Below are 72,089 nucleotides of genomic sequence, written 5' to 3'. Positions count from 1 at the left end.
TTTATATATATGTATATGTGTGTGTGTGTGTGTGTGTGTGTGTGTGTGTGTGTGTATATATATATATATATTTATATATATATATATATATATATATATATATATATATATATATATATAATTGTAATTGTTTTCAATCCCCCCCCCCCCAAAAAAAAACCCCCCTAAATAAATAAATATAATTAAATGGAAAAAGTAATTGAAAAAACACGGCCCTCCCATATAAGTGCAGTATGAGTCAACAGAAATAGGTGTTTTTGAAGTTTTAAGTTACAATGGGTTTGTATCTATGGTTTGTATAGGTTGCGTGTCTGATAAAAATGAATATCAAATATCTAAATACTGAATCAAGCAACTTAAAAACTGTCCGGGGTGTTCACAAAAGCCTAAGCTGCAGCTGACTATATAAAATGACTATAACATAAAGAAAAAGGAAAAAAAGTGAAATATCCCTTTTAAAATAGATATAAACATTATCCTAACAGTAAAAGCAACCCTATACTGCATATTTCCTACACCAATAAATAGAAACAGGATGGTGGTGATGGTATGTTCGACAGATCACGATGAGGATATTTCACAGGGTCATATATGGATAAATGTGTGTTTTACTCCGTTATATATTCTCATATTACACTTGAAGGTCAATATTTGTCTTTATCTAATGAAGATTCCTACAGCATGCGGGAAATATGGACGATGTTAGCGGCAAAAGGGCAACTCGTTAATCTAGTGGCGGCCGTGTTAGAGCCGACCATATGTGAGAACTTAAGTGTCTTTGTCTCATTTTAAGGTCAGCTTGCGATTCAGGTTTATGTGAAGGTTTCCATTCAACTGTTTCAATTCGTCTTTAACCCATTTTCGGCGTATAAACCCCTTTTTGGTGTTTTAAAGCATTATGTTATACTTTAGCTTTTGAAAAATAGCAGAAGTGAACTTGTTGTAGGTCTGCTATTTTTGAAAAATCTTGAAAATGTGCTCAAATCTTTGAGTATATATATTTTTTACAGAATGAACATTTTAACTCAAATCTTTGCTTCTTTCGACGTCAGGCCTAAATGGGTTAAAAGAAAAAGGAAACTCTTAAAAAAAAATTGAATTGTTTTATTTATTTATTTTTGTTCAAATGTACACTGAGCTGTGTGTAATGTATTAGGTAAGAATAATAGAATAATGGTGGCATACTTCCAAAGCTCTTAAAAATAATGACTTTACTCCATCAGAAACATTTATTATATGCTTATGATCCATGACATCACGTAGAATGTAAAGCTTAACCCATTCTGACCTGAGATCAGATTCATACGAGGTTTCCACTGGACACACACTGGTCTGATTAACCCATTCTGACCTGAGATCAGATTTTTTCAAAAATAGCAGACCTACAAGCTCGTATCGCGCCACTCGGTGGCGCGCTATGAGCTTGTAGATCTGCTATTTTTCAATAGCTAAAGCATAACATGATGCTGACACCAAAATGGGTTCCCGGTCAGAATGGGTTAAAGCATTGTATTCTATAGACAAGGTCACCTTGACCCTGAAAAAGGTGTCATATTTATGGTTTACTAATGACGCATGAATATTCTAAAGATGATAGTATAGTACTTCCCTCTCATTACCATAATTACACTGACAATTATTCTGTGCGATAATATTCCGCATTATGTAAGAATGTAAGGATGTAATTGTGTATAATCATGGTTGTGGGCTAAAGGCCAGAGACGTACGTGTGTGTGTGTGTGTGTGTGTGTGTGTGTGTGTGTGTGTGCGTGCGTGTGCGTGTGCGCGTGTGTGTGTGTGTGTTGCAGTTGGAATCCTTGAACTGGGCAGAAACTTTTAGTGAAAGACTTTCCTCCGTCACCGTCGGCTGTATTGCTCCCGAGGAGGACACTCTACACTGGGCTGTTCTCAAACATTTCCATATAAATTGATATTATATTTGGCCGCAGAACCCCATCTGAAATTATGTTGTGTTGTGCCAGGGAACCCATATTTATATAAGATGTGCGTTGGTGGGGACGCCGTCGCCTATAGTTGAAACACAACTGTATAAAGGCTACAAATGGATGCAAGCAGATGGTGGTATTTTTGCTTATATGATATTTCTCTATAGAGAGAGAGAGAGAGAGAGAGAGAGAGAGAGAGAGAGAGAGAGAGACAGAGGCAGGCAGGCGGACGGACGGACGGATGTTGTGTGTGTGTCATGTCAGAACAGCTCATTCAGTGCAAGAGAGAAATGGGGGGAGGGAGAGAGAGAGGTGGGAAAGGGAGAGTGTGAGAAGTGGGGGAGAGAGAGAAAGGTGGGAGAGAGAGAGGTGGGGGGAGAGGGAGAGAGAGGAGTGAGGGGAAAGGGAGAGAAATGAACAGAGAGGGAGCGAGGGAAAGGGAGAGTGAGGGGGGAATGGAAGGGAGGGAGGGAGGGAGGGAGGGAGGGGAAGAGCCATCAGCCGAGATGACTATAGTTCACAAATATCGACCGCAAAGATGCCATATCCTCAGATAACTATCTGGATGGCTTTCTGAATTTGGGGTTGAGGGCAGGATGACCTACAGGTCTTCAGCAGCTCTGTGGCCTTGTGTGGATGTTCACAAGGTGCACATCATCAAGATGGATTCCTGGCTGCGTGCGAGTCCTGGTACTATACTGTACGTTGCAGCGACAGCATCTCAAAGTTGGGTTTCCATTAGCTGAGAGAGACTTTGGCCAAAATCATATGGGGGCGAGCCCATGAACTTGTTTGCGATGTTTAAAAAAAAAAATCTTATGCCCATACCTATAACACCATGCCAAAAATCTAAAACACCGAAAATGAATTCTATTTGATCAACTCACTTCCTTGTTTTCTGACTGTGCTGCAGCACCGGCCAGTGCGACACTTCCAAGCAAAGAAATTTGAGTCGTTTTGTTTGTTTGTTGTGTTTTGGGTCAATTTATGTATTAAGTAGCCGTGTAATAAGCGGGATAATGTACGGCTGAGTGGTCATTGTTTAATCACCTTCAGGCTGATTAACCACCTCCACTGTCGCGTCGGTTAATCAGCCTGCCCTGTGATTTATCTATAAACAATGACCACTCAGCCATACATTATCCCTTATTTAATACTTGGCTCACTGAGCATGTGAAGTCCTTTACTGCAGCTGGTTCAAATCTGACTCATTGCTGCACACAACAAGTCATACAAGCAAACAGACCGGCTGTTTGTTTTGGGTTTTAAACCAGTGTACTTCGGATTAGGCTCAAAATGGAGGTTGTCGTGCTGGGTCGTGCAATTGACCCGTGCATGCAGGCCTCTAAGGATATGTGCCACATGGGTACACTACATATCCCCCCCCCACCCCCCAAGCAAAGTTTGATTCAGTTTAGTTGTCATTTATTTTTTTCCTGACAAAAATGTATTTTGTCAGACCTTGATGGTGTCACAATGCTTGATTTTCAGCATGGTTGCAAAATAGCCATTATTCAAGATTCAATATTTCCTATTTTCAGACTGCAACACCTGAGTGCAAACATAAAATTACGTTTTAGTTCTACTGACTGGATTTATTCTCCACTAGTCCCTCCATAACCTTTAAGTTGTTTTTTTATTCATGAATGATGTCTTAATTTTAGCCATCATAGCTTAGTTTTTATTTTGTTTCCGTTAGTCGACGAACATCTTTTCATCATACCGTAGTTTTAGTCAACAAAATGAACACTGCCTTCTTCACCAAGTAGCCTAGTACCTACACCACTCTGCTGTTAGGTGACCCTGTAAGCGTAAGGTATAGTTAGGGGATTCTGGGACGACTCTTCTTCCTCACGAGGTGTCTGAGACGGAATATGCAGAGAGAGAGAGAGAGTCTGGTTTAGTGACGCTGTAACCTTTGTACTCTGCACGAAGAAGCTCTATCTTTCCACCTCTAAGTAACTCAGAATCCGTGTTGATGAAGTAAAAGCTGCAGTCATCACGTGTGTGCCAGTGCTACTACGGTGTCGTAAATGAGTATCCACCGCGCCTGCCAATGTGGGGTCATTCCCCATACATATGGAATATGTCATATGTGGCTGTGGAGAGATAGGGACAGAGTTACGTTGTATTAACATACTCTACCATACAGATTGGTTAACATAATGTTTTATTCATTAAAATACGTTGCGGATTGCAGCTTTACGAAATAAAGAGGGGGGATAGCTTGAGTGGTTCTGGATCTGACACGAGAATGTGTGTGCTTTTTAAGGACTGACTTAATGATGTGTGAGTTCGGGAGAATACAGTAGCCTATACGTAGTCATGCGTGTGATAGAAGAATTTATTCTTGTTTTTTATTTTTTATTACTGGTGCTTATAAAAGTCCAGCGCAAGGTTTTTGGAGTGCTTATTCTGTAGGCTTGGTCAACCCGAGGCCTAGGATGTACCCATTGAACCAACAAGATATCGTTTCACTATAGCTTTTTCCATGAAATCTTCTGTAGAGTGACAAATCCATAAATTGGCTAGACTGGGGTTAACGTTCTCTTCAGAGGTGTGGGCCTGTGGGGTGGTAGCTGGGGTGTTTTTATCTGTCTCTGAGACCCCTCTCTTCAGAGGTGTGGGCCTGTGGGGTGGTAGCTGGGGTGTTTTTATCTGTCTCTGAGACCCCTCTCTTCAGAGGTGTGGTGGTGCTTTTTGGTTTTGAGTTCAGTGTGTGGCTGAGAGCCCATGGTAACTTTCCACTGGGGGTTTCCTTGATTAGTTATTGCACTCACCTGGCTGCTCAGAATCAGAAGGAAATGTTTGAGGCAAGCAGCAGCAGCAGTTTTATCTATTAGCACCCAGCTAGAACAGAACAAGGTAATGTGTTTGTTGTGTTTTATGTTTCTGCAGTGCAATTACTTTGGAGTAAGTAAGCGCAATTACTTTGGATATGTTTATATTAACACAGAGAAGGTGTTACTGTCATGTAAACAATATGATTATTCATGATTAAGTTTGTGTGTTTTCAAGGCCCATTCTGTATGTTATTGTTTTATGACCTGGTTCAGTGGTTTGTAATATGTTGTAAGAGCTAATTTTATCTCATTTTATTTTATTTTTAATGTTCAAAACAAGGTCTAAGGCTGAGCATAAATAAAACCTTCTGGGAAACATCAGTAGTACGCTTCACCATTCTCTGGCTTGGGTTCGCTACAAATGTAGTATATCATATAATTAAATATTCAATTATTTGTTTCACATAATCAAATGTTTTATGGTCGTGAGTCCTATAGTCGAGATCCTGGGTGGCTTCTATACAAGCTCACAATGTGTGGCATCGTGACGCATTGTGACCTTGGTGTACAAGGGGCTGGTTATTGTATGTTTTATGATAATGGAAATACTCAAGTAAAGTACAAATACCTCAAAATTGTGCTTAAGTATACGCTACAGTTACTTGAGTAAATGTACTTAGTTACTTTCCACCACTGTTAAAGGCTGTTTGTGCAGTATGTTGTGTGTTGCTCTATGTCTCGAGGTGGACCACAATGGAAACAAGCTATACAGCTTTTTTTTTGTGTAGTCCACGTTGGCGGTTTCCTTATTAATGGCATAGTTTTTATTAATGACATTAATCATATGTGATTTTATTTTAATCCATCCATCCATCCATCCATTTCTCACTTGTCTAAAAAAGTGTAACTTTTGTACTTTGTACCATAGTGAAGTTTAAGTTACAATCAAAACTGTTTCAAAGGGTACATAATTAATATTAATATTGCCCTGGAGCACCGAGCACGCCTAGCACCAAAATGTAATTCCCAGTATCTTTTATCCAAGTGGATATACTCTCGTCTGGATTGGAAACAAAAGCCTTCTGAAAGAGACCCTGCACAGTGCATAGGGCATGCATCATTGTGTATGCATAATTGTGCCACATGTCTGAAGATGGAAGTCATTATCAAAACAAAAGCATTTCATAAAAAAAAGCCTGCCAATTAAAGGATTAATTAATTAGGAGGATTAACTGTGTGTTGTGTTTGTAAATAGAAGTTATAGGGTTCAAGACAACCTTCATGTATAGTATGTTGGTGTACACTTGTACAGGCTAGCCACATCTAAAGGAAATAAAATAGCACCATCTGGAATAGCATTAAGATTAGAAATGTTATTCGTAAGATATGTAAGATGACGAAGTCTGTGAAAAAAATGAAACATTCTCACAAGGGAGACAGCAAAGAGTAGGTCTGAGCCACTACTATAGGATGACCTGGGGGATTCATTAATGATTTATGTACGGTATCTTGAAAAATATAGGTCGAGTAGGATGTTGGCTGGTATAAAAAGTCAAATTTGAATTAACTTCTTATATAATTTCTCATTTTATATCTGGGAGAGGACTTCAGACAGCATCTAAGATAACAGCAGGTTTGATTACCACTTTCCAATGCATGGCTTTTGAAAATCCATTTGTTTATAGAGCACTTGTGATGTAAATGGAATGGCAGCCAAGTCTATGGACTTTAGGGCAGCAGTTAACCCATTCTGGACGGGAACCCCTTTTGGTGTTAGCATTACGTTATGCTTCAGCTATTTAAAAATAGCAGATCTACAAGCTCATTGCGCGCCACCGAGTGGCGCGCTATGAGCTTGTAGGTCTGCTATTTTTGAAAAATCAAAGAGCGACTGACAAAGAAGACATTTTTAGAATCTGATCTCGGGTCAGAATGAACACTGTCAGGATGTAGAGGACATTTCTTTAGAATCTGATCTCAGGTCAGAATGAGTTAAACAAACATTGACGACGTGAGATGTCATGTGGCCAATATAAATACAGTGGGGGGTGGGCGCCCCTCGCTTCACCCAATGCGATGCATGGCTTTCCGAAATTACGTCATATATATATAATATAGGCCAGCTTCCGCATGAGGAGGTTGAATGGTGGTTTTCATTATGCCGTGCTCTACTACCTGACAGAACGTAATAATGGAAAACCTTAAAGCTTAGGCCTAAAGGGAGAAGTAGTTGGCCGCGTTAAAGAGTTAGAATTGCCGCTTCAGTCTTATGGGAAAATGACCATTTCAGCCCAATCTGTCAGCAACACTTAAATAAATCTACTTTTAAACCCAAAGGCATTGACGCTTCTTCTCAGGACAAATGACAGCTAGGCCCTTAGACAAAAGGTTCATTTGGTCGTTAGTCAGTTGTGTAGACAAAATATTGATCCCTGTACTTGTATAAGTCTCCTCAGCCGAGGACGCTATTCCTGTGTGACCCTCCAAGCTCTCCCGCCTGCATTTCTTTTTGAGCCTATACCTTTCTACGTTGTCCCAAAGAAGGGTGTTCACAGAAATACTGTCAGATGGAAGGTCTTCTCTATATCAGACCAACCCCGGCGATGGTGAGGAGTTGCTGGAGGCTGCAGGAGGTGCACTAAGGCTGGAGACGTGTGCCTAATGCTCAAGTAAAACATTTAAAATGTGATGCAAGCTGTTACTGGAATGTTCAGCAAAATAACCTCTGGGTGTATACAATAACAGTATAAAGACTATCATAGAGCTTTTCTCTGTGTGTGTGTGTGTGTGTGTGTGTGTGTGTGTGTGTGTGTGTGTGTGTGTGTGTGTGTGTGTGTGTGTGTGTGTGTGTGTGTGTGTGTGTGTGTGTGTGTGTGTGTGTGTGTGTGTGTGTGTGTGTGTGTGTGTGTGTGTGTGTGTGTGTGTGTGTGTGTGTGTGTGTGTGTGTGTGTGTGTGTGTGTGTGTGTGTGTGTGTGTGTGTGTGTGTGTGTGTGTGCATTGTAGATGCGTGCCTGAGAGAGAGGGAGAGAGATAAAGAAGAAAGAGAGAGAACATGAAGGAAGAAGAGAGAAAATGTGCATAGCATTAGGACGCCTCCCACGCACACACACATACACGGCAGACAAACCTCACTGGCTGACAAGCTCGTTAAGTTTTACTGTAGATTTGATAGGCTGAAGGCTACTCCCCCTCAACACACACGTGCACATGGTGCACGCACGCACGCACACAAACACACGCGCACGGTCCTGCGACCAGGCAGCCTCCCCAGCCAACCACCACGACTGCCCTGCATCTCCCTCACTGACAAGACAACCAACAAGGCACATGTCAACAGGCTATCCTCCAGAGCACCAATCAGGACAGCCCGTGGCCTCATGTCTGTCACTCCGTGCTCCCTGAAGCGCTGCAATGCCACGCCAACTAGCAGTGCTACTCGACACGCACGCACACACACGCACGCACACACACACACGCACGCACACGCACATGCACACACACACACACACACACACATGCACACACACACACACACACACACACACACACACACACACACACACACACACAGGATCAATGCACTGTTCATGTCCACCTATAAAACCATAGCTCCACCACCACACAGTTCCTGTCCCCAGGAAGCACCAGGATCAGGCATATATATAAAGGAGTGCAGGCGTGTCCCGCCCTGACCTCATTAGGCCCGTGTTGGCCCACCTCAGAGACCCCCCCCCCCCCCCCCTCAGCTCCCTGGAGTCCCCAGGCAGCTCAACAGGCCTGTGGGCGGCGCGGTCAACCAGGGCCCGGCTGACCTGCTCCAGTATACGTTGTTGATGGCATGCCCCCAGGGTCCATGCAGGGACCTCTCTCTATCTGCCAGGGTGGATGGTTGATGCACTTCAGCTTGCACGTTCAGCGCCATTATCTATATCTCATTCTGAACTCGGAGCTCTGCCACCATAAGCCTCGAGCTGAATCAAAACAGTTCCACTGTGTTTAGATGAGTCGATTTGCTCGTCCACATATGACGTAAATTCTCCATTCATTTGTCAATTAAATGTAATGTTTGTGTTATGACAAAATAGACAATTTGCTTGTCTACATATGACGTAAATTCTCCTTTCATATTCAATGGCATTTAATGTTTGTGTTGCCACAAAAAAGCCAAGACACATATGACGTAAATTCTCCTTTTATTGGAAACACGAGTTCAGGACAAAAAGATGTATATAGGAGGGGCTAGTGCCCCTCAAAAAACAGGAATAGACGGCTGGTCTAGGCGTTTTCTTACTGCCTTGTGACGCGTATATATATGTGCCCCCAGCCCTGTGTCACATTCCGTGCTCAGCCAATCAAATCATCGCTATGGGGTACACACATTGCTCAGCCAATCAAATCATAGCGATGATTTGATTGGCTGAGCAATGTGCGTACCCCATAGCGATGATTTAATTGGCTGAGCACGGAATGTGATATGTATGATGACAACAACGCCCCTCGCTTCACACAAGTGTGATTTCTTTGTATAGATGTGTATATTTGTATGTCTACAGTATAATGTTTTGATGAATTGAAAATCGAGGACCCTGATGTAAACAAGTCTTATAGTCCTTTTTTGGGGGTTTTATCCTCTAAGCAGTTTTTGTATTGACCTGTACTGTACCTTACCTTGAACTGTATAGGTACCCATTCTGCAATCTTACCATTTTCAATCAATTCAATTTCACTTGTCTGTACAAAGTGCAAGTAACATTTTGAACAGTGGCTTGCTTGAGAGTCTTACACTATGAATGCACTTTTTGTTCTTTTTGTTATTGCTTTTTGACCTGCAGCTAGGGATGGGGCTCTCTCTGACCTTGAGCCCCCTGAGTTGTACACGAGTCACCTCCAGCACTTAGAATTCTGCATCATCACAAACAAACAGTCTGTCGACTCTTTCCACAGGATTGCAGCTTGAGGACCTGTGCCAGAGGTATACTGTTTTTCACCAGCGGACTGTCTCTATACCTCTCAATGTGAGATCATGTGATCCTGTGCCTGCAACCTAGCTATAACTCCCACATGTAGTTGTGAGATCTAGACATGACTGAGAAAGATGTACACTGTGCGTGTACTGCACACTGTGTGTGTGCCTGTGCGTGCGTGCACAGTGAGATTGGGGCCCAGGCAGCTTTTCTCAGATGTTGGGAGCCAAGAAAAAATGGCGAGGGACCACCGCTCAAGGCTGGGAAAGCACACTGACCCTCAGCAGTGGATGAATTCATCACATATACTGAACTCATTTGTTTGTGCCGATTGGTCAGCTGCTGTATAACCCCTCGGGCGGATATGGCAGCTTACTACTCAACTCAAGCTAAAGAAGCTGTATCTGCCCTTAGGGCGTACGACCTCTCTGCTTTAGGAACTCACTATGTAATTCCTGAAAGAAACCTGTCCGGCAAAGACAGTTGTTTTGGATAGTGTGGTAGAATTCTCCAACCCCGTCTCCAGTGTGAAACGTTCTCAGCTGCGGAGACACTGACGTTTATGGAGGATGGATTAAGGAACCAAAAACACAGACTGGAAAACGGCTAGCAGCCAGTAATCCGAGTTCCCAGAAGTTAGAACTCGCCAAATCCCAGCCAGCAACACCAACTGTGCCTTCAACTAACTCCCTTTCCACACTAAAACATGCCATGGCATGTTATAATCTACTTAATAAATACAAATTCTGCATGATCAAGTGCTATTTTCTGATTGTTTATGTTAATAAATATGGGGTATGGAGGACATTCATCATTGTCCTCATTGTCCAACCATGGTTACTGCATTAGGCCTTGAATACGACTTGCCCCGATATAGCACCACAACGATCTATAAGGGTCCATTTAAGTTTAACGGGAGCACCTGGAACCCCCTCCAAGACCACTGGTTGCCCCCGGAACACTGGTTTACGTCCCACAGCATCATTTGATTGGCTCACCAGCAGATTTGAACTGGAAACACACACTGGCACCAGCATGTTTCCAGTTATGCACAGAGCCTACAACAGGGTTCTTAAACAGGGGGTCTGCGACCCTGCAGGGGTAGGCAACCTTTATTATCAGAAGAGCCATTTTTGGCCCAAAAACGTATTACAATTCTATCTGGAGCCGCAAAAGTTTGCCTTTATAAAGCAAACTTTAAATATTTGTGATTCTGGTCTTTTAATATTACATTTTATTGTTTGCTAATTTCTCAAAGCATGTCAAGTATACTGTATACCAGTAAGCCAGCAGCATTGGTGGTGAAAACAAACATAGATGTATCATGAACACATTATTCTATTCTTTTCATTTTCCTTCATTAAATGTGATTCTTATTTTTATCTGGTGTATAGGCAACATTGTTTTGCAATATCAAAATGAATGAATACATTTATGCCTACTACAAATTCAATAATAAATTATGATTAAATGTAAAAAAAAAAGGAAAAAAAAAAAAAGAAAAAGAAAACCTCTTATTCCTTTTCATACTTCTTTGTCGTAGCAACTGGGAGCCACGGAAGAGGGACACATGAGCCACATGTGGCTCTAGAGCCGCAGGTTGCCTACCCCTAGTGGGTCCTCAGAGTTAGGCTACTACAGGGGGGCTGCCAAATATGTGTCTGATAGGGGCATTGTTTTCTTTACAGGATAAAGCTCACATGTTACCCAAATAGTTGAATACACAAAAGCTAAGGCACTGGTACTGGTACTTCTGGTTTACCGGAACGGGGTTCAACTCCCTGCAGTGCCCTGCTCAATGTGTTGTATTTTCCGCAATTTTTCTGCAATTTCCGCAATTTCGAATTTCCACAATTTCCGCTTTCCGCAATTTCCGCAATTTCCAAAATTTTCAATTTCCGCAATTTCCGCAATTTGGACCGCGTTGCGCAGTACTTGGTTTGAGGCCCTGACAAGGGCCCCATGAGCCCGGACTCTACCACCCCCCAGGCTGGAGGTCCCCTTAAAGTGGGCCCTTTGAGGACCAATTTCAAATGTGTGTGGGCCCCTCCTCTGCTCTGTATTCTCCCTCGGTCTGAGCCTGACACGCAGCGCAGGCTCCTGGGGGCTGGGGCCCTACAGGCCAGCGGCCCACTTTGGAGGTCCCATTGAGGAGGGGCCTCAGGCCGCCGGGGGCCTTGAAGGCTGTAAGTTAATGGGAGTCACTCCCACCCCGTCCCTGACCACCAGGAGTTATAGATATATATATATAATATTATTTCTATAGAGCCACCTAACCTAACAATAATAGCACAGTTCAAGCTAGCTCCTTCCTGAAGCTAAGGACTAGAAATATAATGGATTATTATGTTGATTACTTGTTTCAGGCAGATTTGCAAATATTAATATGTTGTTGCCTCAAAATGCTCAAATATATTATGAATAATTAAATATTGTGATTTTTTTTGTGCATCACTTATTAGGCCTACTTTAAATAAATGTCATAATTGTTGAGAAAATTACATATTTTGTATTTGTATTTTGTTGCCCTTATTGGCCTTGGGCCTTAGTGAAATGAAATGAAATTAATTTGTTATCATTAATGCTCAAAATCAAGCTGTTAAGCTTGACATACTAAGGTGATAATTTATATTATAAATAAATTGTGGACGGTTAACTTTAACCACATTTTATTTTGATATACCTGCCTGCTACCGATAGTACTACCGTCATGTGACCCCTGCATCCGGCTGTTTTGTCCAATCAGATTTGTGACTGCATTGAGGCGGGCGTTTTTCCAATTTGGTTTACGTTTGTTTTGTGAGATTTGAGACATAGACAAATTAAGACAATATGCCCGCGAGCGGTTCTTCCAAGAGGAAAGCAAAAAAGATTAAGGTTGCGAAGACGGTTAAATTACTGAAAAAGGTTCCATTGATTTCAAACTTCTTTCTTAAACCACCACATAAAGACGCAGACAGCGTCGAGTCCGTCGAGACAGGTGCAGCTGCTGCTGGGACTAGCACTGATGCTAATGCTAACATCAACTGGGGCGAGGCAAGTGGTGAAGTTGTTGTGGGAAATGTTAGCGGCCAAAAGCAAAACTCCTCAGATCCCTCAGAGTCTGAGCAGGAAGAAGACGAGACTGGCCCTGAAGAAGAAGAGGATATCGCCATTTTAACATCCGAAAATGAGGAAGAATTACAACTTTCAGTGGAGGGGCTCCAGGCGGCGGAGCCGGGCGGGGCTGCCCCCGAGCCAACAGCACCAGTGCTGGAGCTGTGGAGCTGTGGATGACATCACAGGTACAGTAGGTACAGCTCTTCTGACACTATAGGAATTCTGGAGCAATCTGAGTTTGAGGCAGGTGGAGTTGGAGACACTTGAGTAGGCTATGTTTTAAGTTGGAAGTTTATTCCATGAGCTCAAATGGGAGAAACGCATCAGATACACACACAGGGTTAGTGGTCCACGTCACCAATTCTGCCTCCTGCATTATGTGCAAATTGGAAACAGGTGTACGCAGGGCCGTTCAGCGACTTCAACTTTCCAAACTACTTTCTTGACAGAAAGTAGCCCATATCATTCATTAACATGTCTATGGTGGAATTTTATGAAACAAACGCTTTGCAGATGAAAGAGGATAATTCAAGCTTGCCTACAGCTGCAATGTTGGTGAGTTTAATAGCTTACAAGCAGATTGGAAACTTAAATTTGATCAATGGGCTGTCAATATTAATTGCAACTCCAGATTCAACCCATTATAAACAAAAATTGTACGTGGCTACTGCCTGCCTACATCTCAGAGGCAAATATTGTAGGCTGATTATTATTACAAAACATAACCACTTTAGCCTACTTCAGCTATTTAAAAATACTATTATTTATATAAAATGGTATATTGCATTTGTCTAATGGAACATTATAAATGAATTACTTTTACGTTTACTCAGAGGCTACACAGTGCACTTTAAACACTGGTATTTATTTCTAGACTATTGACACTTTTACTTGAGTAACTGAGCACCGCCCTGTGTTGTGGCAGAAGGCCTGCCCTGCCTGTCTGTCAGCACCCTGCCTGTCAGTCACATAAGCTACCCCGTAAATGCGCACGCCTGCTTGAGCTCTAAGCGTCTGATCAGATTTCCCTAGCAACAAGTGCATTCTGTGTGATGAAGTGCTGCTGCCCATATAGTTTCAGGGAGAAAACAAGCAGCCCGCCGCGCTATATTTAAACAAGGCACCGAACGAGAAGTCCTTTTATCTATATGATGCTAAAACGCGCCGACCCGTATACACCGAAAAGCCTTTCAACTTGTGCAGGTGAGCGTTGACTCTGATCACACGTGCTATTGTGTGATTGTCAGTTAATTGTCGTCATAGGCGCTGCAGTGTGCCTTTGTGTGCAGGCAACAGATGGTCCCTGCATCCTAGTCAGATTACGCTGCTAGGGCTAAAGCCTGGGGCGGAGGAGTACTGTGTTCACAATGGATGTGGAAACAAATGAGACTTTGACGACTTTGCATTGCGAGAAAGAATGATATAAATGGGGGAAAGTAGCCTAAGTGTGCTGGCTGCGCGGTGGTCTGGGCTGGCGCATTTTAAATTAAACGCTCCTATTATATTATTCCGCCTCAGTGTGATAACGTCCCCTTTCATGTTTGAGCTTTACTGTACCGTAAGGTTATCGCCTAGGCTTCTGACTGTCACTGAAAGGACTGGGGAATATTCACTTGCCATGCTTGTAATATGCTTTTCGAACCATAATAACAGATCATTTGATTTTGTGTGCACTGCAGAATATTATAGGCCTAGAATAGATCAAGGTTTTCATAGTCATGCTGTCATGCCACATGAGCGAGCCATTGAGCAACTCATTGTTTTTCAGGCCAAGGGAAGGACCCCCTTGCTGAGAGAGAAGCAGGGACCCCCTAAATGCCTATTATAGGCCTATATTGAATACAATTGTGTTGCAGATTACTTTTTTTCATAGATGGGTTCATAGACTTGTTTGACATACCTTGTCTTATGTTAGATTTATGTTCATGTTTCAGACAGTTAACTTTTTAAACCCTCAATACAATATTAATTGGTTTAATTGGTTGTCCCCCATGTGAAATTAATGTATGCCACAGGCACTCCCATAAGAGAGGATTTGTGTTGGTAAAGTGAAAATGATTCACCATTTTTCTAAATTCAACATGTTTTGAAAGTAGCCGATCTACAAGGTAAGCTCCCACCGCCACACTACGGTGTGCTGTGAGCTTGCAGATTGGCTATTTTGTTTGTGAATTGTTTGTGACTGGCCGAACTATAAAATACTGTATAGGATTAAAACTAATAAACTATGAAAATGTTTTTGATGCTATAGCCTATCAAGACATTTTGCTGGGGACCCCCTGGAGCCCCCTCAAGGACCCCTGGAGGTCCCCGCAGACCCTAATTCGAGAACCATTGCACTAGGGGGTTTAATTAATTCCCGTTTATGAACACAGTATAGAGAAACGCCATAGGCTGGTGGTGCACTGTGTTGCCTCACAGGAAAATGAGTGATTCAACGGCTCTGAATTGGAGCAGCGCTCCATTCTCGCTCTGGCCCAGTTTAACCCATGGTCATCTGCTTCGAAGTAATGTCCCCACAGCTGGAATTCTATGTGTGTACATTAATTTGGGGACATGATAAACCTGGGGGTAAACAAAGGACCCCTGGGCGTCCCTGCGGACCCTAATTTTAGAACCATTGCACTAGGAGGTTTAATTAAGGTTTAACACCTAACTAACCAGAACAGTGGCCTTGTGGTTTGATTGATTGAAATATGTACAGTATAACAGTTTGCAGAATTACAGTACATTTCAAGCACAACTCAATACAAAGACCGGTAACTGTGAGTGGACGACCCAATAAAGCATTACACTTGTTTACAAGAGGGTCCACCTTGTTCGATTCATCACAACATTTAGAGACGTACAAATAGACACTGCTCTGAAAACCACTGCTCTAAGAGATGAACGTGGGGGCTGAGGTTCAGTGGTCTTGTTAGAGACTGTTGTGTTGTTTCAGATATCAAGCCAGAGAACAGTCTGCGTTTGTGTGGTGACTGTGGTCCACCAACGTGTGTTGGCAGATACACAGTATGATGACTTGACCTTAAACCACTGGGTCTTCATCAGGGGGCCTGGGACCCCTATAGGGGTCCTCAGAGTTACTACAGGGGCTCTACCAAATCTTTGTGTGAAAGGATATATTATATATACAGTATATATATAATATATATTTTACATTAGTAAAATATTCAGAGGAGAATTTTAGCCAAAAATATCCGATCTACAAGCTCACAACGCCTTGCAGATCAGCTATTTTCGGCCAAGAGGTTTGGTGTAGATCAGAGGGGAAAAAAGAGCAGAAGAAGTACAGAGTGGAAGGTCAAGTTTGTGTATTGATTGGTTTAATGTATGAAAACATTTAACATTTGAAACATGAATTTACCGATGAACAGACAACACTGATGATGGGGATCAAATAAGTCTACATTATCCATACAATCTATGAATTGAAAACGTTTAATCTGCAACGCAAATTTCATAGAATATGTAGTGGGGGTCCTGCTTAATCTCTCTCTTAGCTAAAATATAATAATATGTTTTGTTTATTAGTCTGTTCAAACACCCACATCAAAAACAACACATAGCACACAACACCAAGACAATAGATAAAATGAGCTATGGGAAAAACATTGAAGACGGCTGCCTTAAATCTAAGCCTAGTTTTACATGTCCTTACAGACGTTTACAGCAAGTTTTGGGCAAATCACATGTAGTGTAGTGCACAGTTGGTTGTCACCCCCAGGGTTCCTTGAGCGGGTTCCAGGGGTCCCCAGCTAAATTCACTCAGCTATTGGAACATAGCCGATCTACAAGCTCACAACGCATTGCGTTGTGTCTCGTGCTGTGTTGTGAACTTAAGATAGCCGATCTACAAGCTCACAACATGTTTCATCGTGCCGTGTTGTGAACTTGTAGATCGGCTATTTTAAAATGAGACGCGTCTTGTCAAATCTTCTCTCATGGAGATCCCTGGCAAAAAAACAATGCTGGACCAAATACATATGTACATTTGTGGGTCCTTGACATGAACTGTAGTCACTGGATGGTCACCCTAGAAATGACGGAAGTCCCATATTAATATTGTACCTATTACATTTAGTCATGTGTTTAATTCATTAGCCTAACTTTAGTTTACGGCTGTTGTATTATGGTCAGGCTTAGGCATAGGTTTGGAGTGGTTTGGGTAAGGATCTGAAGAAGATGGTGTTCTTGAAGAACTTGTGTTCTGCTGTTGATTTTTCACAGCAAAGTTTTATTTAGTTTTGGTCTGTGGAATTAAACTCAGTTTTTGTCATATTGTAAATGTTTTACTTGTAGTCTAGTTTTAGTTGACTACATATCTTATGATTTATTTATTTTTTGGTGGGCCTTGATGCCATTTTCACTTGGCTGTATGCCGGAAATAGCTGAACTAAAAGCTCACAACGCACTGCAGCGTGACACCTTGTGAGCTTGTAGATCAGGTATTTTCATTCCGTGACACCCAATGCGTAGTCGCTCACCCATGCTGACATGTTTTAGTTCTACTGGATATCTTCTCCACTAGTCCCTCCCTAACATTTAGTCTACTTTTTATTTGTTGATGACTTTTTGTCATATAGTTTTAGTCATGTCTTTGGCTTCTAGTGGTTCTCAAAGTGCGGCCTAGTGGGAACCCTCAGGTGTCCAAGGGGTTAATTCCACCCAGAAAAATGAGGAATGGTTTAGGTTTAAGTTTAACCACCTTTAACCTCAGATCAAATGGCAGATCTACAAGAACACATCATGTTGTGATGCGACACGTTGTGAACGACTAGAAATCGTCTGTTTTTTGGAACGCGCCCAGGGGGCCGGGTCGGTTCCGCCCAGGGGGCCGGGTCGGTTCCGCCCAGGGGGCCGGGTCGGTTCCGCCCAGGGGGCCGGGTCGGTTCCGCCCAGGGGGGCGGGTCGGTTCCGCCCAGGGGGGCGGGTCGGTTCCGCCCAGGGGGGCGGGTCGGTTCCGCCCAGGGGGCCGGGTCGGTTCCGCCCAGGGGGGCGGGTCGGTTCCGCCCAGGGGGGCGGGTCGGTTCCGCCCAGGGGGGCGGGTCGGTTCCGCCCAGGGGGCCGGGTCGGTTCCGCCCAGGGGGCCGGGTCGGTTCCGCCCAGGGGGCCGGGTCGGTTCCGCCCAGGGGGGCGGGTCGGTTCCGCCCAGGGGGGCGGGTCGGTTCCGCCCAGGGGGCCGGGTCGGTTCCGCCCAGGGGGCCGGGTCGGTTCCGCCCAGGGGGGCGGGTCGGTTCCGCCCAGGGGGCCGGGTCGGTTCCGCCCAGGGGGCCGGGTCGGTTCCGCCCAGGGGGCCAAAATCATCATATATATATATATATATATATATATATATATATATATATATATACAGTTAATATGTGTGTGTGTGTGTGTGTGTTAGGCTGCACAACAGTGACACTTGAAAACCAACCTAACGCTATTTTCGTACCCAGGCAGCCAACCAGGGACCCAGAGACCCAAAGCTCTGTATAGGAGTGGTTGCACCACTCAAAAATAAGGAAAAAAAAGAACATTCAGCTGAAGTGGACGTTTTTTGAAGTGCTTTTTAATACTTTTCATTGCATAATTGGTTGTTAGTTCACTATTCTTCTTAACCAACACATACATAAAGGGTATTAAATAGCACTGATTTATGAAAAATAGTTGGGAGGTTTTCGCCGGCATAAAGGGTGTTCATTTGTTCAATAAAATTCATTGATTTATGAAAAAAAGAGTTAAGTGGTTTATTTGCAGCAACATAATTTGGGGGTCCTTGACATGAGAATGTTTGAGAAGTGGTGTAAATTTGATTTCACCTCCCAGTCCTCTCATGTCTGGCAGCCAATTTCTGAAATGAATCACACACAGAGATTCCTAGTCTGTGTGTAGAGATGCCCTATGACCCTAGTTAATTGATCTGTCCACAGCTTTAATATTTGCTAATACTCCAAAGACAGATTTCTGTATCTTTATTACGTGGCCTCTTGTGTAAAGCTGTCTCAAAACAAAACAAATTCGTGGCATAGCGCAGTGAAGAGATTATGTGGCGACGGAGAAAGAATTGGAATGTCACGATGACCGGAATTATAAAATGGATTGTTCTGAAAACACTCATTTCAGCCTGGCTGTTTCATGCATGACAGGCACGCGCTACAGCGAGACCCCAGACTCCCCAGATAAATGCTGTCATTATCGCCGTCTTATTGATTTCCCCTTTTCTAAAATAATCCCCAAGTAAGAACGAAGGCAAACATTGGCATATGTATGGTGCTTGATGAACTACAGAGATATTTGATTGTATGCTTGTGTTGCATTTAAGCTCAGACAGCTTTTGAAATGATGTCAAGTGTGTCTATGTTCGCAATATGAATCAAAGGGTTTTTTATGTTTGTTCACAGGCTCTTGATGTGTTCTTTCATTAGTTGTTTGAAATCATTAGTTGATTGCTAGATCAATCTGAGTGACTGAATGAAACATATTGGGTAAAAACGTGGATGTACTAGTTGGAGATTCTTTTTTTCATGTGGACAAAATCCAGTTTAAAAGTAAAAGATACAAGTAAAGTAAAACGCTACAAGTGGTTGGATATGGAGAATCTCTTTCTTTTCTAAAATGGAAAGAGATGTGAAACTCCAAACGTGTTTAATTATTTCTTTGGTATCATGGACAAAATCCACTAAGTAAAAATTTAAACATAGCTGCATGGAGATGTATAATAATTCTCCCTTTTTGATTTGCACCCAAAATGTTAACGTGCCACTGAAAATGTAGGGATGTAGCTTTTGACAAGCTGCCCAGCTACTAAATGCTAAATGATTCTGAAGGTAGTGAATTGTAGCTTACATTTAATGTAACTGTAAGATACTTTTACACTTAAGTTATTGTCTCCACCAGGCCGGGGAGTTTTGCACTCCGTCTGTGTGTGTGTGCGTCTGTCCGTCCGTCTGTGTACAGCTAATCTCCGGCACCGGTCGATGCCAAATTTTGCACACACACTCCCTGGATGCCAACGATGAACCTCCGCTCCAAATTTTCCAGAACGGCCTGTTATAGCAGCCTGGCTAATAAGCCAGACCGAATCAGCCGTTGGCAAAAAAAAGTGTTGTGTGATATTAGTCTGGCTTATTAGCCAGGCTACTGTTATAGAGCCACCAGGAGGCCAACTTTTGTAAAAAAAACAACATTTTTTGATATTACTCCTTATTATTCTGTCCAGAAATCTCGCAAATCGTTACAGTATCTCTATAGTCATGTGTTCAAGACGGATCTGTCCCATATTTCATATTCCATCCTAATTGGCTATAACATTGCCTTTCAAAGTTTGCAGGATTGGCCCCGTTTTGAACAAATAGCCTCAAATCATGAATGCAATTTACATTAAATCTTTCACAGACTTTGCTACTAGGCTGAGGAGGAATATATCCCACCCTTTTCACATTGGCCTGTTATCACGCCACCGACAGGTGGATTTTTGAAAAACACATTTCTGGAACAAAATGCCTCAATTCTTCCAATTGCCATCCAAGGCGTAAGAGGAAATGGCACCCTTTTATCATTGGCCTATTATAGCGCTACCAGGAGGGCCTGGTGGAGTATGGCTTTAACCCATTCTGACCGGGCACCCATTTTGGTGTTGGCATCATGTTATGCTTTAGCTATTGAAAAATAGCAGATCTACAAGCTCATATCGCGCCACCGAGTGGCGCGATACGAGCTTGTAGGTCTGCTATTTTTGAAAAATTCGAAGAACGACTGACATTTTTAGAATCTGATCTCAGGTCAGAATGGGTTAATCAGACCAGTGTGTGTCCCAGTGGAAACCTCGTATGAATCTGATCTCAGGTCAGAATGGGTTAATCCATTTAGGCCTGACCTCAAAATTAATATACAAATCTTCTAAATCCTCCAGTTTTCTTAAATTTGTAATTTTCGAGCACAGCTGTGGAATTACAGTTGATACAGTGCAGATTGAGAAGCCCATTTAATTCCAAGCCTTGTCTGGAAAGCTCACGAAACGCCTATCGTATATCATAACTCTGAAATGCATTCACTTCACTTACCGGAATATTGTGATATTGTAGAAGCCTCTAAAATGGTTATGATAAATGTAATGTGCCTTTCTCTTGCTCCTTTTTGTTTGTTTCTCCTTTTAATCAAGACGTCATGAAAAGACTTGTGAAGACTGTACACATCGATCACATACTGGGTTTTAAGGCCAGAAGCAGGCTTGTGAAATTCAATATGTAGGCTGATGGAATTCTTCTTTTCTCAACAACTTAGGTCTTCACTGAGAAATACTATAATTGCAAAATGTGCAGCATATTGGCATGTGCACTTATAAGGCACTTATTGGTGATAGTAGTTAGCCGGCCCTACTGTATTTCTGATTGACTACATAACCCATTCTGACCTGAGATCAGATTCATACGAGGTTTCCACTGGACACACACTGGTCTGATTAACCCATTCTGACCTGAGATCAGATTCTAAAAATGTCAAGTCGTTCTTCAATTTTTCAAAAATAGCAGACCTACAAGCTCGTAGCGCACCACTCGGTGGCGCGCTACGAGCTTGTGGATCTGCTATTTTTCAATAGCTAAAGCATAAAAAGATGCTAACACCAAAATGGGTTCCCGTTCAGAATGGGATAATGAACTGCCACTTTCACAAGCCAGATGCTAGGCCCAGCTTGGTCCCATAACAAGCTCACAACACGTCACATGTTATCTGCTGTTTTGGCTGTTATGGAAAGTTTACAAGTAAGTCATTGTAATGCACCTTATTGCTAAGTTTAACCCATTCTGGGTGGGAACGCCTTTTGGTGTTTTACCCCTTCAGGCCCGGGGAACCCATTTTGGGGTTCTGTACAGTTCAGTATGTACAGTATTAAAAGAAGAAGAAAAAATATATATATGCTGCTATATCAATTTTCGAAGTTTTTCAGGAAACTTAGGGCAGTGTTTACAGTAGAAGGCGTTTTTAGAATCGGCTTCAGGCCTAAATGGGTACCACTTAAGACAAAAATAGGATTGCCATGTTGAATGTGGTCAATTGAAAGTATATAGTTATCAATGTTTGTATTGAAAGTATAGATTTCCTAACGGCGTGTATAATACTATTTTGACATGTGAAATATGACCATTATAGTTGAGTTTGATGTGACAAATTGGTTTATCCTTCAGGTGTCTTCCAATCTTCCATTTGTGGAGTGGGGATAGGGGGGGGGGGTGTGCTTAGCTCAGATCTATTGATCCGTCACCCTCGACACACGCATGCATGATCGGCCATCCTATTATTGAGGTTGAACTCGACAGCAATTCAACCTGACAAAGAAAACAATTGTGAGAGACCATTAGCCGCCCCTCGGTGCTCAAGGTCTTGTGAGTGAACCCCCCATGGCCCTTGTTATTTGGTCTCTGCTCTGCCATGTGCCCATCACTTTGATCCCCGTATCTTTTTGAGTGAAGCACAGGCTGTACTTTAAAAGGTATCTTGGACTAACTAGAGGCAACCAGAGTTGAAGTCTAATTTGTAACTTGTTGTGTGACAGAACTGATTTGAAAACTTGCTGTAGAACAATGTATTTATTCAGCTTAAGGGTTTTCATATTGTGCGTGTGTGCGCGCGTGCGTGTGCGGGGGAGATAGCATTGCTTTTGCTTTCATTAAGGGACAACACTGGTAGTCTGGCATGTTTACCATATTGCCATTAACTCGCTGCACTTATAGCACTTACACTGGACTGCCAACCATTATTGCAAAGCATATTGTGGTTTGTTGGACCTCATAATGGGAGTGTTGTTGTGATCGGGCCAGGTATACAGACCCTGGGGGAAGTATATATATATAGGGGTTTAAGTGATTTCCATTGAATTCACTACAGTCTGAAATACGACATGCCTGAGATGGATGATCCAAGTTGAATTACCCTTCTCTGTGTTTCTTGACAATATTATGCTCTCAAGTAGCTACTAGTCCACTGGTTCTCAGAGTGGTGATGATGTGACACAAGTCCAGGAGTGTCGCAGAATATAATAATATTTGGAATTTATCAGTAGCACTTCAGTTTAACCACTTAATCCCTGTATATACTTAGTATGACGAACCAGCAAACCTCCTCGCCAAAAGTTGCCGATCTACAAGCTCAAAACATTATGCTTCTGACGATTGCGTCATGTTGATTTTTTTGTCATAGCAGATCTGCAAGTGTTGTGAGCTTGTTGATCTGCTATTTAAGAGTACAACCCAAACATAAAATGACTTGTCTGGATCTCTTCTCCGCTATAGTGCTTCACTGACATTTTATAGTCTAGTTTGTAGTCTTTCTTCTGCATGTTGATGTCAAAGGGGCAGGTTCCGAGGGTTGTCTGCTGTCATGTTATTATGTCTGGGAGGACGAGGGGGGATGTGATCCCATACAAGCCCCCTGATCCTTTCTGCACTGGGCACATTGAAGTGATGCAAGCTCATTTGCATGAAAATATGCATCCTGTGCAACAAAAGGAGCCCAGAGAAGAGATGGAATAAAATAAGACTTAATAAATGCTGCCTCCAGGGATCTGCACTACAAGCAGCCCTTTTCATTTTGTGTAATTGCAGTTTATGGGTCCACTTACCAAACTGTGAACTTTGTTGTCTACCAGAAAAGGTGGACTCAAGGCTGGGCTATAGAGTCATTTTTTTAGTTTTCTTTCAGTGGTTGAAATGCAGTTCAACTGTTTTAGTTGTTTTTTCAAACAGGTGACTGCATTTGGTTTCCTTCTGTGAAGTAGTTGGCCTATGATCTTGCTTTTAATGAAGTCCTCTGGGTCCCAACAAAGCCTTTTGTGACGATGAATACCATGTTGTTATTCACTTTATCCCTCCCTGCTGTATTGATAGTGGCATTCCCTGTTCCTGGCTTTATTGCTCATCTTCATGCAGTTATTCATATCAATCATTGTGAGATGACAGTTCTATTATAATTATACATACCTCACTGTAGCGCTATGCCCAATGTGTACTTATTTGCGTACCGGTATATCGTACACACTGAAACGAAAGGCAACCCGAGAGAAAATAAATAGACCAGCGTGCTATCCAAAGCAGCTGGTAAAAAAACGGCAGATCTACAAGTCCTACAACGGGCTTCAGCGTGAAGCATCGTGAGTTCGTAGATCTGCTACTTTCAGAGCGTTGCGGTGCCCATGATACCGCCACTAAGTATAACTCTAGCTTTAGTGTTTTATCTCGTGTGCGTGTGTGTGTTTGTGTGTGTGTGTGTGTGTGTGTGTGTGCGTGTGTGTGCGTGTGTGCGTGTCACGGAAAGTACCTAAGGGAAGGAGACAATGCTGTCGGCTCCAACTCGTGGCACTGCGACACAGAGCAAAGGCGTGCACGGAGAGTGCGTACTCCATCTGACATTGTCACTCTGTGTAGAAAGAAACCTCGGGGAAGACGGGGGGGCCTGCTGTGTGACACACTTGGCGTGGTCAGACAGACAGTCGGCAGCGCTGCATTATCCCGTTTTGGGCGGTAACCCGTTTTGGTGGTTTTAGCATTACGTTATGCTTTAGCTATTGGAAAATAGCAGACCTACAAGCTCATAGCGCGCCACTCGGTGGCGCGCTATGAGCTTGTAGGTCTGCTATTTTGGAAAAAATCGAAGAACGACTGAGATAGAAACATAGCTTTTTCAGGATGTAGAAGACATTTTTAGAATCTGATCTCAGGTCAGAATGGGTTATGGTTACAGCAGCATACAGTACAGTACAATGGAGGGCATGTTGCCTCATGCACGTCTTCCTTCTGTCAGACTGACATATCTAGTTCGTTAGGGAGAAAAACGGATGCTTGAAAGCGTAAGCGGCAACCCGGAACTTCCTTTAATGAATAAAACATATACATTCTTTTTTTTTTTACCAATCTGTATGTTAACCCATTAAGACCTGTCAGGCCGATTCTACAAATGTCTTCTAAATCCTAACGGTTTCTGTAAAAAACATATTTATATATTATGTTGCTAGTATATCAGTGGTTCTCAAACTATTTGTGTATTTGCCCAAGGACTCTCATCTCAAATGTTTTTGTTCCGCGAACCGCCGGAAGCAAAGATTTGAATTGCTTTTTCAAGGATTATTAAAAGGATATTCAAGGATTTTATGGGTCTCCTCAAACACTATAAAATATCTGCAATGCTCTTTCTCTTCAGGGCCAGGAGTGGCCGGACATGTTATGTTGATTTAGTATGCCTTTGTTTGACGACCTCGGTTAAGATGGGCAGCATTATGTTTCCCTGTCTTTTTGACTTGGAAACTGAAATGATTTGCTTAATTCAATATTGTTCACCATTTTGTTCTATGCCAAAGCCGAGATTTGGGTCAGCTTGGGTTTGCTATAGGTAGCGGACAGTAAACAGGCCTGGTGCCTGGACCAAGATGGCCATAGACATCCTGGACATGTCATAGTAGGCAAACATTCAGTAGACATGGCTGATACAAAGCGTAGTATTATCTAGTGGTGGACAGACATGGTCAGAGAGAGAGACCACATTTCCAGGTGATCTCTCCCAGGCTTTTTTCCCCCCGTTTTGAAAACAACGCCTGCAGTCTCGGAGGGTAGCTACAGTATACTACTAGCTAGATATGAACTGTTGACTAAACAAGCTCTCTTTTCTTTCAGGTTTTCTATTGACCATTCATCCCCTGGACTCGCCGTCTTCAGGTGCCATCCCATGACGTGCCGTATGACGTTAACGATCTACCTCGACCCCTCTCCAGTTAGCCTGAAAGGACGCTCCCTTTGCAAGGCATAGATGGGTATCGGATTCAAACTAGCACTGGAAACCGACCGACACTGCTCCCTATTGGTTCATAAACCTTTGTGCCCGCCTCCTAAACCTCCCTTTTTTTTTGTGTGAACCAAATCGCCTGGGTCCGCAAAGCTACTCTCCAGGTGAATGAACCATATATATATATTTTTTTTAATTGATGCGTAGGAACAGAAAAACATGGAAGGATTACCGTTTCACAGTATTACGGTCCTTGCTCTTTTGGTGAGCTGCATTGCTCACATAACCCGTTGCCAAACCATTTGTGACAGGCGAGCTTCAACCGAATGGCACGCTCAGCAGCGTACCGCGGAACTGAAGTGGACCCTTATGGAAAACATCTGCACGGGTGGCGCCCAGTGTTGGGATTCACACCAGGGGGTTGAGGACTCCAGCGAGCTTCCTCTGATCTTCCCACAGATATGCCCCCTGCAGTTACAGTTTGGAGACAGGCTGTTTTTCTCTGTGGACGACGCCCTCCAGTCGTATGGCATCAAGCTAGTCAACGTGTCAAAGGAGAACTTTAAGAGATGTGCGATCGATCGGGCGAAAGATCCGTTTCTTTCCTCCCACGACGCAAACCACACTGAGCACGTGGACCCTGGCCGGCTGGTCCCGGGCCAGCATTATTTCATGGCACTGCACGAAGGAGATGCACAGCTGTGTAAGCTCGGTTTGAGGCTCAACGTCACCGTGAAAGAGCAGCTGTGTCAGAGATCTCCGCTCGTTCGACTGTGCTCGGGAAACGGCGTTTGTCAAGCGGGCCTGCGGGAAGACTCGCTCCACTGTCAATGCCTCCAGCACTACTCGGGGAGGTTCTGCGACACGTTTGACGCCTGCTTGCAGAACCCGTGCGAGAACAAAGGCGTGTGTTTGAGCAACGGCTCCTCAGACCCCACACACAGGACATATAAGTGTTTGTGTCCTCCACATTTTACAGGTAAGGAGAAACGACCATCATTCTCGTTTTAATGTTGTGTAGTGCTTTGCACTGTAGATTTTGGATTAGATGCAATCCATTATGGACTTTGAGATACAGACCCCTAAGGCCAAAACCACACTAATGATTCGCCATTCAAATAAACGGTTGTGAGTAGTTGCATGAAACCGTTATCCCCAATGGCAGTTGCATTGGTGTGATTTGACCTTAAAACCATTTTGTAGCAAGGAGTTGCGACTATACGGCTTAGATGGTTCTGGCATCTGGTTAGGATGCCTCTCGGGCATCTCCCTAGGGAGGTCCTCGAGGCACGTTCCACTGGGAGGAGACCCCGGGGCAGACCAAGGCGCAGTTGGAGGAAACGCATCGACTCACTGGCCTAAGTGGCCTTTGAACGTCTCGGGATCCCCCAGAAGGAAGTTACTAATGTTGCTCTGGAGAGGGAAGTCTGGAGCTCTCTGGTGGAGCTGTTGCCCCTGCGACCCGACTACGGCTAAGCAGTTGAGGATGGATGGAGTTGCGACTAGTTGCATTGGTGTGGTTTGGGTTTGGGCGTAAGGCCACATTTATACGACAGCTGTCTCTAGAGAAAAAGTCCCGTTTGCGATCTCACTTTTTATTCTGCGTTTAAACGGGAGTTGCAATACTGATGTATAATGTGCGTGCCCAGTGGCTATACGTAGGTGGCGGTGACACACTGCCAGATTGACCAGTCACGCATGCGTAGAACCACTTCTGTTCACAGTCTAGTAGTCTAAAGTGAATGGAGTCTGTCTCATTTCTCTCCAGAAGCCCTTGAATATGATGTAATATGATTTAGGATTACTGTCATTATGGTAATCTCACACTTCATATCGCACACACCAAACCTGTAACTTTCATTAGCCCTTTTTTGTAATTATTTGAGGGGCAACAGCCAACAAGGGGGCCGCATTTGGCCCCCAGGCCACCAGTTGAATACCCCTGTCCTACGGTGACAAATTCAATTTAAGTTTGTACACTGTAAATATCTGACATATCTGGCATGCTATTTAACATTTATTATTATTTATTTTTCAGATTTTATTGTACATATCCTTTACTTGTTTCTATTTTGTTCAGTTTCTTTGTGATTTTGTGCATTTTTTATATTTTATTATTTTTCAGAATGATCAAATTCAGCAATTTTCACAATGTGGTGAAGTCTTCACATGGATAGATATAATTATAGCAATACTACTAATAATAGTAACCATACTCATCATAATCATACTACTCCTTGATCATTCTCATTATTTAATAGTAGTTTGAATTCATATACTGTATTATACAATCCCTATTGAACTTTCTTGGCATCCATGCTTTTTTTTTTTAAAACACTAATTACTTGCACTCTGCACTAGTGCTTAGTTATTCTCTCTTTTCATCTGTCATCAATTACATTCATACTTGCCTCTTAATATCCGTTCTATGACCCTGAGTGGGAAGAAAACCTACTGTACATTTATCCGTTTTAAATTATTCCATAAAGCTGTTGCATGCTCAAGATTAGGTAGCACTCAGCAACCCAGTGTCCTCAACGGGCATGAAAATGGACACTATTAATAGATGATTAGTGGAAAATAGTAAAAGAAAAAAAACATCTCCATGTTCATTTGAGATGAAAGAAAGATTTGTTTCCGCCTGCTATACCTCCAAACTCTGATCATTGAGCTTTTTCAGCACAATCATCAATTAGAAGTTTACTGCAGCAGTAATTTTGCATTTTGGAAAAACCCACAAAGTATTTTGACTAACAAGCTCATCACTTAGGGTTGCAGGTTATATATTTCCCAGCGGATTTCAAGTCATTGCACAACAGAACGTTGGATTAGTTAATTGCACACGGACTGATAATGGAATTTAAGCACAGCTAGGAGGAGTAACACAAAGCAAAGCGACTGGTATCCTCTTTTAAACATTGGCAGACGGCCATGTTCGTAGCCCACAAGAGGCATCCATTAAATTATTGTGGACTTTGTGGAGGCAAACACACTTTGTGTTGAATTCTTCACCTCGGCTTCATCCCTTTAATGCCATTATAGGACACCTTGTCCAGTATTATCCCACACCTAGTACTACTATTTTAACGGTCATTTCAATTGGATTTGAAAAGCGATGATGAACCACTATGAATGCAAAAAAAAAAGCAATCAAATAGAAGTATATAACCCATTCTGACCGGGAACCCGTTTTGGTGTTAGCATCATGTTATGCTTTATCTATTGAAAAACAGCAGATCTACAAGCTCATAGCGCGCCACCGAGTGGCGCGCTAGGAGCTTGTAGGTCTGCTATTTTTTAAAAATCGAAGAACGACTGACATTTTTCAGAATCTGATCTCGGGTCAGAATGGGTTCATCAGACCAGTTGTGTGTCCAGTGGAAACCTCGTATGAATCTGATCTCAGGTCAGAATGGGATAACTGCAGTGCATACAGTATTTACAGTTCGTCATGCTGTTTGGTAGAAATTAACTGACTTTTTTTAAAATCTGTTTTTAGGGGTTAACTGCTCTGAAGTCATCGGGAAAGCAAACTGTGACAGAGTTTGTCAGAGTGGGACATGTGTCCAGGTGTCACCGGCCTCCTTTACCTGCAGGTGTGACTCGGGATACTCTGGTAAGCAAACCGTGCTGATTTAGTTTTAGTCAAAGTCTTTTGAATGAAAAAAACTAAACATTTTAATCATATTTCTGTCGTCTGAATATCATAAGATTTTAGTCTACTAAAATCTACAGTTAATTTAGTCGACTAAAATGTATTTTGGCGGGCCTTAATTGCCTGAAAATAGCCGATCTACAAGCTTGTTGTGGGCGTGTAGATCTGCTTTATTCAGACCGCAATCGTTCATACAATGACTTTTAGATTTGCTTGATCTTATCTCCACTAGTCCCCCCCCCTCCAGTATATTTAGTTTTTTTTAGTCATCATAGCGTAGTTTTCGATTTAGTTTTCTTCAGTGAAAAAAGGTAGTCGATATTTTTGGTCATATTTTTGAACATGGCAATAGACAGAATTGCAGTAGTGCTGGGTTCTCTCTCTGTCTCTCTCTCTCTCTCTCTGTCTCTCTCTCTCTCTCTCTCTCTCTCTCTCTCTCTCTCTCTCTCTCTCTCTCTCTCTCTCCCATTGTTGTCTTACTGAAGTCCTTTCCAAGTAATTGCACTTTGTCTGTTTGTTTTTCCTAAGTTGAGCGTGCCACTCGTAATTTACGAGTCGTAAATGATGAATGAAGTTTTGGTGCTGTAAATCAGCTTCAGTGGTATTACAGTATCTCCACTCAAAGATGTACAGTAGCTTACTCTGCACTTCAAGCCATTTCCTGCACAGATATTTGCTGTAGAGGGAAAACGGGCATAAAAGGTTTTAAATGGATATTTCACTTAAAAAAAATACTTTTGGTCATTTTATCGTCTACTCAGGCTTATGTGTCTCACACACACACACACACACACACACACACACACACACACACACACACACACACACACACACACACATACACACACACTAGACTATATATATACTGTATTATATACATGTATATATGCTCTTAGGCTATGATTAGGTCATGTAACGATGATTTATTCTCAAAAGAATATACATATTTTCAGCAGGATTTCAAGGCATGAATTAGGCTTTTATATTATTCTGCCACTGGCAGCAGGATGCAGCGGCGAGACCTTGTTGTTGTGAGCCGGGCGAGATTGTTTATGAGACATGACTGTAGCTTCACCCTTTAGCTCGGTAATGAGGCTCATTTGCTTCAGCAAAGCACAGGTTAGGTTAATGGGTGTCACCCACAAATGGGTTACAAAAGTTGTCTACTCTCCGGGTTGCCCTGGATAACGCGGTCTAGCCCATTTTGGGCGGGAACCCCCTTTTTGGTGTTGGCATCATGTTATGCTTTAGCTATTTTTGAAAAATCGAAGAACGACTCAAGCCTGACACACACTGGGTGCGCAGCGACGCGGCAAAATAGAACAGTGGCGTATCAGAGCGTCAGGCGAGGCGTGAACGCACGTGTGGGATAGGTTCATTGAAAATAACGGAGGCGGCTGTTTTGACGCGCGGCGTTCGCAGACGGTGTGTGTTGGGCTTGACATAGATGTTTCTAGCTTTTTCATAAAACTGTCAGGATGTAGAAGACATTTTTAGAATCTGATCTCGGGTCAGAATGGAAAACTGTCAGGATGTAGAAGACATTTTTAGAATCTGATCTCGGGTCAGAATGGAAAACTGTCAGGATGTAGAAGACATTTTTAGAATCTGATCTCGGGTCAGAATGGGCTAGAAGCAGAAAGCCCACGACGGACTTTCCGCGGCGTGGAGAGCGAGAGAACACCAGGTGGCTTTTCCACATTGATTCATTGTTTTGCTCGGGAGCGCAATTTGTCCACGGCAACATTCTGGAAATGTCACCGCTTCGCCTGTGGAGTCCAGCCCTGCGTGCTCTGGGCTTATTATCTAGGTGATGAATCCTCAAGGTTACACCTCCACTTCTCCTCCATGCGAGGGAGCTAATCAGAGGATTATTGTTATCATTAGTAGTGTTATTAGGCACGAGATGATAAAAAAACACACACACACACACACTGCTGCCGTTATAAGAGTTGCCAACTTACCGACAAACGGCCAACCTACACATTGTGTACCGTCCTTCGTTCGGTTCTATATCAAAATATGAATAATGTTGCTAGGGAAAATAATTGACTTAAAGGACAACTTTAGGTTTTTTTCAACCAACGTTCAAGTTTTAGATTATTAGAGAAGTAAAAGATGAGTGTTTTTTTTTTTTTTTTTTCCATTTGCTGCTTTCGTTCGTTTTAGCGATTTTTAGCTATTTTTGACAGGGGGGGGGGGGGGGCGGGGGCATTCGAACATAGGGATAAATATGTACTTTTTTACACATTTTATAGCGATTTCTTTTTATTATTTAATAGTCTAAAGCAGGGGTCTGCAACCTTTTTCACATGAAGTGCCCCGTTTTCATTTTTCGACACCACATCAAAATGAAATATTTCCAACTGATTTTGAGTGTCCATATACAGTAGTATACACATAACAAGCTTAGAAATATTTTCTTTCACATCAGGATGTAATGATTATTAAACTCAGAGCAGTAGCCCACCTACAGTATGTCCCAGAATTCCTCCCCAGTCATGAGTTAGAAGTTTGAATGAATGTACAATTATGTGCAGGATGTAATTTGTACATGTGAGTGTCAGTAGACTTATTTGAACTGACTAAACCTATTTTTTGGAATATTTAATTTGAAAAGAAAAATTATTCTCTGTCTCACTCTTATGCCAGTGTGCCAGTGATAACCCTCCCCTATGCCAATGTTGGCACCCGTGCCTAAGGTTGCCTACCCCTGGTCTAAAGGCCTATTCATAGTCTGGATTTTTGGTGGTGAGCTGACCACCGGAGCTGAAATAACGCTGAGCGGTGGTGAGTAAAAACAGAGAGAAGGGCTGGAGCGGTGGCGGTGGTTTGCTCTTCACCGCAGCTCAGTGACGTCATGTTGTAGTTCGGTGGTCACCTCACCACCGTAAATCCTGAGCCTTTACTAGACCTCATAAAATTATATCTGGCCACAAAAGATCACAGGATCTACTGAACGTGACACATATTGAGCCTATGACACACAGTATGATTTCCCCCCAGTAGGCTACCTTCACATTCAGTAGGATCCTGTGATCTTTTGTGGCCAGATGTAATTTCGTGGGGTACTATAAAGAAATCGCCATAATATAACACTCATCTTTTACTCTAATAACAACCTAAAACATGAACCTTGGTTGAAAGAAACTAAAGTTGTCCTCTAACATGGGATTCGCCCAAGTTAATATAGCGCACCTAATCTGCAAATGAGAATATTCTCTATCTCTCTCTCTCTCTCTTTCTTTTTCTCTTTCTGCTGAAAGTGATAATTCATAGAAAAATGTGCAGTCTGCATTTACATCAATACAGTATGGAATTGTGGACAAAATGGAGCCTTCACAAAACATTCTATGTTTTGGGTCTAAAGAAGCTAGATGTCATCAAATAGTGATCCGTGGCTCAAATGCCAAATGAATAATTGTCCTGGCATTTATTTTGTGATTGTGGAATAGCTACGCCGCCGCAAGACTACCGTAATTACAACCCGCCGTCCTTAAGTCAGCAACTGTGCTTGACCCACTTCACACTGGGTGTGATTTTTTTTGAAGGTCGCTAGCCCCTCCTATGTCAGCTTTGAGGGTTTGTGTAAACACAAACATTGTGTAAACACAAACATTGAATGCCGTTGACAATGCATGGCCAACTTTGAGGGTTTATGTGAAGACGAAGGTGAGGATGCAAATTCTGATTGGTCCCGGAATGAGATGATTGGGACATGTTTCATATTGTTTGAGCATCCCATAACGATTGTGCTTGTTGGTGGGGAACATTGTGATTGGTCGGAATGAGATGATGCATGATGACATATGTACGTATGATGACAAGAGCGTCCCTCACTTCGCACAGGTGTGATTTTTTTGTATTGTGAAAAGCAATGAGCTGCATGGTAGTCCATAGATACTTTATTTGTCCTTTTGGAAATGTGTTTTGTGCACAGCAGTCATCAGGATATACATGAAACATATGGAAACAAACGGATCACACAGTACATAGACAATAAAGAAACAATGCCAACAGTGGTTGGAGGTTGGTGTGGTGGTGGTGTGGTTGGCAGTGTCATGCAGGCGTCCCCTACCCACTTCAGGGGCAGCGGTGGGCGAACGGTTTGCGGAGCGGTCTTGATATCGGAAGGTCGCTATAGTTCGTATCCCCGGACCGGTCCGGCACGTTAAAATTACCACCGCTGAAGTGCCCTTGGACAAGGCATTGATTGAACCACCTCTACCATGAAATGTTCTATATATGAGCAGGGCCTGGCTGTAAACAAGTTCTTGAGCTTAGTCCAGTTACCCTGGGTAAGCATAGTAACTTTGCATTGTGGTGTGGTTGGCAGTGTCATGCAGGCGCTGTCCCCTCCTCGCTCGCTGCTTCCTGGGAGGTTGTACGGTACGTGGCGCCCGGTGCTCCCCCTCCGTACCACCCTCCCCACGCCCCCCCCCCCCTGCTGCTGTTGCCTCATTAATCAACTGGATGTTAGTGGCTGCTCCGGCAGCGCTCTGCCCTCATAGGCCAAAGTCTATGCGCACAGAATAATGAGCCAAACTCCTGGGACGTTTCAAATGAGATTTTCTTTTTGATTTGACTCTCCCCCCGCGGCCACACCGCCGCGCCGCGCCACGCCTCCCCCGAGGGGATGCTGTTCACAAAAAGGTATTAGCGCTCCGTGATTGGTGCCATTTCCATTTGGCGTAAAGGCGCTAATTGTTTATGTGACCAGTTAATTGTCATATCGGCTTTTGGATACTTTAAAGCTGCAATTCGGGACATTATTTTTATGAATTGAACGTTATTTTAAGCAATCTACAGTATATGGTACAGTATGTTAATATGATATTGAGTGGTTGGATCTGGTCTTCCTGCTCTTCCATTGAGAAGCGTGTTTGTTTACTGGTGTTGGGTGGGACAGATATTGGTTGATGTGTAGTATACTGTAGTATACTGCCTGAAGATCATTAAAGGAGCTGTTCACCCTCCAAAAAACACCACTTATTTTCTATCAATTACACACCCCATGTTTGTGTTTTTGTCGCACATTCCCTGTACCGGTCTTAGGATGTGTAATTGTGTAAAATAAATATAAGTATTGTTTTTCTGAACTACTCCTTTGACCCAGGCTCCCCCAGAGTTAGTGTCGAAGTGTCCTTGAGCAAGACACTGAACCCCTGATTGCTCCTGATGTGCTGGTTGGTGCCTTGCATGGTTTCCGCTGCCATCAGTGTATGAATGTGTGTGAATGGATGAATGTAATGCACAATCTATGTAAAGTGCCTTGGATAAAGGCGCTATATAAATGCACCATTTACACACACTCTCCTGCTAGAGCTGCGGGGTTCAAATTCCAGATAGGACACACAACCTACGAATTGCAGCTTTAAACCCGTTTCACAATCCTAGCTCCAATTAAAGTCTAAGCTTTCAGCAGTGACAACATGTTGCTTCTTGATGATAACGTACTAAATTACCACAGATAACGCCGCAGCACGCGGCACACAGTATGGCCATGAATAATGACAGTAATCAGGTCCGGGGTGTCCGTCAGTCTTATTAGAAATGGTTAATTATTATTACGTGGCATATACGGTGCATAATATGCCAATACCACCAACCATACCGTACGCCGTGAGAGGGAGTTACCCACTTAATGCACTATAGATATTCCAGAGGCAACGGCACTTGTCAGTCCGATCCATAATGTTCATTAATCTGTACAGTAGGTTCATCAGGCCGTTGTGAAGGGATGGGGGAGGGGAGGGAAGGGCTACTATTAACCCATTTTGAACTGAGGTTGATTAAAAAAAAGGCTTCTAAATAAATTAAAAAAATCTGAAAAACCTATGTTTCTATGTCAGTGGTGCTCAACCTTTTTCATGTCAAGGACCCCCTGAATTATCTCTATTGGGCCACGGACCCCCCATCTCAAAATATGTAGTTCCAGGGACCCCCCAGAAGCAAATATTTTAGTTAAAAATGTTCGCTCTGAAATATATATTCAATGATTTGCGCCACAATTTAACGATTTTTTCAAAAATAGCAGACGTACAAGCACCGAGTGGCGCGCTACGAGCTTGTAGATCTGCTATTTTTCCAATAGCTAAATTATAACAATGTTTAAAACACCAAAAAGGGTTCCCGCCCAAAATGGATTAAGGCCCATCAGTGGTTCTGTGCATGTCTAGAGATAAAAGAGAGGCGGACGTCGCTTCTATTACAGCCAGTTTGTAGAGTTGGTGAGGTTTTTATTTTATTTTTTTATATATCGGACAAGTTATCACAAAAAAAACTCAATCTCTAGTGGGAAATGAGGCAAAAGGCACAAGGCCTGAAGGCATCCACGGGAAGATTGATGCCCACAGAGAGGCTGCGGGGAGCCTCTGGGACCGAGACGTTTGTATCAGCAGGAGGATTAAGGAAAATATGCAAAGAAAGAGTCAGTGGAAAGATAAATGAGTTAGCACCTTCTGAAGAACACAAAAAAATGAAAACCCTCCCACTAGGGAATATAACATCAAATCTTATTCACCTTGAGCCATAGCACGGAATTCAGTCTAATTTTATCCTTTGCGTTACAATGTCACAATGGCATCCGACATTACCGTGTCAAGGGCAGGGTGGGAGGAGTGAGTGGGTTCGAGGGATACTGTGTACACAACACAACTCTGTGTGTGTGTGTGTGTGTGTGTGTGTGTGTTTCTGCACTGTTTTGAGAGAAACTCCAACATGACATTTTGATTACATCATTATGGTGTATGATCTAAATGTTCTAATTACTCATACTTTATTCAGGGCAGATGTACTTATGTGCAAGAATATATTATTACTTGTAAAGGCTCCCCCCGCACCTATGGCTCTTTTACCTTTCGTTTGATGACATATTTGTTGCATAAGCATGAAGGATCATGCATGTGTGATTGGTTATGCAAAAACTGTCATCATCACTTCTTCCAGCTTTTGAGTTTCACATCCCAGAATGCACTGTTCCGTTCAGCTGTCGAATGCCACTTAATGAGGACAACACCACACAGACCTTCATGAAGCATTCGAAACAAATCCGTCAAACAAACAAACAATGCTCATACAACATTTAAACATGTATTTTAGCCAAACATGGGCAATTATCACACAAACCGCCAGTAATAATAGGCCCATTTGATACAGCTCTTATGTGCTTGTTTACTCTGCACAATGATTGCACTGAATAATGTAGTGTGCCCATCAAAGATTGCACTGAATAATGTAGTGCCCATCATCACTACTACCAGCCGACACTCGCATGGCAGGTCATTAATAATTGGAAAATTGCACACTTGTCTACTTGAAGTGTTAGTGTTATGTTCAAAGGACATTAGTTTTAACCAATTAAGACCTGGAAAGCATCTGTGTCACTTTGGCGTTTAACCACTTTGGCAATTAAGAAATAGCAGATTTGTGCCATGCTATGAGCTTGTAGAGTTGCTATTTTTTATGTGAATGCAAATCTTAAAAATAAATAAAAAATAAACAAACAATTTTTGCTTCTAGGGGGTCCTTGGAACTAAATATTTTGGGATGCTGGTTCGGCGGCCAAATACATAACAGGAGTCCTCCTTGACGTGAAACGGTTTGAGCACCGCGGCGCCGACATTGAAACATACGTTTTTCCTCTCATAGGATTTAGAAGACATTTTGTAGGTCTTAACCCATTCTGACCTGAGATCAGATTCATACGAGGTTTCCACTGGACACACACTGGTCTGATTTAACCCATTCTGACCTGAGATCAGATTCTAAAAATGTCAGTCGCTCTTCGATTTTTCAAAAATAGCAGACCTACAAGCTCATAGCGCGCCACTCGGTGGTGCGCTATGAGCTTGTAGATCTGCTATTTTTCAATAGCTAAAGCATAACATGATGCTAAACACCAAAACGGGTTCCCGTTCAGAATGGGTTAATGGCTTAAATGCTTTATGAGGTTCATCTTGTGTGGGTCCTGTCACATTTTATTTGACAAGCTGTTCTGTGTGGACGACGTCGTCGGCATCGGGAGGAGAGGTGATGAAACTGTTGCAGCCCCGGTTGAAAGTATCATTATATTGTTGGCTTTTCTCCCAAACTCCACAATGCTTAACCCATTCTGACCTGAGATCAGATTCATACGAGGTTTCCACTGGATACACACTGGGTCTGATTAACCCATTCTGACCTGAGATCAGATTCTAAAAATGTCAGTCGTTCTTCGATTTTTCAAAAAATAGCAGACCTACAAGCTCGTAGCGCGCCACTCGGTGGCGCGCTACGAGCTTGTAGGTCTGCTATTTTTCAATAGCTAAAGCATAACATGATGCTAACACCAAAATGGGTTCCCGTTCAGAATGGGTTAAAGATGTAGTGTCGTGATTTTTTTCCACCCTAAAACATGATCATCAGGTCTTATTGTTATATAAGGAGGTATCTTTTTTTTTTATAAAGTGGGTTGAAAAATCGTAGGATATAAATGTATAGAAAAAACCCAATGTATAAATCAGACTTGCTCTCATTTGGATTTGTTTTGTTTGTTAGCCCATAGTTAGCCCACAATCTATGCCAGGTTTGAGAATTCTCGTATACATAGGCCTAATACAGTCGAGCTTAAACCTGCCTGTGCTGCCAAGACGTGAAATTCTTAATCCAGAGTTAGTCGCTATAGGCAAAGCTTGCTTCCACGTTGGAACGTCATTGAAATGAAAAAATGAAAAAAAACTCCATTCACATGCATTTGGCGTGTGATCTCAGCTGCGATAGATTAGTGACTGTAATGCCTGCCCTGGAAATGACCCATTAGTGACCGATTAGAAATGACCGATTAGTACTTTCGTTTGCACCCTTTTTTGTGCATTCTGTTGGCACTGGAGCCATGGTGCCGGAGTCAATGGTGGCCTCAAATGAGTAGACCCGAGTTAAAAACATTTACTTTGAAAGAATATATATTCAAAGATTTGAGCCACATTTTTACAGACCTCAAGCTCATAGCGCGCCACTCGGTGGCGCGCTATGAGCTTGTAGATCTGCTATTTTTCAATAGCTAAATTATAACATAATGTTTAAAACACCAAAAGGGGTTATGAAGGCCACTATATTAGTCGACAGTGGCCAATTAAGCAATATTACACGAGAGGGTGTGGGTTAACGTGATTATTGCCACGACAGTGATGCGGTCAGGAACGAGACGGAGTCGTGTTCCGCAAGCATCACTGAAGTGGCAATAATCACGTTAACCCACACCCTCGAGTGTACTATTGCAATTCTACCACAGTCCCCTTAAAACTATTAAAATCGCTGAAAGAATATATTTTTTTAATGACAGATGTAGTCACTACGACCACAACCTTCCCAAGAAACTAGCTAGCCTAGCCACCGAGTTTGCTAGCGCTCTGGGAGAACAGAGCAGCTGAATTCTTTGTTTTGATTAGGTGGTGAACAGTGCTGGTTTAACCACCGGCTAGAAGGCTGTTTCAACCAATCAGATTGCTTCCTCGAAACGACCTGTGGTAGAATTATTGTTCTCAACTGTTGGTACAGTGTTAACTTTACTGTATTATTATTACTTACCATGACCTAATATAGTATGTTTTCACCTGGGGGCTTTGTTGGATTTTCTTTATTAAAAAAAGAAAATCCCAGCACAGAGTGTAAAACCTTAGTCATATCCCTGCTCACATATCGAGCCCCCCATTCAACCTACACACTGTTAGATGGTTTGCTAAACCAGCTTTCCATATATTTTTCAAGCATTCTGTATTCTGCGGCTGCGCTGATACTGTAGTGTACATGATGCCCATCACATGTTCCTGTTCAATAACACAAAAGTAATTGATGCCGTTATGCTAAAAAGGTATAGACTAGTAGCATTGCTGGCATACAAGTGTATGCGTGTGCTTGTGTGTGCGTGGGAGGCGGCCTTTTTTCCGACAGCATTCTAGCCGACGGGGCAACGATCCGTTCCGCAGCGGGGGGACATTCGCTGCGATGCGAAAAAGCGATGGTCCGACATGCGCTGCTCCCGTGCTTGCGGTTAGGGTTAGGTTAGGATTGAGGTTTCGGATCAATATGCTGTCGGAAAAAAGACCTGCACCCGTGTGTGTGTGTGCGTGCGCCATACAAAGGGCCCCATAAAGTGCTTGTACCAGGCATCCAGACATCACAATATTTCGCTGCATTGCCATATTCCCCTGTCATGTATTATGGTGTGCTGACGACATTGATGAAATATATCAATCATTTCTTCCCCCTATTTACTTCAAGTGATATCAGTAATTTCCTTCCTGTCATAAAGTGAAATCATATTTCTCCCATGCTAGTTCATGCCGTTTCAATATTACTTTTTCTACAAGTTGTCTAGGAGGTACCCTCACAAAAAACATGCAATAATCCTGGTCTCTAAACTACCTCCTGGTAGGTGGCTGTGGCTCAGGGGTAGAGTGCCTGGATGGGAACCGCAAGGTTGCCAGTTCGAACCCGGGCTCTCCCAGAGTTACTGTCGAAGTGTCCTTGAGCAAGACACTGAACCCCTAATTGCTCCCTATGTGCTAGTTGGTGCCTTGCATGGTTTCCGCTGCCATCGGTGTATGAATGGGTGAATGTAATGCACAATCTATGTAAAGCACCTTGGATAAAGGTTTTAAGGTTATGGTTTCAACTTCACCTACAAAGTAAGACAATTGGGTAATGTTGTCCACTAAAGAGAACCCAGGTATGTAATGTAATGCAGTTACACACAATGACAGTGTAGGCCAGGCCAGGGCCTACAAATGGAACCAGTACGAGTGTAATCGAGTCCCAGCCCTTTCTTGCTAGATGTTGCAAGAAAGATGTATTTTTGCCGCAGCTCTGAGGCGACATGGGCATAAGGGGCTACGCTTGCATGCGGGCCCTTTGTGTCTAAGACAAATGTCTTCCTTGGGAGACAAATAATAATGAACCTTGAACCTACAAAAATGGTTACTTTCCACCACTGCTGGTTAGTTAGATGGAAGCTGCTGTACTCATCTCTCTCTATCTCCATCTCCCCTATAGGTTCACATTGTGAGAAGAAGGCGGTGCATTGTGCTTCCAGTCCATGTAGGAACGGTGGGACGTGCGAGGAGATGACCAGTGGCTTTGTTTGTCGCTGTCCAGGGGGATTCTGGGGTCCCACGTGTGACTCTGGATTCGACATCAATTGCATGTCGTATGAATGCCAGGAGGAACCTCCCGTTTGCTCTGCAGGGGAACATGTGAGCACCCCTCTTGGTATTTTAAGCATTATGTTATGCTTTAGCTATTGAAAAATAGCAGATCTACAAGCCACTCGGTGGCGCGCTACGAGCTTGTAGGGTCTGCTATTTTTGAAAAATCGTGAAAATGTTGCACAAATCTTTGAATATATATATATTTCAGAGCGAACATTTTTAATCAAAAATATTGGCTTCTGGGGGGTCCCTGGAAGGCTGGAACTACATATTTTGAGATGGGGGGTCCGTGACCCAATAGAGATAATTCTGGGGGTCCTTGACATGAAAAAGGTTGAGCACCACTGACAGAAACATTTTTAGAAGCCTTTTTCTATCGACCTTAGTCCAAAATGGGTTAAGTATTATTATTTTTTTATTTACGTCTGAGAAGGTCATTAGTAAATGTCTTCAAATTAGAAATGCACAATATTTAAATTTGGGCTGATATCCGATAATGTGCATCGCAGGGCCAAATCAGCCAATATGGATACCGAGCTCAGTTAAAAAAAAATACAGAAACATCTTTTCATTTTCAAAGCCATTAGGGGGTAATGACATTAAAAAAAAGGGCTATATGATTAGCTAATATTATGATGTCCCGATGCGTCTGGGGTGCATTTTATAGTGTACTTATTTTACAAGCCTTCTGATGAAATGACCCAGTGCATTTTTAAATACCAGGTAGAAATGTCTCCTGTGAAAAGGCCTGCCTCCATTTTTCACCTTTTCTCATAAAAAGCAGTGAGTCTTATAATACATTTCATAAAGCAGGGGTTATATTATCCCATTCTGAACGGGAACCCATTTTGGTGTTGGCATCATGTCGTGCTTTAGCTATTGAAAAATAGCAGATCTACAAGCTCATAGCGCGCCACCGAGTGGCGCGCTACGAGCTTGTAGGTCTGCTATTTTTGAAAAAAATCGAAGAACGACTGACATTTTTAGAATCTGATCTCGGGTCAGAATGGGTTAATCAGACCAGTGTGTGTGTGTCCAGTGGAAACCTCGTATGAATCTGATCTCGGGTCAGAATGGGTTATTATGCTAGGCCAGGGATGCCTGAGAGAAAATATAAATGTGGCCTAATTGTCTTCTCGTCCTAATTTCCTTCATTAGGCAAATTAGCCACACAGGCTCTATAAAAACCCTGAACGTTTTTCAAGGTAACATTTCCAGTTATACAATCTTGTTTGTGCGAGACCGAGATAGATAAAAAAGGGACATGGTGTCACGTCTTTGACATTGATTTTCCTTTGTCGAAAAACTGACTCATGAAAATGAGATTATTCATCCCAAGTCATGGAATCTCTAGAAACCACAGTGTTTGTCATTATCCTCTCATTAGTGAGAGTGAACAAGTGGCGAGAGTGAACAAATGGCGCCTGTTATGTGTTTTATTGTAATTTTCCTGTCCATTCAATCACACTACATGAGTTATATTTTGTGTGTGTACCAATGCCTTTTATTGTTTGTTTTATTAGAGTTGTCTTTGTTCAGACTGCAGCCAAATCTGATTTGTTTCTCAAATTTGATCTTAGGGAAGTTGTCACTGTCCACACTGTTATTTGCTCTTTTAATGACATTAGTCTAGTGTGAGTAAATGCTTACCTTGCAGTCGTATGATAGTGTCCCTTGCCTAACATAGATCTGCTAGATCTGCAGATCTACAAGCTCATAGTCATAACATGCCCCATCGAAACCTGTTTTGAGAGCTTGTAGATCATCTATAACGAGTCTGGCAAATAAATCAGACGTCAGTGTCCAAGTCCATGTCTTCAAATCAAATAATTTAGAAATTAGATTTCTGTGGCATTTCAAATCATTTAAAAATCTGATTTGAATCACATTTCAAAGATTTTTTGAAATCTGATTTGAATCACATTTCAAAGACTTTACAAATCAAACATCTGATGGTCGTATTTGTGGTGCCAGTCTGAACATAGCTGTGGTGAAATCACATGCATGGCTCTGTGTGTCATCTAACCACCTTGTTTTCTCAAGCAGACGGGTGACCTGGTTTGTTTTGTCCCCCCCCCCCCCCCCGTCTGTCTGTCTGTCTGTCTGTCTGTCTGTCTGTCTCTGTGTATCTGTGTCTCTCTCTCTCTCTCTCTGTCTCTGTCTCTCTGTGTCTCTCTGTCTCTCTCTTCCCCCCCCCCCCCCCCCTGTAGTGTGTGTGTGCAGAGGGCAGTGTGGATCCGGCGTGCAGCAGACAGCAGCAGCAGCAGAGCCGGTGCAGCCCATCACCGTGTCTCAACAATGCCAGCTGTGTATCCAAGGGAGATGATTATGCTTGCAGGTGAAAAACACGGAGCGATCTAATAGAGGCCATATCCTAGCGCCCCCCCCCCCACCCCCACATTCAAAATGTGTTTGGGCTGCCTTGAGAGACATCTATCCCACCTGAGGCGTTTATGATAATTTGTGTGCGTGTGTGTTTTTTTCCCCCCCAGTGCTTTTAATGAGATCAGTTTGAGAATGAGATGAGCTTGTTTTCATTTTGAGAAGTACCATATCGATGGTTGAACGCTATGATCCGCCAACTGTTTCAACAGTTTTCTATCAGTCTATTTATGCCTGTCCCCTATAGGCATGTACTATTGCCATGTAACCCATTCACTAACTCACGGTACGATTCAAATCACAATAGTTCACAATACAATTTATTTTAAACACAATTATTTTCCAGACAAATAACAGATTTGTATTATTTTCATTATTATATCTCTTACACAAATGCAGTATTGCCTTTCTTTTAATTTTCTTCTTGTATCCTCTTTTCAATACAGTGTAGCAAATGAGAGAAAACTCCTTTTGTATCAATTCTCTAACAATGATCCTGTATTTTCTTTAACGTGCCTTCTGCTGTTTGCATTACGATTTAAATTGCCACTAGTTTGAATCGATTTCAATCGATTTACGACGTATCATTATGTTCTGTAGCATTTTAAACTGTAGCAAACAGTATAAGAAGCTCTGCACACTCAGATCTGCGCATAATCAGATGTATTAGCAAGCTTTCGGTCTACTGACCTTCTTCAGGCTTCTTGTGGCAAACACAAATTATTGAAAATAATTGAGCAACAGCATTTGTTTTAAACTTCTTTTTGCAGCTGAATCAGGGAATCTTTGATCAAAATGTCTGAGACACTCCCATATAATCTTATTACATATTCTTCCGAAAAATCTTTTTCTTTTTGTGAATTATCCATTGTTGTAACTAATGCTGACCATAATGCTTGGCCAAGGTTACACACACATAACATCATAGCCACAAACGAATGTATTTGCAGAATATGATTTGCTCTGGATGTGCATCACACAGAGTAATTCTTCACCCCCTAAATTATAGCCCTGTATCCGTGTTGTCTGACAACAGTGTGGCTTGTTAGTGCAGATCAAATTGATCTGGGATGACATTAACCCCTTCCTGCCACAGTTGTCTTACAGGGTTTTCCGGGAAGAACTGCGAGGAAATAATTGACTACTGCGGGCTGCTCAATATCAACTGCCTCAATGAGGGATTGTGCTTGACTGTAATTGGTGGATATAAGGTAAGTAATTCAATGGTCCGTAGGCTTAAGGAGACACCTCCCTCCCCAAAGCAGAATGACCACAACAACACATCCATAGAGCCCTCCATGCTGCTGAGTGCTGTGAGGCCTCACTCACACCTTCGCAACAGACTGATGTATGCTTGTTGTATACAAAGGGTGTGATACATCTTTCCCCAATGCATTTCCAATGGGAGTCACATGGTTTGACACAACATTTGTGTTGTATGAGGGGGAGGGGGGCAGTCGAAACACAGCCGAAAGCCATACAACGGTAACAAGACTACTCGCCCCGTTTCTGTTTTCCTCCCAGAATCTTCCCCAGTGAGGGGTGGGAGAGGCTGGACAGCAGACGGCTGGACTTTGAATTTCTCTAACTATAAACTTTCATGACAGCAGAACAGCCTAAGTACAAATATAATTTATGAAAAGCTACTACAGTGAAGTCTGTTCACAGAAGTTGTTGTAGGATATGTGGGGATTATCTGACGAGGTACCATTTGAGGGGGCAAAACCTTACATAATACTAAATAATACTAAATTGTTTATAGGTTCAACATAAGTCAAATAATATAGCCTTTCCACAGCAGTATCTTTTTATATTTTTCCAAAAAGAATACAAACAGCCAATAGCATATTACAAAGTTATCCCCCTCACTGGGGAAAATTCCGGGAGGAAAAACGGTCAAGCACAAAATGTTGTATCACACTTAAATCTTGCTTACATCTAGCATGCATCAATGTTGTATGCTAGGTCGAAAGGTGTCAGTCGGGCCAAAGGTGAACTGCTGTTCTGGCCAGTGGTGGAATAAGTATACTCGCATGTTTTACTTAAGTAAAAGTATGAATACTGCAAATTATATAAACACTCCGCTAAAAGTAAAAAGATTACTTACTTTTCAAATGTATAGAATGAACTGTATGTTTTGTAATCATGATCAAATTCTACAAATAACTAGTAACTAAAGTTTTCAAATAATTGTAGTGGAGTGAAAGTACAATATTTGCCTCTGAGATGTACAGTAGTGTAGTAGAAGTAAAAGTACAGACAATTTGAAAAACTCCAGTAAAATAAAAGTACCTCAAAATCTTTCTTAAGTATACAGTACTTAAAGTAAATGTACTTACGGCCATGTCAAAAACATCAGTGTTAGTTTATATGCTGACAAAACATCATAAAAACTAAATAAAAAACTACGATAGGATGACTAATACTATGATATTATGTATTCACAATTACTGCATATCATGTATTGACAACTTTGTCAACAAATAACACTAACATGTTAGGGAGGGAATAGTGGAGAAGAGATCCAGTTGTTTGCTTGTGCTTGAGTGCTGCGCTCTGAAAATTGCAGATCTACAAGCTCAGAGTAACGCAAAATAACTCCTAACTAACTCATTAATCATTGTGTATGTGAACGCTTATAGTTTGCACAGACAGTTTCTACTCTAATTCACTCTCGTGTGCGCACAATAAAGTCATCCGTGTCAATTTACTGTAACACAGTGTGTAAAAAAAAAAGGAACCAAATTGACCCTTACGAGTAGCTGGTTTTCAGCCTGATTCGCTGCTTTCTGTTATTCGTTTTGTCACTTCTCTACTCAGTCTGCATGGCCAGCCTCCTGTTTGACTCGTATTCCATAACGTCACCTGTTTCTTATATTTCATCCAGTAATCCACTGTTACTGTATGTCAGATTATGTATAGTACAAAAACTGACTGCTGTGTGGGTGTTAAGTTCTACTGGAAATTATGTTCTGGAGCACCGCCTCCCTTCTTACAGTCTGTATTTCTTTTTTTTATCCCATGATTTTGTAACCCATTTTTCACCCCTGTGTCAATTATCTAATGTGATCCTGGGCTCTACACACCCTCCGCCAACCTGGGGAGAGCAACGGACTTGAACTCATGCTTCCTTCATGTGTGTCCAAGTTGCTCCTTTACACCTGACAGGGGGGAGTTTCCCTGGTTGGACGTAGCGCGTGGAAGGAAGTTAAGGAACACGTTATTCCAACCAGTTCCATTCCCCTCCATCAGGCACCCCGGCTGGCCAGGGGGAGCCAGTTTAGAGACCAGGATTACAGTCTGTATTTCTGCATGGGAAAGTGTCTCTGCAGTGATCCATCTTCATCATGGCATCCTAGATATTTTGTGCAACATGCTCCCATCTTTTTGCAACACATGCTTCTTCTCCGATAGCTTGAGTCCTTGAACTTTTTGCAGAAGAAGATTTGGTTGTTGTGCCCACTCACCGCAGACCCACACAACCTCATCGAGGTCTTGGTCTCTGTGTGGATCTTGTTGAGGCATGATCTGGTTTCTCTAGTATTTATTATGAGGTTAATGGCCTGTCTGTTAATGGCTGGTTCACCTTCACATGTGGCATCTTGTCCATCAGCTATTCAAGGATTTCTACAGTGATGGTTGACTTGTTAGCATATCTGTTCTCCAAGACTCTGAACATGTCCTTGGCAGTGGTGTATGTTGAATGTCTGAGGTCTTTTGAGATCTTGTCATCCACACTCTCCAAGAGTTGAATCTTCTTCACTTCATGTGATCCGGCTGCCTCTCCCTGCCTTTGCTTGCTTTCCCAGTCTTTTCTCCATCTGTGGTATTCTCTCTTGCTTCCATTGATCCGTAGAGTGTTTCTCACCATGGTGCTGTATGGTTGAGGTGTTAGTATCGCCCCTGGGCCTTCCGTGCTGTGGCAAATTGAGTTTCCTTAATTTCAGACTGATGAGGGACGCTCTTAGGCCCTTGAATCGTTCTAACCATTCTAACAATCTTCTCTGGGATTCCGTACTTCTTCATAATTATCCACAGGCCTTTTTGTGATGGACAGAGTTGAAAGCCTTTTTGAATCTACAAAGTTCATGTATAGTTTTGCTTGCCACTCGTTAACCTGTTCTATAATGTTTCGGTTGTTCCCCTACCTGTCCTGTAACCTTCTTGTTCCTTTCTCAGCCTGCAGTCCATTCCATTCCTTATGCCATCCATCCATCTTCAACCGCTTATCCGTAGTCAGGTCGCGGGGGCAACGGCTTCACCAGAGTGCTCCACCAGAGTGCTCTCAGCAATGATGTACCTTCATTGCTGAGAACTCTACGTCTGGTTTAAATAATTCAGCCGTGATGGAGTCGATTCCTGGTGCCGTGCCATTCTGTAGTCTTTTAATTGCTTCTTTGACTTCCATTATTTCGATGGCAAAGAGCATTACGAAGGCCGAGTGAGGACCCTGATGAAGGCCGATTGAGGACCCTGACGAAGGCTGAGTGAGGACCCTGATGAAGGCCCAGTGAGGACCCTGACGAAGGCTGAGTGAGGACCCTGACGAAGGCCCAGTGAGGACCCTGACAAAGGCCGAGTGAGGACCCTAATGAAGGCTGAGTGAGGACCCTGATGAAGGCTGAGTGAGGACCCTGATGAAGGCCCAGTGAGGACCCTGATGAAGGCCCAGTGAGGACCCTGATGAAGGCCCAGTGAGGACCCTGATGAAGGCCCAGTGAGGACCCTGATGAAGGCCCAGTGAGGACCCTGATGAAGCCTGAGTGAGGACCCTGATGAAGGCTGAGTGAGGACCCTGATGAAGGCTGAGTGAGGACCCTGACGAAGGCTGAGTGAGGACCCTGACGAAGGCCCAGTGAGGACCCTGACAAAGGCCGAGTGAGGACCCTAAAGAAGGCTGAGTGAGGACCCTGATGAAGGCTGAGTGAGGACCCTGATGAAGGCCCAGTGAGGACCCTGATGAAGGCTGAGTGAGGACCCTGATGAAGGCCCAGTGAGGACCCTGATGAAGGCTGAGTGAGGACCCTGATGAAGGCCCAGTGAGGACCCTGATGAAGGCTAAGTGAGGACCCTGATGAAGGCTGAGTGAGGACCCTGATGAAGGCTGAGTGAGGACCCTGATGAAGGCTGAGTGAGGACCCTGATGAAGGCTGAGTGAGGACCCTGATGAAGGCCCAGTGAGGACCCTGATGAAGGGCCAGTGAGGACCCTGATGAAGGGCCAGTGAGGACCCTGATGAAGGCCGAGTGAGGACCCTGATGAAGGCCGAGTGAGGACCCTGATGAAGGCCCAGTGAGGACCCTGATGAAGGCTGAGTGAGGACCCTGATGAAGGCCCAGTGAGGACCCTGATGAAGGCTGAGTGAGGACCCTGATGAAGGCTGAGTGAGGACCCTGATGAAGGCTGAGTGAGGACCCTGATGAAGGCCCAGTGAGGACCCTGATGAAGGCCCAGTGAGGACCCTGATGAAGGCCCAGTGAGGACCCTGATGAAGGCCGAGTGAGGACCCTGATGAAGGCCGAGTGAGGACCCTGATGAAGGCCCAGTGAGGACCCTGATGAAGGCTGAGTGAGGACCCTGATGAAGGCCCAGTGAGGACCCTGATGAAGGCCCAGTGAGGACCCTGATGAAGGCCCAGTGAGGACCCTGATGAAGGCTGAGTGAGGACCCTGATGAAGGCTGAGTGAGGACCCTGATGAAGGCTGAGTGAGGACCCTGATGAAGGCCCAGTGAGGACCCTGATGAAGGCTGAGTGAGGACCCTGATGAAGGCCCAGTGAGGACCCTGATGAAGGCCCAGTGAGGACCCTGATGAAGGCCCAGTGAGGACCCTGATGAAGGCCCAGTGAGGACCCTGATGAAGGCCCAGTGAGGACCCTGATGAAGGCTGAGTGAGGACCCTGACGAAGGCTGAGTGAGGACCCTGACGAAGGCTGAGTGAGGACCCTGACGAAGGCCCAGTGAGGACCCTGACGAAGGCCCAGTGAGGACCCTGACGAAGGCTGAGTGAGGACCCTGACGAAGGCTGAGTGAGGACCCTGATGAAGGCCCAGTGAGGACCCTGACAAAGGCCGAGTGAGGACCCTGATGAAGGCTGAGTGAGGACCCTGATGAAGGCTGAGTGAGGACCCTGATGAAGGCTGAGTGAGGACCCTGATGAAGGCCCAGTGAGGACCCTGATGAAGGCTGAGTGAGGACCCTGATGAAGGCCCAGTGAGGACCCTGATGAAGGCTGAGTGAGGACCCTGATGAAGGCCGAGTGAGGACCCTGATGAAGGCCCAGTGAGGACCCTGATGAAGGCCGAGTGAGGACCCTGATGAAGGCTGAGTGAGGACCCTGATGAAGGCCCAGTGAGGACCCTGATGAAGGCTGAGTGAGGACCCTGATGAAGGCCCAGTGAGGACCCTGATGAAGGCTGAGTGAGGACCCTGATGAAGGCTGAGTGAGGACCCTGATGAAGGCTGAGTGAGGACCCTGATGAAGGCTGAGTGAGGACCCTGATGAAGGCTGAGTGAGGACCCTGATGAAGGCTGAGTGAGGACCTAACTTGTAAATTGTTTTAGTGCCCATTGGGAACTTCAGACGGAATCGTCCAAAAATAAATCTCTCTGGTCTCCGCAGTGTCTGTGCTCCTGTCTGTGCCTCCACAGTGTGTGTGTGCTCCTGGACGGACAGGTGAAGTGTGTCAGTATGTGGTTCTCTCTCCTCTCCACAGTGTATGTGTGCTCCTGTCTGTGTCTCCACAGTGTGTCTGTGCTCCTGTCTGTGTCTCCACAGTGTGTCTGTGCTCCTGGACAGACAGGTGAAGTGTGTCAGTATGTGGTTCTCTCTCCTCTCCACAGTGTATGTGTGCTCCTGTCTGTGTCTCCACAGTGTGTCTGTGCTCCTGTCTGTGTCTCCACAGTGTGTCTGTGCTCCTGGACAGACAGGTGAAGTGTGTCAGTATGTGGTTCTCTCTCCTCTCCACAGTGTGTCTGTGCTCCTGGACAGACACGTGAAGTGTGTCAGTAATACTCAGTATGTGGTTCTCTCTCCTCCACAGTGTGTGTGTGCTCCTGGACAGACACGTGAAGTGTGTCAGTATGTGGTTCTCTCTCCTCTCCACAGTGTATGTGTGCTCCTGTCTGTGTCTCCACAGTGTGTCTGTGCTCCTGTCTGTGTCTCCACAGTGTGTCTGTGCTCCTGGACAGACGGGTGAAGTGTGTCAGTATGTGGTTCTCTCTCCTCTCCACAGTGTATGTGTGCTCCTGTCTGTGTCTCCACAGTGTGTCTGTGCTCCTGTCTGTGTCTCCACAGTGTGTCTGTGCTCCTGGACAGACAGGTGAAGTGTGTCAGTATGTGGTTCTCTCTCCTCTCCACAGTGTGTCTGTGCTCCTGGACAGACACGTGAAGTGTGTCAGTAATACTCAGTATGTGGTTCTCTCTCCTCCACAGTGTGTGTGTGCTCCTGGACAGACACGTGAAGTGTGTCAGTAATACTCAGTATGTGGTTCTCTCTGGTCTCCACAGTGTGTCTGTGCTCCTGTCTGTGTCTCCACAGTGTGTCTGTGCTCCTGGACGGACAGGTGAAGTGTGTCAGTATGTGGTTCTCTCTGGTCTACACAGTGTGTCTGTGCTGAGTGAGGACCCTGATGAAGGCTGAGTGAGGACCCTGATGAAGGCTGAGTGAGGACCCTGATGAAGGCTGAGTGAGGACCCTGATGAAGGCCCAGTGAGGACCCTGATGAAGGCTGAGTGAGGACCCTGATGAAGGCCCAGTGAGGACCCTGATGAAGGCCCAGTGAGGACCCTGATGAAGGCCCAGTGAGGACCCTGATGAAGGCCCAGTGAGGACCCTGATGAAGGCTGAGTGAGGACCCTGATGAAGGCCCAGTGAGGACCCTGATGAAGGCCCAGTGAGGACCCTGATGAAGGCCCAGTGAGGACCCTGATGAAGGCCCAGTGAGGACCCTGATGAAGGCTGAGTGAGGACCCTGATGAAGGCCCAGTGAGGACCGGCCCAGTGAGGACCCTGATGAAGGCCCAGTGAGGACCCTGATGAAGGCCCATTGAGGACCCTGATGAAGGCTCTTGCTGCTGTCTTTGACGTCTGTATGCCCACACCGTGTCTGTGGTTTTCGTCTCTTCCCGAGTAGATGATGTTTTCTCCACTTTTCCTTGTCCTGTCAAGTGTATTTCGCTGATGCCCATGATGTCCATTCCTCTATTAGTCATCTCTCTTGCTGCTACTGTAATGTTTGTTCGTACATTCCAGTTTCTGATCTCCATGGTGTTTTTGGGGTGCAGCAGTGGAACGTATTCAGCCCAAGGGCGTTCTGTTGGCTTTGGCCCGGCCTGCATGTCATGGTGTCTCTCCTGCTGTGAGGACTGGCTACAGTGTTGCCCAGATTTGGTGACTTTGCTCCTGCTCCTGGTTTATGCAGGCTAATCTGTTTTCCGGGAGCACGTTATCAGCCCTCAGCACAACCCCCAACCTTGAGGGCCAGTGGAATCACTCTTTGTCTTGGTCTCTACCCTTCGACCTCTTCGGCATGGGGGACCCTGCCAAGATTACCATACTCATGGACACCACCGCGATAAGGTGGTGATCCCGTCGGGGTCGGCCTTCGTGTGACACTGTGGTAATAGTAGTGGTGTGAACACGTAGGGAAAAAAACACAAAAGGTTAGAATATAGAGAAATACGGTATCTAAAATGATACGGATGCTTTCGTGGATTGAACAACATATGTATATATATATATATACAGTAGCCTTTCCAGGTCTTAATGTGTTGCTGTAATGTGCACACTTCCCTTAACATCGAAGTTGGGAGCGTTGGAAACCTCCCGTGTCTTATCAGTCTTCATCCAGCTAGTTTGTGCAATATATGAAATGGTGTATGCTTTGTACACGCTTCTCCTCATCCATATCTTTGACATTTAAAGCACTGGATATGTGCAGATCAGAAGAAAAGGGATGACACGGTAGCAATACGAGTTTTTGAACTTGTCAAAGTTGTGATGCCATTATAATATCCCATTCTGACCTGAGATCAGATTCATACGAGGTTTCCACTGGACACACACTGGTCTGATGAACCCATTCTGACCTGAGATCAGATTCTAAAAATGTCAGTCGTTCTTCGAATTTTTCAAAAATAGCAGACCTACAAGCTCGTATCGCGCCACTCGGTGGCGCGATATGAGCTTGTAGATCTGCTATTTTTCAATAGGTAAAGCATAACATGATGCTAAACACCAAAATGGGTGCCCGGTCAGAATGGGATATATTCATTGTACTTTGGTGGTCTGCCCCGACCAGAACCAGAACCACGCTCCGAAAGACCAGTCACTTGATGGCTGTAGTCACACCAGTGGCTGTGTGTGTGTGACGGCAGCCGCTAATGGTTGCACTTCTTGAAGTGAGCATCTGACACTTTCTATCTTTCAGGGCCTTGATCTTTTCCTTTTTTAAGACCTGAGGCCAATTCTACAAATGGTCTCTGTCAGTTGAAACCTATTATGTCCAAGTCCATGTTATCCCCGTATCCCTGTGTCCCCCTACACACTACTATGTAGTGTGTAGGGGTCTTCAACAGGGGGTCTGGGACCCCTAGGGGAACCTCAGAGTAACTACAGTGATGGGCAACATTAGCCTAAAATAGCAGATCTAGGTCGGCTATTTTCGGAGAGTTGGTGTAGAGGGAAAAAAAACAGACCAAGTACAGAGCCATGTTTACTCGAGTTGAGTAAATATTGAGGGTTTAAAAGGTTAACTGTCTGAAGTGGTGGAAAAAGTACTTTACATTTTGTACAAGTAGTAATACTGTTATAGACAGTTTGTTACAAGTAAAAGTCTTGAATTAACAAATGTACTTGAGTAAAAGTAGAAAACTATTGGCATCAAAATGTACTTAAAGTACCAAAAGTAAAAGTAGTCATTATGCAGAATATCCCATTTCAAGTTAGCAAATGTATAAAAATCTTTTGAAAATAGCAGATCTACAATCCCACCGTGCGTCGCCTCACGACACGTCATTCCGGCTTTCACTGTGCCCCCTCCGTATAAAGTGCAATTCTAGACGGCACTAGAATTGCACTTTATGTAGTCATAGCACTTTATAGTACACATGTATATTGTATAAGATATAATATAATATGTATAGCTGTCATAGATACTCCACTGTTACGTTCTTAGTTTATACATGATTCATGATAACTACTTTTTTATATATGTGATGTATGCCATGCTTTTTGTTTTTGCTTAATGTAAGTCGCTCTGGATCAAGAGCGTCTGCTAAATGCCTAACTTGTAAATTGTTTTAGTGCCCATTGGGAACTTCAGACGGAATCGTCCAAAAAGAAATCTCTCTGGTCTCCGCAGTGTGTCTGTGCTCCCGTCTGTGCCTCCACAGTGTGTGTGTGCTCCTGGACGGACAGGTGAAGTGTGTCAGTATGTGGTTCTCTCTCCTCTCCACAGTGTGTCTGTGCTCCTGTCTGTGTCTCCACAGTGTGTCTGTGCTCCTGGACAGACAGGTGAAGTGTGTCAGTATGTGGTTCTCTCTCCTCTCCACAGTGTGTCTGTGCTCCTGTCTGTGCCTCCACAGTGTGTGTGTGTGCTCCTGGACGGACAGGTGAAGTGTGTCAGTATGTGGTTCTCTCTGGTCTACACAGTGTGTCTGTGCTCCTGTCTGTGTCTCCACAGTGTGTCTGTGCTCCTGTCTGTGCCTCCACAGTGTGTGTGTGCTCCTGGACAGACAGGTGAAGTGTGTCAGTATGTGGTTCTCTCTGGTCTCCGCAGTGTGTCTGTGCTCCTGTCTGTGCCTCCACAGTGTGTGTGTGTGCTCCTGGACGGACAGGTGAAGTGTGTTAGTATGTGGTTCTCTCTGGTCTACACAGTGTGTCTGTGCTCCTGTCTGTGTCTCCACAGTGTGTCTGTGCTCCTGTCTGTGCCTCCACAGTGTGTGTGTGCTCCTGGACGGACAGGTGAAGTGTGTCAGTATGTGGTTCTCTCTGGTCTACACAGTGTGTCTGTGCTCCTGGACAGACACGTGAAGTGTGTCAGTAATACTCGGTATGTGGTTCTCTCTCCTCTCCACAGTGTGTGTGTGCTCCTGGACGGACAGGTGAAGTGTGTCAGTATGTGGTTCTCTCTGGTCTCCACAGTGTGTCTGTGCTCCTGTCTGTGTCTCCTCAGTGTGTCTGTGCTCCTGGACGGACAGGTGAAGTGTGTCAGTATGTGGTTCTCTCTGGTCTCCACAGTGTGTCTGTGCTCCTGGACGGACAGGTGAAGTGTGTCAGTATGTGGTTCTCTCTCCTCTCCACAGTGTGTCTGTCTGTGCTCCTGGACAGACACGTGAAGTGTGTCAGTAATACTCAGTATGTGGTTCTCTCTCCTCTCCACAGTGTGTGTGTGCTCCTGGACAGACACGTGAAGTGTGTCAGTATGTGGTTCTCTCTCCTCTCCACAGTGTGTCTGTGTCTCCACAGTGTGTCTGTGCTCCTGTCTGTGTCTCCACAGTGTGTGTGTGTGCTCCTGGACAGACAGGTGAAGTGTGTCAGTATGTGGTTCTCTCTCCTCTCCACAGTGTGTCTGTGCTCCTGTCTGTGTCTCCACAGTGTGTCTGTGCTCCTGGACAGACAGGTGAAGTGTGTCAGTATGTGGTTCTCTCTCCTCTCCACAGTGTGTCTGTGCTCCTGTCTGTGCCTCCACAGTGTGTGTGTGTGCTCCTGGACGGACAGGTGAAGTGTGTCAGTATGTGGTTCTCTCTGGTCTACACAGTGTGTCTGTGCTCCTGTCTGTGTCTCCACAGTGTGTCTGTGCTCCTGTCTGTGCCTCCACAGTGTGTGTGTGCTCCTGGACAGACAGGTGAAGTGTGTCAGTATGTGGTTCTCTCTGGTCTCCGCAGTGTGTCTGTGCTCCTGTCTGTGCCTCCACAGTGTGTGTGTGTGCTCCTGGACGGACAGGTGAAGTGTGTTAGTATGTGGTTCTCTCTGGTCTACACAGTGTGTCTGTGCTCCTGTCTGTGTCTCCACAGTGTGTCTGTGCTCCTGTCTGTGCCTCCACAGTGTGTGTGTGCTCCTGGACGGACAGGTGAAGTGTGTCAGTATGTGGTTCTCTCTGGTCTACACAGTGTGTCTGTGCTCCTGGACAGACACGTGAAGTGTGTCAGTAATACTCGGTATGTGGTTCTCTCTCCTCTCCACAGTGTGTGTGTGCTCCTGGACGGACAGGTGAAGTGTGTCAGTATGTGGTTCTCTCTGGTCTCCACAGTGTGTCTGTGCTCCTGTCTGTGTCTCCTCAGTGTGTCTGTGCTCCTGGACGGACAGGTGAAGTGTGTCAGTATGTGGTTCTCTCTGGTCTCCACAGTGTGTCTGTGCTCCTGGACGGACAGGTGAAGTGTGTCAGTATGTGGTTCTCTCTCCTCTCCACAGTGTGTCTGTCTGTGCTCCTGGACAGACACGTGAAGTGTGTCAGTAATACTCAGTATGTGGTTCTCTCTCCTCTCCACAGTGTGTGTGTGCTCCTGGACAGACACGTGAAGTGTGTCAGTATGTGGTTCTCTCTCCTCTCCACAGTGTGTCTGTGTCTCCACAGTGTGTCTGTGCTCCTGTCTGTGTCTCCACAGTGTGTGTGTGTGCTCCTGGACAGACAGGTGAAGTGTGTCAGTATGTGGTTCTCTCTCCTCTCCACAGTGTATGTGTGCTCCTGTCTGTGTCTCCACAGTGTGTCTGTGCTCCTGTCTGTGTCTCCACAGTGTGTCTGTGCTCCTGGACAGACAGGTGAAGTGTGTCAGTATGTGGTTCTCTCTGGTCTCCACAGTGTGTGTGTGCTCCTGGACGGACAGGTGAAGTGTGTCAGTATGTGGTTCTCTCTGGTCTCCACAGTGTGTCTGTGCTCCTGTCTGTGTCTCCACAGTGTGTCTGTGCTCCTGTCTGTGTCTCCACAGTGTGTCTGTGCTCCTGTCTGTGTCTCCGCAGTGTGTCTGTGCTCCTGGACGGACAGGTGAAGTGTGTCAGTATGTGGTTCTCTCTGGTCTACACAGTGTGTCTGTGCTCCTGTCTGTGTCTCCGCAGTGTGTCTGTGCTCCTGGACGGACAGGTGAAGTGTGTCAGTATGTGGTTCTCTCTGGTCTACACAGTGTGTCTGTGCTCCTGTCTGTGTCTCCGCAGTGTGTCTGTGCTCCTGGACGGACAGGTGAAGTGTGTCAGTATGTGGTTCTCTCTGGTCTACACAGTGTGTCTGTGCTCCTGTCTGTGTCTCCACAGTGTGTGTGTGCTCCTGGACGGACAGGTGAAGTGTGTCAGTATGTGGTTCTCTCTGGTCTCCACAGTGTGTCTGTGCTCCTGTCTGTGTCTCCACAGTGTGTGTGTGCTCCTGGACGGACAGGTGAAGTGTGTCAGTATGTGGTTCTCTCTGGTCTACGCAGTGTGTCTGTGCTCCTGGACAGACACGTGAAGTGTGTCAGTAATACTCAGTATGTGGTTCTCTCTCCTCTCCACAGTGTGTGTGTGCTCCTGGACGGACAGGTGAAGTGTGTCAGTATGTGGTTCTCTCTGGTCTACACAGTGTGTCTGTGCTCCTGTCTGTGTCTCCACAGTGTGTGTGTGTGTGTGCTCCTGGACGGACAGGTGAAGTGTGTCAGTATGTGGTTCTCTCTCCTCTCCACAGTGTGTCTGTGCTCCTGGACAGACACGTGAAGTGTGTCAGTAATACTCAGTATGTGGTTCTCTCTGGTCTCCACAGTGTGTCTGTGCTCCTGTCTGTGTCTCCACAGTGTGTCTGTGCTCCTGTCTGTGTCTCCACAGTGTGTCTGTGCTCCTGTCTGTGTCTCCACAGTGTGTCTGTGCTCCTGGACGGACAGGTGAAGTGTGTCAGTATGTGGTTCTCTCTGGTCTCCACAGTGTGTCTGTGCTCCTGTCTGTGTCTCCACAGTGTGTCTGTGCTCCTGTCTGTGTCTCCACAGTGTGTCTGTGCTCCTGTCTGTGTCTCCACAGTGTGTCTGTGCTCCTGGACGGACAGGTGAAGTGTGTCAGTATGTGGTTCTCTCTGGTCTCCACAGTGTGTGTGTGCTCCTGTCTGTGTCTCCACAGTGTGTCTGTGCTCCTGGACAGACAGGTGAAGTGTGTCAGTATGTGGTTCTCTCTGGTCTCCACAGTGTGTCTGTGCTCCTGTCTGTGTCTCCGCAGTGTGTCTGTGCTCCTGGACGGACAGGTGAAGTGTGTCAGTATGTGGCTGACGCCTGCCTGATGCCTGGGAACAGCTGTCTCAACGGAGGGACATGTGTTACGACCAGTCAACCGTCGTCTCGTCCTCAGTACGCCTGCATCTGTCCCCACGGCTTCACAGGTGACAGGAATACATTTTAAATGTTGTGTGTACCTAACGTTATGTGTCATAGACATAGAGTCCATTTTAAATGTTATAATGTGTGCAGTCAAAGTCCATTTTAAAAGTTATGTGTAAACTAGAGGGCAGACTGCCAATGGAAGTTGCTCACTGGCGTTGAGGCATGAAGCATCCGGAAGAACGCTCTACTTTCGCATTTCTCTCTTGATTTGGACGCCAAAATTTGGTGCCCAAAAATGCGGAAGTGCTAACCTCCATGAATGCGCCTGAGTTAATTCATGTTTGATTGATTGATGTTAAAAATATATATATTTTGGAACTGTGACTCATGAAAAGCTGCTCTAATGGAGTCCAAGAATAGAAATGAGCATAATAGGCCCACTTTTAATAACCCCTTTCAAAGCTGAAATCTTTTGCTATTTCAGTAATGGAAAATTATTTCTTACCTCTTAGCAACGGAATTTGTAATTTTCGGGGCACAGCTGTGGAATTACAGTTGATACAGTGCAGATTGAGAAGCCCATTTAATTCCAAGCCTTGCCTGGAAAGCTTACGAAACGCTATCGTATATCATAACTCTGAAATGCATTCACTTACCGGAATATTGCGATATTGTAGAAGCCTCTAAAATGGTTATGATAAATTTAATGTGCAATACTCTTGCTCCTTGTTTGTTTCTCCTTTTAAACCATTTTGGGCGGGAACCCCTTTTGGTGTTAGCATTATGTTATGCTTTAGCTATTGAAAAATAGCTACTTACAAGCTCATACAAGCTTTTAGGTCTGCTATTTTTGAAAAATCGCGAAAATGTGGCGCAAATCTTTAAATATATTCTCTCAGAGCGTTTTTTTACTCAAATCTTTGCTTCTAAGAGGTCCCTGGAACAACATATTTTCAGATGGGGGTCGGCGGCCAATTACAGATAATTTTTGAGGTCCTTGACATGAAATATTGAGCACCACTGACACAGAAACATAGGGTTTTTCAGAAAATTGGCCTGATTTAGAAGACATTAAAAATCCAGTCCAAAATGGGTTAATCAAGACGTCATGAAAAGCCTTGTGAAGACTGTACATCACATTATTAGTTTTAAGGCCAGAAGCAGGCTTGTGAAATTAAATATGTAGGCAGATGGAATTCTTCTTTTCTGATATGGCATCTCAACAACTTAAGCACTGTTTGCTTCACTGTACAACAAATGGCAAGAATAGCTGATCGACAAGCTCACAACAAGTCATATTGCGATGTGTTCTGAGCTTGTAGATCTATCAGATCAGAATCGTCCTTATAAAGCAGTCCAATCAGAATCACTGTTCCAAATCCATCCAATCCGGGTCAATATTACATACTGTAGCTGTCCATTCAGAGAAACATTAAGTTGCAACGTGTTCAAAACGTAATCGCTTACAGAGAATGATTTGTTTTTTATATAGCACATTTAAAACAATCAAGATTGACCAAAGTGCTTTACACAATAAAATTTAGACTGTTATGCATACAAATTACAAAATTTTGCCCCCCACCTCTCTCTCTCTCTCTCTCTCTCTCTCATTAGGAGGCAACAGTGCAGCACTATCCCTCTCTCTGTTTCTGGCACAACAACGCCCCTACTGGTACTCATAGTCATATACTGGTGCTCATTAACCAACACATAGGTGAACACGGACACACGGACATTGCTGTTCCTTGGAGTGGTTGAACCACTCAAAAAGGGAGGCTGTTCCAGAGAGTGGGTGCTGCAACAGTGAAGGCACGATTACCTCTGGATCTTAAATTAGATGGGGGGGGGACGAACCAATCCGAGTCACGATAACACGTTACCCCCTACATTCTTTCTCCAGGGCTGCACTGTGAGACTGAGACCGACGAGTGTGCCTCCAGCCCGTGTCTGCACAACAGCACCTGCTCCAGCCTGGTGGGACACTACGAGTGCACCTGTCTTCTAGGTAATCTGAAATGCACCCAAAAGCGCCACAGCAGAGTCAGGCGCTGACATTTATAGCACAGTTATAAGGCTGGCCCTAGATCAGCTCCTGGCCTTTAAAGCATGCACACATTCGAGAGTCAAAACGACGAAGGTGATTTGACTTTTGCCTTGATAAACTCTACACCAGCTGTTTCCCAAACACTGGCTCGGGAAGCATTTGTTGGTATGGGTCGCTTTATTTTTTGTTTTCCACTTTTCCCCCTTTTTTTCTTTATTAATATTTCAACCCCCCCCCCCCCATAAATAGATAAATATATAAATACATTGAATTTTTTTCCCAGTAAATTCATGAAGAAATAAAATAAAAATTCTAAGATGTTCCATAAATTAGAAAACAAATGTTTAAGAAATAGTGAACGGAATATATAATATAGACGGAATACAAGCTCACAACGAAGCAACTTTTGAGCTTGTAGATCTGCTATTTTCACGCGCTAAAAGGTTTTGGAACCACTGCCATAAACAACCATAATGTGAGTATGCCAAGTAAACTCAGTTTGGAGGATTTGCCGCCTTATTAACTTATTATTTTATGTGTATGTACTACTGTATAGTGATAATTCCTGCTGATTAGCACACGGGACAATGGGACGTCATGCTATAGTAAAAGGACAAAGCCAGGTCCACCAGACATTATTTCACCATTGTGGCTGTTATAAAACCCTGGGTCTGTAACTGACAGCTGAGGAAATTGCCAAGTTAATTGCCAGAGCTCAATAGCCCAAATGAACCCCCACCGTGTCCGTGTGTAACATTATGAAATCAGTATTTATGCAATTTTCCAGTAATTGTTTATTCTGGTTCACCGGCTGTGTCCAATCTTACACCTGGTTGATGTGAGTTGATGCGAGCGGCGTGCACCCTCCCATGTCGTTGGCATGCCTTTTTCTGGCAAAAGGTATATTATGTTGTATTCTCTGCAGTACAGTAGGTGCATGGCTCATCTTAACTCTAAGGTAACAATTGTTGTGGTTATCAACTCCCAAGGACACTTTTCTTTACCCTCAAAAGATTTACTGAGAGAGGATGGTAGAATATGAAGAATATCTCTGAAAAGGTTCTGCAATGGATTTATTTTCTCTACAATACAGACCACACAGCTTGTGCATAAAAGCCTGATAAAGCCTGAGCAGAACATTATGGATTCCAAGTTTTTTTTCAGCTTAGCCTTCACGATTTCAAGACTCGGATTGTAAGAGAGTTGGCTTGATGACATATAATATCAATGTCATCAAGCCAACTCTCTTACAATCCGAGTTAAATATTATTTAAACATAACACATGACATGCTTTTTGGTCTTGTAGTACAGTAAGAATGTATGATTTAGTTTTTTCTTTCTTTCTTTTCTTTCTTTCTGTTTTTGGCAGGTTTTTTGGGAAAGAACTGTGAGGTGGACATAGACGCGTGTTCTCTACCCAACGTCACCTGCCCACCCGACGCTGAGTGCTTGGACCTCCCTGATGGCCTGAAGTATACTTGCCGCGTGCCCTGCCCTCACAACATACAAGTGGGTATAAATAACCTGATGGATGCATCATAAAGTATTTATCCTCCTCTCCTCTCCTCTCCTCTATCTCTTCATATTATACAGTTTTAGTCATCTGAAAGGTTTTCGTTTTTGAGTGTGCACCGTTTTAATTGACTTAAATATACAGTTGATTTAGTCGGCTAAATTATATATTTTGGTGGGCGTTGATGGCAGCAACGCTGATTTTATTTACACTTGAAAAAATAGCTGATCGCTTGTAGATCGTCTATTTTCAGCATGCAACCAAGCATAAAATGACTTGCCTTTTAGTTCTACTGGATATTTTCTCCAATAGTCCCTCCCTATAAGGTTTTAGTCACGTTAGTATTTGTCATCCTAGCTTAGCGTGGTCGACGTACATGTTTTCATCATAGTATTAGTCGACGCAGTCAACACTGACTGACATCGGTTTAGCAAGCTCATCAGCTCACGTGCTTGCCGTATGACTTCAGTGTGTTCGCCTCGTGGGTTCAGCTCACAGTACGTCTGTAAAGGTGTTTTGCCAACACATATACTGGCAGCACTCTTCAGCTTGCTGCTTGCATTGCTTTTAATGGAAATACCTGTGTGGGGTTTAACAGCAGCACAACATTGACTTTCACACAAGTATTCCACGCCAATCTCAAACCGGTATTGTCAATAAAGGACAGATAATGGATCCTACAAGAATGCAATTTGAAAATGATATTATCTGCATTCTGCATCTTTCCAGCAGCCCCATTGCCATTCTTCATGTCTGCGTTTCTCTCTGCCATAATACCTTGTTTTCTCCAGAATGCTTTCCCTATATGCACGTCCTTTTGAGGGTTTTTTTCTGCAACACAAAGGCCATAGGTATTACACAGACAACAGTATGGAAGCTGACAAAAAGCATGCTCAGTATTCATGAGTGTGCCATATGGACCTGTGATGAAGCTTGTATTCACGTGCCGCCAAGGGCAAGAAATGATGAGGGGGGTCGCTTTGTGAAGTGACAATGTTGTTACCTGGATAGGGGCTTTCTGCTGAATTCACACCGGTAGGACGGTATTTCTCTGTGCGTTCTGAGAAATCGCAGAGGTTCAATGTATTGTCTATGAAGACAATGTATTGTCTATCGCACGCGACGGAGACGCAACGCGCCCGGTGGAGCCCCGGTGTTATCTTAAGTACCTCTCGGAGAGAGTCATATGGGGTCCAAGCCACTAGATGGCGCAGGCACACAGCCTAACATACACTCACGGAACAATTCCATTGGATCGTGAACTGTCGCTCATGGCGTGGTTATGTCCCCACCCACTGGGTATATAACCTAAGGTCCGCCCTGAGCAACGTCATTCCTCGCTTTCTGTGCTACGCATACACGTCTTAAACAAAGAGAATCACCTTTTCGACTGTTGAAAATTGTTTTCCATAAAGGACGGGTTTCAAACTTGTGCCGCGGAAATTCGCAGTCCTACGTTGGTGTCCTTCTCTCACTCACGGACGTTCCAGCTTTAAAAGCCAGTAAGTTATTTTAAGGACATTAAAACTCAAGCGGGCCGTACGGCGGCTTGTGGTTTGTCCTCTTGCTAGCTATCTCCGAAACTTTGTTTCCCCCTTGCTAGCCACGTTGCGTCCCTTTGTTCTGCTAGCTTAGCCTTAGTCTACTGTTGCACAACGTAGCACTACCATAAGCTGATAAGCATTAGAACGAGGCCCGAAGTTTTTTCTCTAGCTCTCCTGCCCAGCTACAAGCTAACCAGCGCTGCTCTATCTAGCCTCCGCAGTTTCGCTAGCCCCTTGGGTTAGCTAGCTCCCGCGAACGCAGCCGCTAGCCTCTTAGCTCCGCGAGACGTTAGCTAAGTTTCCAGCCGTCAGGCGCTAACTTAGCCCTCTCTAGCGTCCCTCGCACGTGCGGGTTAGAGATCCACGGCCCTACTCTACGTGACGCAATCCACGCTGCCGACGGAAGCCCTGCTGTACGTCGGACCTGATACAACAACAGCGTGACGGCCTCGCTACGCGAGTCCCAGGCTTTGCGGCCTTCCCTTCTAGAAACAGCAGCCACAGTTGCAAAACGTGGTTTTCTCTCTGTTTGGACTCCTGTTTCTTCAACACTGTTTTGTGAGCACCAGATCCTTCTCCTCACACTACATTGCTGTTGCAAATATATATATTATTAGTTGTAAAACAATAATATATATACTGTGACTTTATCCTCTTATTGTTGTAATATATATATATATTATTAGTTGTCAAACAATAATATTATATATATTATAGCTTTATCCTCACCGTCTTCTACAACCTTGTGAGTACCAGAATTTCTCCTCACACTTTTTTACTGTTGTATTATATATTATTAGTTTTTAAAACAATAATATTATAATATAACTATAAAAAAAAAAAAAAAAAAAAAAAGAAGTTTCCTCTTGGGCTACCGTTTCTTCTCAGACTACAACCAATACCCAAGATGGCCTGCGGGGGTGGCGACAGCCCTCCCCAGTTCCCAGTGGAGCACCACGAGTCCTACTCTTCTACTCCACCACCACTTTTCTTCTTCTATCCGGTTGTGAGTTACAGACAGTTTTCCTCACAACGTTTTTGGTTATTTTATATATTATTATTTATAATGATATTATATTATAACTTAAAAGTGAAGTGTTTCTACAATGTCTTGGACTGCTGGTTCCTTCTTCAAGCTACACCAGCACCCAAGATGGCCTGCGGGGGTGGCGACAGCCCTCCCCAGTTCCCAGTGGAGCACCACGAGTCCTACTCTTCTACTCCACCACCACTTTTCTCCTTTATCCGGTTGTGAGTTACAGACAGTTTTCCTCACAACATTTTTGGTTATATTATATATTATTATTTTATAATGATATTATATTATAACTTAAAAGTGAAGTGTTTCTACAATGTCCTGGACTGCTGGTTCCTTCTTCAAGCTACACCAGCACCCAAGATGGCCTGCGGGGGTGATAAGGGCCGCCAACAACAAGCTCCACACGCTCTTCACCACACTGGTAAACAGACCTGTGGAGCCAGACCCAAGACATCAGCCAGGCCTTGCCGGCTTGCTCTGGGTGCTGCTCTCCCTCCAGCGGGATCTCGTCAGCCCACCACCTCGTCCTCTCTCTTCAGACCCCTCAACCTTGACGCGTCTCAGAGACACAGTGACGAGTCCTTCCTGGGCTCCTCCCCTGCCGGGAAGGCGGCTCGGACCGCCAACAACAAGCTCCACATGCTCTTCACCTCACTGGTAAACAGACCTGTGGAGCCAGACCCAAGACATCAGCCAGGCCTCGCCGGCTTGCTCTGGGTACTGCTCTCCCTCCAGCGGGATCTCGTCAGCCCACCAACGAGGCTCCCCTGAGCCGGGTGGTTGCGACAACGGGGTGTCGGATGCAGTCCTAGGCCTCCACCGACACTACTACTACTTCACGCAGCGGCCGAAGGCACGAGTCTCAATCGACGTGGCTCCCCAACGACCCTCGACAACCGACTGCTTCCCTCAACATTACAGGTATGTACATTGTGAAGCTAGGTTTGTTTAGCTGTTTAGCTAACCTTTTCGAGGTCGGGAGTAGCAACCTCGTTGGATGGCCGACGCCACCCTAGCATGTTTAGCATTCCAGATAGGCTGTTTTCAAGGTGCCACACCAACTCGTCTATGACATAGCCATAGCATCGGAGCTACTTCGGCTATTGTTTCACGCTGCTCTCTTACGGTCACTGAATGCCTCACGTTGCTGTCCAACAGCCAACATGACGGCTGCCAGGATTACGACCGGCACAGCGTCTCTGGAGGGGCCAATCGGACCCTGCAACTCCGTCTCCAAGAGGAGCGTGCTCAGACGCTCTCCCATGCCTTGGGCCCCGTCCAGGGTGTAGCAGCCCCAGACTGCACACCGGGACCGCTCCCCAAAGAAAGGCAAAAGCTCTTGACACAGACCCCCACCATGGGTGGGTCTGTGGCCAAGCTGCACAGTATGTACACGACAAAAATCACTGTCGGGGGACCACTGCTTCCCCTGTCCCAGGTTTTTCAGAGCACATTACACGGCTAGCTGGAAGGAGCCCATGACTCTCCCGGCTACTCCGCACTGCTCTCGTGTCCCTCCCCCCGTAGTAGCGTCTGGGAGGCATCTCAATGCTTCAACGTTACTCCAGGGCTCCCAGAGCGCCCTTCTTCAGGAGATGGGCCACGCCCCTACTCCTGAACAGTTGGCTAGAGTTCGTCGCCTACATGAGAAAATTGTGACCTTCACGTACTGACTCACCGACCTGACCGGCCTTATGGCCACGGCTTCCATCACCTCTAGGTGGCTGGAAGCCTCACCTGGTCTGGATCCCGTTGCCCAGAGAGAGTTCTCCGAGGGTGCTATCATCCCCGGAGACCTCTTCAGAGGCGCACTCGAGAGGATGACCCTCAACGTGGAGGTGCAGCGTCCAGGCTGCGAGGCCCTGACCAGCAGCCGAAGTGACACACACCCTACCCTCCCCCCATGCGCCGGGCCCAGCACCGGACGTAGCAGTCTCGGACTGCACGTCCAGTCCGCCCGCAATGCGCTTCTGGACCATGGCACAGGTGGGCGTCCTGGACGTCCCTGTAGCCAGGTCCCTCGATATTGTTTGCACAAGTACAGCACTTTTTTCTGTAGTACAGTACACAATACAAAAAGACAACAAAACAATATCCACGGAGGGGGGTGGACATGAACCCACTGCCACGGGGGCCCCATGGGCCCCCCCGATGCAGTGGGGCAGGGCATATTGGCATAAGGTCAGTGGCGTACCAAAACGCCACTGGGGAGACGGGTCATGCCCAATTTTTCTCCGACATGCCAGGGAACACTACCTCCAGGCGGGGCGTGCCTCCCATAGCCGGAGAGAACCCACTAGCCAAGCACCTGGCACTGTGGGAGTGGTGCGGAGCATCCCCGTGGATCCTCAACACTATAGCGAAGGGCTACAGACCCCAGTTCGCCAGAACACCCCCGGCGTTTTCAGAGGTCATCTTCACCAACGCCAGGGGTCCGGAGGGTCTGATTCTCCAACAGGAGATAGCTTCCTTGCTGGAGAAGGATGCCGTCAGAGAGGTACCCTTGGCCCAGCGTCGCAGCGGGTTCTACTCCCGCTACTTTCTGGTCAAGAAAAAGGGGGGGGGTCTACGTCCCATCCTGGACCTGCGGATACTCAACAGGCACCTCAAGTCTTTTCAGTTCAAGATGCTGACGGCCGAGTCTCTGGTGCGCTCCATACGCCCAGGCGACTGGTTCACATCCATAGATCTAAAAGACGCCTATTTCCACGTCCCTATTTACCCACCTCACAGGAAGTTCCTGCGGTTTGGGTTCCAGGAAAAGGCTTACGAGTACACAGTCCTTCCATTCGGGGTGTCCCTCAGTCCCAGAGTGTTCGTCCACTGTACGGAGGCCGCTCTGGCACCCCTGAGACTTCTGGGTCTATGGGTGTCCAGTTACATAGACGACTGTCTCCTGTGTTCGGATTCAGCGGAGGAGGCCGCGAGGAACACGACTCGGGTCGTGTCCCATGCGACCTCACTGGGTTTTCAGGATAAACCTAGCCAAGAGCATGATGACGCCTACCCAATCCACAGATTTCATGGGCATCACTCTGGACTCTGTCTCCTACAGGGCTCCGCTGAGTCGGGACAGAGTCAACAACCTGAAGTGCATGACCATGTTCAAGTCAGGCCGCACACTTCCACTGGGTACGTGTCTACGGATGGCCTCTGATAGGTCTGGACAGACTCCATATGAGGCCTTTTTCAGCGTTGGCTGAAATCCCTCTTCCACCCTTGCCCCAAGGACCTACACCTATGGGTCTGGCCCGTGAGAGGCTAATGCTGACTGAGGCCGGTCTCCCTCCGAATGTTGTCTCAACGATTCAGGAGGCCAGAGCCCAGTCGACAATGACCCGCTACGAAACAGCCTGGGGCGTGTTCGAGTAGTGGTGCTCAGAACGACCTAACCAGGTTATCCCATTCCAAGCTTCAGTAGTTTACGCCCTGACATTCCTGCAGGAGTTCCTAGACAGAGGTCTAGGCCTCTCCTCAGTGAAAACCCACTTAGCAGCCATCTCGGCCTGCCAAATGGGCGTTAACGACCAGACAGTATGGAGACATCCGCTGGCGAAACAGTTTGTGAAGGGCGCAGGGTACACAGGATCAACAGACCACTGGTCCCCTCTTGGGATCTGTCTCTAGTCCTCAGGGCTCTAACAATGAGCCCTTCGAACCACTGCAGACTGCTGACCTAAAATGTCTTACACTAAAGCCAGCCCTCCTAGTCGCCCTGACGTCCGCTATGAGGGTCAGCGATCTACACGCACTTTCGGCCAGAGTGACAGTGTCCTCGAACTGCACTCTAGCTCTGAAATGGTGGTCGAACTGAGGTGTTCTGACGGAGGGGATCCCGATGGGTCTCCCCACAGTCAGGAGGTTGGTCACCACCAACGCCAGCCTCTCCGGTTGGGACGCCACCCACGACGGGAGGATGCTGTGTGGGATGCCGCATTACTCTCCTCCCACATCGACTACTTGGAACTACTGGCAGTGTTCCTGGCACTCCGAGAATTCGAACAATTCCTCAGAGGTCACCACGTCCTGGTTCGTTTCCGAAAACACCACGACGGTTTGTTACATCAACAGGCAGGGGGGACTCCGGTCCTCTCGCCTGTGTTCTCTGTTATACGTGTTCCCCCCGTTGGAACTGATTCCGCATGTCCTAGCCAGGGTGCGGGTTCAGGGATCAGAGCTGCTACTAGTAGCTCCAGCCTGGGGATCTTGGAGACAGGACATAGTCCCTCTCCTGTTCAAAGAACCAGGGCAGCTCCCTCTGTGGAGGGACCTGCTGACCCAGGCCGGAGGAGAGATCTTTCACCCACGTCCTCAGGACCTAGATCTCTGGGTTTGGCCCGTGAAGGGGCGTTCGCTAGAAGCGACTGGCCTGCCTCCGAATGTCGTAGAAACGATCCTTGGTGCCAGGGCTGCCTCCACCAGACGACGCTATAACACTGCCTGGCATGTGTTTGAGCGTTGGTGCTCGGACAGACAGGAAGAGGTCTTCCCTTTTCAGGCGTCTGTGAGACACATTCTGATTTTCCTACAGGAGTTCCTAGACAGGGGTCTTGGCCTCTCCTCAGTCAAGATCAACCTGGCGGCCATAGCGGCCTATCAGGTTGGTATGAACGACAGACCAATCAGTGAACACCTGCTGATCCGTCAATTCATGAAAGGAGTTACACGCCTCAGGCCGGTCGCCAGGTCTCTGGTCCCCTCGTGGGACCTGACAATAGTCCTGGACTCCTTAATGAGAGACTCCTTCGAGCCACTGGAAATGGTGGACCTGAAGTTCCTCTCTCTGAAGACCGCTCTGCTCGTTGCCCTGACAACGGCAAAGCGGGCTGGTGACATGCACGCGCTCTCAGTAAGCAGCAGCTGCTTGAGATTCAGTGGTAATGACACCAGGGTCACGCTCAGGCCGAACCTTTCGTTTCTACCTAAGACTTTTCCCGCGGGCTGCTCGCCCGTGGATCTCGCGGCCTTCCATCCTCCTCCCTTCTCTTCGGTGGAGGATAGGAGACTACATTGTCTCTGTCCGGTGAGAGCCTTGAAAGTTTACAGGTCAAGAACTGCCCCCTTCAGGCTGGGTGAGCAGCTCATTGTGGCCTGGGGTTCCCAATGGAAGGGTAAACCCATTTCGAAAGTAAGACTCTCGCAGTGGATTGTGGAGGCTATACGTTTAGCCTATACCTCGTGTGGTACTGAGCCCCCAGAGGGCCTACGTGCACACTCTACAAGAGTTTTGTCTGCATCCTGGGCCCTGGCCAGGGGTGTCCCTATTCAGGATGTCTGCGCTGCGGCGGGTTGTCTTCTGACCGGCGGGGCTGGAACAGCAGAGCTGTCGGCCCTTGGTCAGGGACATTTTCATGAGGTCAAGTGGTCCCTTCTGGCCCCTGACCGTTAGGGATGGATGACCATCGTGTTTCTTGACCAGCGGGGCTGGAACAGCAGAGCTGTCGGCCCTGGGTCAAGGGCATCCTCATAAGGTCAAGAGGTCCCTTTCTGGCCCCTGACCGTTATGGGTGGATGACTATAGTGTTTTTTGACCGGCAGGGCTGGAACAGCAGAGCTGTCGGCCCTGGGTCAAGGACATCTTTTATAAAGGATGTCTCTTTTGGGTGAACGCGCAGGGTTGGCTTCTTGGGCCTCCTTTGCGTTTGGTCTCTCTCCAATGGAGATGATCCTAGGGTCGAATATTTTTCTATCAGCCGAAGGCGATCATACGGGAGCGTTATGTTCCCCATATGACTCTCTCCGAGAGGTACTTAAGATAACTTCGGGTTACTTTAGTAACCTCAGTTATATAAGTGACTCGAGAGAGAGAGTCATTAAGTCGCCCTTCTGTCTTCTTTAAGACGTCAGAAAGCAGGTTGATAGGAATGACGTTGCTCAGGGCGGACCTTAGGTTATATACCCAGTGGGTGGGGACATAACCACGCCATGAGCGACAGTTCACGATCCAATGGAATTGTTCCGTGAGTGTATGTTAGGCTGTGTGCCTGCGCCATCTAGTGGCTTGGACCCCATATGACTCTCTCTCTCGAGTCACTTATATAACTGAGGTTACTAAAGTAACCCGAAGTTACGGTGCATAAGATGTATACATAGTTAACAAACAGCACAGAGGGTGTTCTCTCCTGCATGCCTCCCTGTGAGATCCTCAGCCGGGCGTACAGTAACACAGAGGGTGTTCTCTCCTGCATGCCTCCCTGTGAGATCCTCAGCCGGGCGTACAGTAACACAGAGGGTGTTCTCTCCTGCATGCCTCCCTGTGAGATCCTCAGCCGGGCGTACAGTAACACAGAGGGTGTTCTCTCCTGCATGCCTCCCTGTGAGATCCTCAGCCGGGCGTACAGTAACACAGAGGGTGTTCTCTCCTGCATGCCTCCCTGTGAGATCCTCAGCCGGGCGTACAGTAACACAGAGGGTGTTCTCTCCTGCATGCCTGTGAGATCCTCAGCCGGGCGTATCTGCTTGCTTTGATCACTCTGAACAGTGGAGCGTTCTCTCTCTGAACAGTGGAGCGTTCTCTCTCTGAACAGTGGAGCGTTCTCTCTCTGAACAGTGGAGCGTCCTCTCTCTGAACAGTGGAGCGTTCTCTCTCTGAACAGTGGAGCGTTCTCTCTCTGAACAGTGGAGCGTTCTCTCTCTGAACAGTGGAGCGTTCTCTCTCTGAACAGTGGAGCGTTCTCTCTCTGAACAGTGGAGCGTTCTCTCTCTGAACAGTGGAGCGTTCTCTCTCTGAACAGTGGAGCGTTCTCTCTCTGAACAGTGGAGCGTTCTCTCTCTGAACAGTGGAGCGTTCTCTCTCTGAACAGTGGAGCGTTCTCTCTCTGAACAGTGGAGCGTTCTCTCTCTGAACAGTGGAGCGTTCTCTCTCTGAACAGTGGAGCGTTCTCTCTCTGAACAGTGGAGCGTTCTCTCTCTGAACAGTGGAGCGTTCTCTCTCTGAACAGTGGAGTGTTCTCTCTCTCGCTGGTGAACCACTTTATGAGGGTTATAGGGCAGTGGTGGAAAAAAGTACTCAAATGTATCTCTTAAGTAAAAGTATCAATACTCCGGCCCGAAGCTCAGCCCCGACCCTAAAAATTACCATAATGTTAGACCCGAAGCTCAGCCCGACCCTAAATATTACCATAATGTTAGGCCCGTAGCCCGATAAAGCCTGACCAAAAAAAAAACACCACTTTAATTGGCCAGTGCAGTGGCGCGCGCCGCGGTTCAGTGTGTCTGTGAGTCACTGCGAGAGTGAACGGAGTTCAATGGACTTATCGCCGAAATAAAGGATTTATGTAGCTCACTGTTAATGTTCCATTTCCAGGTTGGTTTGAGAACTTCAATTGTGAGCATTTAGATCGGCTATTTTCAAATGGCTGAAATGTATAGGGCTAAAGTGGTTTAATGTATGTTTTGTAATAATAATCAAACCCTACAAAGTGACTAGTAACTACATTTCAGAGGCAAACATTGTACTACTACTCCACTACAATTATTTGACAACGCTACTTCAGTCGAGTAGAAGTAAAAGCATACTGAAAATACTGGAGAAAAGTACAAATACCTCAAAATTGTTAGTTACTTCCACCACTGGCTTAGGGTTAGGTATCATGAGGTGTCACTCATAGTCTCATACCTCAGAATACATGCTTGATTTAATGCATTTTGTTTGTACGCATGTTCACACTACGAACATTCGCTCGCAGCTGCTGGTGTGAATTCAGCGTTGGCTTAAAAGGTGAAGCGATTTAATTATTTGCACGTGAGGCAGTTTCGTATTGTGTGGTGGCTGTGGCTCAGGAGGTAGAGCAGGTCGTCCAATGATCCATGGGTCGGCGGTTCGAATCCCGGCTCCACCTGTCTACATGTCGAAGTGTGCTTGAGCAAGACATTGAACCCCAAATTGCTCCCGATGTGCTGGTTGGTACCTTGCATGGCTTCCACCGCAATCTGTGTATGAATGTGTGTGTGAATGGGTGAATGTAATGCATAATCTTTGTAAAGGATAAAGGATAAAGCCGCTCTATAAATGCACCATTTACCATTTATGATGAATTAAAGTGTTGGGTTTTTTTTTTCCCCCGCACCGACAGCCATGTTCCAATGGGGGGCGCTGTCTGCTAAACAGCGCCACCAGCAGCTACACGTGCGTATGTGCACCGGGCTGGACCGGACGGAACTGCCGCATAAATGTCAATGACTGCGTTCAACACTGGTGTCGGAACGGAGCCACTTGTGTGGACGAGGTTGACGGATACAGGTGAGTTTGGAAATGTCCCCGAATGCCTTCGGGCACTTTCCCGTCGCCACCAGAGAGGCTAGATGTAATTATTGTGTGACTTGTTGACATTTACTCCACTCCCAAGGGGGCGCGAGGAAAGGCTGTACGCCGTATTAACCTATTAAGACCTGAGATCAGATTCTACCAATCTTCTTAAATTTAAAGTTACTTACAGTAAGTTTACTGAAAAAACCTATGTTTCTAGGATACCCCCCCCCAAAAAATTACCTGTATTTGGCTACAGACCCCCATCTGAAAATATTTTGTTCCAGGGACCCACCCGTAAGCAAATATTTTAGTTAAAAACGTTGAAAAACTGTGAAAGAATATTTTCCAAAACAAAATTGCAGATATACAAGCTCATATAGCTTGACACACATGCGTTCCCCGGTCTCAATGCGTTAACACAATTATTTTGTTTTAATCCATTTTACTAGCTGCCTGTGTCCCAGAGGGTACACGGGGGCCTTCTGTGAGGTGGACATCGATTACTGTGTTGACCATCGCTGCTCTGAGCACGGCGCCTGTCTGGACCAGCACTATAACTTTACCTGCCGATGCGTGCCGGGGTTCCAGGGGCCGCTCTGTGAACTGGAAACGGACGAGTGCGACAGCTCTCCGTGTGCACGGGGCGCCACGTGCGTG

This window comes from Protomyctophum bolini, assembly GCF_963924005.1.
Source record: "Protomyctophum bolini genome assembly, chromosome: 14".
In the NCBI taxonomy this organism is placed as follows: domain Eukaryota; kingdom Metazoa; phylum Chordata; class Actinopteri; order Myctophiformes; family Myctophidae; genus Protomyctophum; species Protomyctophum bolini.
The sequence above is the reverse complement of the archived record's forward strand: the minus strand, read 5'-3'. Positions refer to the sequence as shown.